At 38.8% G+C, this 72089-nt stretch overlaps 2 protein-coding genes across 4 annotated transcripts; both read right to left on the bottom strand.

The window, feature by feature from the left end:
* Positions 1–1648: 1648 nt before the first annotated feature.
* Positions 1649–33747, bottom strand: SCG5 (secretogranin V). Of its 2 annotated transcripts, none has more exons than XM_052782479.1 (6): positions 33601–33747; positions 32149–32381; positions 17138–17287; positions 14051–14163; positions 8479–8532; positions 1649–4727 (listed from the first exon to the last, which is right to left on the bottom strand). In XM_052782479.1, the coding sequence occupies exons 2-6, from the start codon at positions 32378–32380 to the stop codon at positions 4632–4634; spliced, it is 645 nt and encodes a 214-aa protein (XP_052638439.1). In that variant the 5' UTR covers position 32381; positions 33601–33747; the 3' UTR covers positions 1649–4631. The 2 variants fall into 2 exon arrangements, with proteins under 2 accessions (XP_052638439.1, XP_052638441.1); XM_052782481.1 differs by lacking the exon at positions 33601–33747 and adding an exon at positions 33001–33187.
* Positions 33748–35463: 1716 nt separating this feature from the next.
* Positions 35464–48752, bottom strand: ARHGAP11A (Rho GTPase activating protein 11A). Of its 2 annotated transcripts, XM_052782477.1 has the most exons (12): positions 48609–48752; positions 46006–46076; positions 45579–45675; positions 44790–45040; positions 44094–44254; positions 43832–43978; positions 42088–42162; positions 41269–41436; positions 39880–40015; positions 39482–39590; positions 38537–38684; positions 35464–38149 (listed from the first exon to the last, which is right to left on the bottom strand). In XM_052782477.1, the coding sequence occupies exons 1-12, from the start codon at positions 48735–48737 to the stop codon at positions 36570–36572; spliced, it is 3072 nt and encodes a 1023-aa protein (XP_052638437.1). In that variant the 5' UTR covers positions 48738–48752; the 3' UTR covers positions 35464–36569. The 2 variants fall into 2 exon arrangements, with proteins under 2 accessions (XP_052638437.1, XP_052638438.1); XM_052782478.1 differs by lacking the exon at positions 42088–42162.
* Positions 48753–72089: the final 23337 nt, after the last annotated feature.

The following is a 72089-nucleotide window of genomic DNA, read 5'->3' on the forward strand; positions in this document are numbered from 1 at the left end:
TCTATGGTTCTATGATTTCCTTTTAGTTTTTATTTAGTTTGCATCTAAGTAGGTCACTGTCAGTGGCTGAGCACTCTAAGGGAGCTTGTCATCTTCGCTCGTGGTTGGAATCTGCCTTTGGCTCTAGGCACCACAAACAGGTGTCCCTTAAGGACACAGTATTTCTGTATTTTAAAAGAAGACTTATTATTTGAGATAATTCCTGAACATGATACTTATTTAAGAGTATTGAAGGTAATTGCATGACTTCAAACAAAACTGAATTTTTAAGTGTACGCATATGTATACATGTGGCAATAGATTCGATATGTTCTGTTTGGTTTTTGTTGTTGTTGTCTTTTCTTTAAGACGTATCACATTGCCATCCTTTTTGTATCAAGCATGGTGGAAATATAATTCATTCTAATTGTCAACTCTGCTAGACTGAAACCTTGGATTCAGATGTCTCAAAATTGAGACATTGTCCTCCGATTCTCTGATAGCCTTAATAGCTTCTAACTTGGATGGAGAAGTACCTTAAATCTTACCTATAGCACACTTAGCTATTAAAACAGCGAACACACTCATCTCCCCTATGGGTCACGTGAAACTGTACTTTCCTTGTACATTTTAAAATTCTGTGTGGTCATGGTAGCATCTTCTGAACCTGTCTACCTTCCCCTTCTCCTTCCAGAAATCTGAGTCTGTGACTTTGACTAAAAAGTTATCTTTGAACTCCTTGTCTTAATGATCCAGACATTCCAGGCTTGCATGTAAAAAAGAAGTACTTGCATAAAAATTAATTGACAGGACAAGTGTTACAGCATTACGAATGAGGTAAGAGTTGGTTTAGTGAGCTTACCAGCAAAAAGGCCAGAAATTCCAAGTTTGTTTTGGGTTGGTGGTGTTGTGGGCTTTTTCCCAACAATTTTAAATGTTTCAAAAATTAGTTTTTGTACAGCATGAAAATGAAAACAAAGCCTTTTCAACACTTTCACACAGCTACTGGTTAGAGGCCTGATTTGAGGGCATGGACTCAAGTCTCCTCTTCAGCGTCAAAAAAATACTTTTCTTCATCCCCAACTCCTGACATTTGAAAACAAAGGGGCTTGAATTTTACTTTGTCTACAACGAAGCCAAAAACTTAATTGACTTGATAGTCATCTTTCTGCCTGTGTCCTTCCTCAGTTTAACAGATGAAGATACACTTCATCCTATTTTGATAAAATAAGTTTCAGATCAGCTTTACTTACAGTCCTGTAAGTGACTCTCGGGACTCTGACATCACATTCCCAGGAACTACTTCCAAATTTCTTTGGTTTGCTCATGACTTGCTGAATAGATTTGTGGCATGGTTTTGCTAGGCAAATGCAAATGTGCCAATAAAAAGAAGCATATCGCTATTTCCCCTCCTAAATAATTCACTAAGCATTTTTATATCACTTTCTTCTGTGGGTTGACATCTTTATATTCTTTACCACTGAGTTTATTATAAGACTATATTATCTTTTGAATAGTGTATGTTAGTAGATGTGTATTTGTGTATATATATACACACATATGCACTCCCAGAGTAAGTTTTGTGTCACAAATACTACAATCTACTCAGTTAGGCAGTGCTTTTTTTAAACTAGGGTCATAAATATTTCATTACCAGAAAAAAGCAAAGTTGCATGGCAATACACTTTATTTTGTATAGCTTCTTTCAAGAACATTGTATCTCAAATACATTAGAGGTCATTAACACACTTGCAGATTTTAAAATAATCTAAAAAGTTTTTAATTTAATGAAAATTCTGAACAGCAATAGCAATATACATGCTCCTTAATTCACGTGCATCATAAACGTAAAAGGATGATTTCACCTGTAAGAGCTGAGCAGCTGTTTACATTCTTGTAAACAGTGGTTTGATGGAGTAAGTTCTTGGTGAGAGGGATAGTTGGTATCTTTGTTCATTGATTCCGAAAGAAAGACCAGCACCGTGGTGATTCTTTATAAAAAACTACATATACATGTTTGGACTGTTGTTGGAGCAGTAGGAGGGACTTTTTTTGTGTTTTTTTGCCCCCCTTTTTTTTTTTTAATTAATATGGGACTACCAATCCCAGTACAGAAAAGCAGCTCTGCTATGAAACTGAAATTGGAGTAATTAATCTCATTATCATGGTGTAATAGCTATATTTTATTAAAATTTCACAATAGTGCTGTTGAGTCTTCCTGGTGAAACACTCAAGCTGCCTGATGGACTCAGCAGATGGCTGCTTACCACCACGTTTGATTTCTTCCAACAGACAGTTCCTGTAAGACGCATCATTGTATTGTGCAGTGTAAAGGGGTTTTATTGCTTGCATTTAAAGACAAAAACATCTCTAAATTGTGTAATTTTTCCTTCGCCTGCTCTGTGCAGATCTATCACAGACAGCAGGGCAGCTCCTTGGGCCCCACCTGGGCCGCAGGCAGCCACCGCGGATCCCTGTCCTGCTCGGTTTGCAGTGCCGGATTATCACATCCCCACGCAGCGGGTATAGTGAGCTGAAGCGCTTCAAGATTTCTGATACTATTAAGCAAACAATTCTTCTTTGCCCCTCCCTTTTTAAGCCCCCCATTTACTGTACACACCACCTTTTGTTACATGCTGGTCCTTACTAAGAGTTTAAAAATGAAATAAATTGCCTTCGTGGTTGCTTCATTTTTGTGATTAAAATGGGTCTTACTGGAGCTAATAGGGACAGAACATAGCTCAGACTACTTTAAAAGTATTGATAAGATAGTTGAGTACCTGAAGAAACACCAGTTTCTTAGGAACGGAAATCTAGCCTCTGACCAACTGGAAGCCTTACAGCAGCACCAGTGGCTGACTGTGGGATTAGGTGGGAGGAATGACCATTTCATGTACTGGGGGCCACTCGGCATCGGTGGGTTCTGATTCCAGATTCATGCCATGATACCTAGTTTTTTCTGTTTTGGAGACAACCTTTGCAACTCTCAGTACCTATGTGAAGACTAAGCAGGAGTGCAGGTAAAAAAAGTAAGCTTAAGAAGCAGAGAATACAATTTCTCTCATGTGAACAGCTGGATTACTCCCATTCCAGGCACTGGAAGTGGAAGGAGCTCTGCGACTCACACAAACTCCTCAATTTTGTGACACAGGTGAGTATAAACCCCACTGCACTAACTACTTAGTTTTCTATTCCAGTATTTTCTTAAAGGGGAAATATGATGAAAGACATGATAGCTCAGCCTAGAATGTTACGGAGTTTTGCAATCTACCCATAAATGACGTGAGAGGACTGACTCTCTGCATACATAATTTATTACAAAGTGCTGGGATAGAAAAAGCAAATGCCATACACAGTCATATTTGTGCCATCCTGTTAATCTTCTGTAGCTAGGACCTTTAGTTTCTGCTAGTTTCTTGCCTTTTTTTTCTAAGGGATCATCATTATTTTACTGCATCTTTCGGTAGGATGGGGAAGGAAACTACATTTTTTTTCCATAGATTTGAAGTTCAAAACTGTAAGCTAATGCTGTTTTCCATAATTCCAATGCCCCATGCACATGGCTTGAAATATTTCAGAAGCACCCTGAAAATAATAAAATTTTAGGTAATTTTATATTCTCATCTATCAGAAAGGGAGAGCTCAGTTTTCTGGAATATAAAGTTCTTCAATCTCCTAGGGGCAAAAAAGGCAATTTAAGCTTCCTGGAGCAACTTCAAGAGCAGCGATAGGTACCAGTGTTATTAGAGCATCATAGTTTTTCAGAAGATCATCAGCTGTAGTGGCCTTCATATCCTGGATTTAGATTCAGAGGATGCTGACACAACCTTATTAACACAGACAAATTGTCTCCCATCTTCACTTATAATATCCCAGGGACGCATAATTTAAGCACATTATAATGCACAAATGCTGCTGTTACCAAGACAAGGAACAGCAGGGGAGATGAATTTCCACACAACGGTACCATTGATAAGGAAGAAAGATGTGCAAGTGTTCAGGAAAGTTGTGGACATGGAATGACTAAAACCAACAGAAAAATATTCCAGTGGATAGAGTGAAAAAGCAGTTCTTTAATTTTTAAATTTGCACAGCAATAGCCGAGACAAATAAGCCTCTGAAATATTTTGGAAAATGTCACTTTGCAAACCTTGTAGATTGCTTAAATGTTTATTAAAATGGACCAAAAGCCAAAATTCTCTGGGTAAAATAAATACTTTGTCCTTGCTAAGTAACAATATTTGTGAACAAAACATAAAACTATAATTTTCATGTGTCAAACATAGTAACATTTAAGATTAAATATTGGAGTCAGACTGGGCATTTCTTTTTACATCTTCCTATTTACAAGCTGCTCATTAAGACCATTTACCTCGCATTAGCTATTAAAATGACTAACATTTTTAAAGTTTGCTCCATGACTAAAATAAAAACAACAGAAATGTCCTTTTACCATAACTTAACAAAAAGCAGAACCATATTTTTGTTATCTAGGAGAACATACTGTTATAAATACAGCTGTTTTTCATCTACAATTATATAAATAATAAACATGCTGCCATTCACAAGGATTTTAATAGATGATTATATATAAGCAATATTAAGATCTAGCAGAGGATGGCATGAGTTTTCATCATTCATTTTTATTGTACTTATTCAGGACCCTTGTCTTCATCTGAAAAATGTGGAACAGACTTCTTTGCTACAACATTATCCAGTCGCTGTCCTTGCAGATATGGGTTCACACTCTGAAAAAGTTTAAAATTATTTACACTTATTAGAAACAGGGAAACATATAAAAGGTAACTAGGATTAGCGGATATGCTTATGTATTTCTTATCTGTCAACTACTTGCAGACTGAAGAAAAAAAAGAAAGTGTTCCCAGGGAGTAAATCTAAAAGTTACTCAGTGTTTTGTTTTCTAATATTTTTTGTGTGCAAGAATTTAATCCAACCCACTAAAAAGAATACAAGTGAAAGTGGACTATCGAGAATATAGAACAATCTGAATTAAACACTCTCTTTTTGCTCCACTTCTCCTTTCCTCAGCTCAGCAGAGAAGCAGCAGCAGCAGATCTAACTCCCTAATTCTTGAGGCAGGACAGAACTTGTTAGAAAAGTACAGGTAAGCTTTAGCTTAAACCACAAGACTCTGATGGACCTTGTGTTGGGAGACAAGTTAGACACCACGATACCATTTTTGACCAAAGTCTCTTCTTCAGCCCATCTCCTCTCCAGGAAACCCGTCCTCGCTTCCTCTTTTGATGCTGAGATAAAAAACTGCTGGCACAGAAGCAGAGCCAAACAAGGTTTTGGCATAGCAAATGGCTCTCATACTACTGCCAGAACAAGGGAATACTGGAAAGATCATCCCTGGAGAGGGTTTAACTTCACTTTGCACCATGCAAGCAGCACAACGTTGAGACTGAAGATGAACAGATCTTGTCTCAAAACTGTTTGGAGATCACAGTAATGTAGAAAGCCTATGCTTGGATTTTATCTATGCCAATGGAATAAAATGTATTTACTGTGTTTGCAAGTATCAAGCAGTGCAGTAGAGCTTCAGAATTAACTTAAATGTTATTTACACCCACTTTCTGGCCTGTTACAGTGACAGTGTAAACATAATTCAAGTATATACTTTCTCCTTCACAGATCTAGGCAAAAATTCTAATGTGCTGGTTTTTTATACCCATAAAAATTGTTTGCCTAAGGACAAACTTTGGAGGAATGCAAATTTTCCAGCATCTCCTGATTCTTGTCAGGCTGGCTGTATCACAGAAATTACTTTTCTTTAGGTATTTCTGTGCTTCTTTCACCAAAACATAGGAATTCAAAGCTATGGGGGAAAAAAAAAGGTTTTAAAATAAGCACGAAATATTTATTTTCAAATATCCTGGGTATTTGTCAAATCTCTGGAAAATATTTGGGGTTTGTCTGTCTTTGAGTTTAAGCCCTTGGGTTTCTCCAGATTTGTAGACGCTATCATTAATACTGAAGCATAACACAGAGCAGCCCTTTTGCTTACTTCTATTGTTTTTTGAGTGCTTTGCCTGCTGCAAGTGAAAACAAAAATATTAAGAACCAGAAATGAATGTGGAAAAATCTTTGAAAATAGAGCTAACACTAATTTAATGCTTGAAATTGTTAAAAATAAGACACATGTAAATGATTTGTTTGTGTTTGTTTAAAGAAGTTCTGTTTAATGTTAATTTAGTGAAATTCGGCTGTTGCATAAACTTCTAGGAATTATTTGAAGATTCTTAGGAAGATTAATTGGTCTTTTTTTTGGAATGGTACTTGCTTGCTACTTTTTGAAATAAAGTAGAAGAGAATGAGAATACATAAAATTTGAATCCTTTTCAACCGACAAAAGAAAACACAAAATATAATGCAAAATTTTTGGCTGATTTGACTAAAAAATATTTAATCCTATACAGCTGTGCTGAATTCAAAGTAATGCTGTTCCCAAGTACCTTCGTGCACAGCTGCAAGCCCATGGCAATGTGACTCAGTGATTACAGAAGCAGTCCTGTCATGTTTGGGATATTAGATTCTGGACAGGACTATGCTCATGCATAGAAATTTTAAAAAGGGGAGAATTGCTAGTTAAATTAGGGGTCACTGTAGGCTTCCTTGTCTTGCACTTTAAATGCTGCAAAAAAATAACACGGCAGCAAATGGTAAATACATGCCTTTGCTACATATACTGATTATGTGTATGTATGTTTGTATGTGTGTTTATATACACACATATAAATACATGAATATACACACATACTTAGAATGTGCAGTTTTGTAGACTCCAGTAGTGCCTCTGTGACCGTTACGCTATAGCATCGTATGGACACAACACAGTTACTATGTACACAATTACACAGGACTCACTTTAAGCTAAAATCGGGACATTCTGACCCAAAAGACCAATCTGTTGCCAGAAGCTGTCCGCCCTAACCTCTCTGTCTGTGCAGAAGGGCATGGAGGAGTAGCAGGGACGGCAGAGGGCAGGAGGGGAATCCAGTGGGCTTTTTGGTTTCTGGAAAAATACACTCTGCTGCTGACAGCTCTAGGTTACCCTTCTGCTGACAAAGTGAAAATTCGGAATTGTTCATTAAAGCATTAGGAATCATTACAGTATTACTCTCAAAACAATAAAATCTTTTAAATGATAATGAATTTACCATTAAGTGACATGCCTGTGCTAAGAAAATAAATCTGCTGCAAAGCAAGAAACTGAAGCTTCACCTCCAAAATTCTGGGCTACCCTGGCCGTGCGGCTGTCATGTCTCTCCATTATTCCTTTTGTATCCGATTATGTCAGTCAGCACACAGACAGAAAATGTATTTAATTTTTTTCTTTTCTTCTCATGAATATATTGCACCAACCCTACTTTAACATGCTGTTCTAGCTATTAATAAATATTCCACATAACTATTTCCAGAGTAAATTCTACTTACTTTAGAGTCATGTGCCTACCCTTTTTCCTTTTCTGCTAACAAACTCAAAAGTCAAATGTAAGCAGGAGGCACATACTAAGCTCAAGATGATAGATCATTAACTTACGGTTGAACAGTGCTTATTACCAGTGGTGGGTGAATCAGTAAGAAATCAACTCATCCTCTCCCTTTCTAGCAAAAACTTTAGGTTTGAGAGTTAAATAAATAAATAAATAAACCCTCTTCACTTACGTTTCAGTTATTTTAAACCAAATTTACTTCATTTACAATATAAACTGTGCTGTCATATTTTGAAAAGCTACTTTCTGGCAGAGAGCTAGACCTTTTCTTCTTGTAAAAATAACTATACCAGCAGCAAAGCTAAAGACTGCGACTCTGCCTGAAAGTGATTTTTTGGTAAAAGAAAGGCTGACATTACCAAAAACAAGAGAGACGATAGATAGTGAAGTGGACTGTGCAGAGATTCTCTGTGATATGTGGATTGCCTTCCCTGTTTCAGGGGGCAGAAAGATGAGAACCCATTCATCTTTGTCTTTCAAGCAAGTGGGGCATGGAGATAGGAGTTTAATCTGAAGTAAATCTAAGTATGTAAGTGAATCAAATTACATCAGCTAAAGAACCAGTTCTACTGTCATTTACACCCAAAAACATATTCACGGGCATGGATAGTGGTAATTAATTTTAGCAATATTTTTAGTAGGAAACACTTAAATTCTGTTTTAAAGACAGTGAAATAATTTTAAATGGTTTTATGCAAATAGGATCAATTTAAAAACACAGATCATATAAAGTTTTTAAATTAATGCTCTGCACTGAAGTGCATCTTCTGACAGCAACAGGCGGTTTAGAGAAATACGTCTTGTACTTGGTGGACAGTCCTGAAGCCTGCTGTAGTAGTTAGTCACAGAGATTCCCTGACTTTACACATTATCTAAGGTATAATGCAGATGCATTAGACTAACTCTTCATTTCAACAGTATGATTTTAGTTCTGATTAGCTCTCTAGATGATACAGGGGCCATAAAGTATTCTGATAGTTACCCTCTTTCTTCTTTTTGGACCACCATTAATCTTCTCAAAGAGTAAATTCTTGCTCTGGAAGGGGAAAAAATGCAGCCATCAAATTCATTACACTCTTCTTTTAAAATACTACTTTTGCTGTTAAATATTAGCAAGTTTAGAGTGGTGTATAGTTTTACAGGAAAGATAAACCACAAATAAAGATTTTGATATTCCTGCTAACATTTTGCCTTTCTTCAGGAGCAGTCACAGTCTTATCAACAATTATAAAGCCAGTAATTTTCCCCTGTATTGCACTATATTATCATCTGTGTTCAGGCAATAAGTGCTTCAAGTACATGCTGGTATAATGATACAGACTGGATGTTCCCCATCATGTGATACATGGTAAAAATACATACATATTTAAAAAGAAAAAGGCAGAAGGAAAAAAAGAAAAATAAGAGTGGGAGGGAGAGAAAGCAGGAATCCTGCCTCTGTTACATCTTTCTATACATTTGAAGTGACACAAGAACAGGAGCAAAAATATTTGCTTTACAAGGGATTTTCTAATTCCTTTTGAAAACGGCAATCGGCGTCATTCCTACTGTTTTGTTGTCTTTGCTTATTCCCTTCCAGATATCAACACTTCCCAGTGCAAAGTTCTGCTGAAAGGAGTTCAGCGCCAACTCTTCCTTTGTTTAAGTAGTGCCCTCAATAAAGTTTCTAAAAACCATTTGGTCTATAACATTTTTAATGGCGAACCTTTTAAAAACTGCCAAAAACATCTTGGCAGAAGAGAAAGTTATGATGATGAGAAAAGAAAAAAAAAAAACCAACACAAAAAAACCCCTCTGACCATAGTTTACATAAGTGCATCCACATATTGTTGTATTTCATACAAGTAGTGAATTCTAATAAAGTCTGGAATAACACACACATGCTCAACACATTTTGTTTCAATTGTGTATTATGAAGGAAACCAAAACCAAACCCTAACCTGAAAATGGAAGGAGAGAAGAATTACATGTATAAAAGCAGAACACTGTATAAACAAGACCATTAATTCTGCTATAAACAACTGACCTAACATTGATTATATAAAGTGTAATTCTAGCGCGAGACAAATTCACCAAACACTTCTACCCTCTCTGCAGCCTTGATATGAGAAAAAACAAACACTTTCAAGTGTTACAATGAAATCTGCCAAAATTGTCTGTATTGTACTTCTCGTGTTCATTAAACCCCAAATTCACAAGGCCTATCTCTTGCCCAACCTCAGTTATTTTGTCTGAGCTGTGCCAAAAGGGAACAGAGATGAAGTTGGCCAAGGGAGACATTCTTGGCTAGTCATTTATGCAAACTCACTTCGGGAAAACTTAAATTTAACATTTTAAACCCACGGATATGTAAATTATTCTCTTTAGGAAACAGCACCGCCGAAGCCTCTCTTTGTAAACTATTTGACCTTATACTTTTCATGAGAGGAAAAATAGTGTTTCTGAAATAAAAAGACTTTCATGACTACTGGAGCTAACATTTCTGTCACTCAGGAAAATTCCTTACAATTGAACTGTTCCTGCTCAGGAAGATCGTATTTTGTTTAGTCTGTTTGGGAACATTTTAAGACCATAACTACTACTTAAGCATTATGTGGATGGCAAAGCAAATGAGGTTATGGAGCATGAGCTAAGAGTGTGCTTGTGTGGTAATAGCAATCCTGAAAATACGTTCCACTGCGTAAGGGCCTGAGCTCATCAGCCACCAAAATTTTCCCGTGAAGTGCTCACCATTCTCAAACCTCACCTAGGAGTTGTTAGGAATGAAGGCACGGAGGTTCTCCGGTTAAAGATAGACCTCATATGGAGACGTGCTACTCGTGAATTACTACTTTTTCCTCATTCCTGCAGCTTCCTTTGCACCCTCCCGGCTACTTGGATTAGGGTACTAGAGGTTGGGGTTTGGGTGGGAAAAACTCAGAAATTAAAATGCTTACAACCAACTAACTAATGCCAGAGAGATCTACCCTTAGATCTTTCAGACTTCACTGAAACTTCTTTAAGTCAGTAATAATCAGCAGCTCAGTAATCTGGACCTGCACAATTATTAAGCAAAGCTGAAAAGGAAAACTGCATTAGCAAGGTTGCACCCTTTCAGGCGGGCTTTTTTTTTCCCCAGTCAATTTACAGTCTTATCAGGAATATCAAGCATGACAATTTCGTATTACTCCATTTCTATTACACACTACTACACTGAATTAAACAACCTGTACTGTCGGAGATTGAAGATGGGGACCAGATCTACCATAACCCATCCTAATGATCACCATTGCCATCCAGATATTTAACAACATCAGTTGGTAAAGACACACTTAATGTTGCTCACTGTAACTGGAGTTGGAATAGAATAAAATCTGAGTGACTAGTTTCAGGTTTCTATTAAAATTAGGAAGCCAGAGATGGTAAGTTCTTTAACAAGGAGTTCAACTTTGACAAATATTTTTATCCCTGCTTCCCATTTGCCTTTCTTTGTACTGTCTTGGATCCCTCCACTGTAGCTGATAAGCAAAACTGACATTATTTCTACCTTCAGAGTGAAAGTTATCCATTGCTTCAGTAAAAAGAAGTGTTGCTGAAAAACATAGTTCCTTTTAATTTTCTACTTGTACTGATACTGGTGCCAGAAAACACAGCTGAACTTCCCTCCTCTTTTTAACCCCTACACATGGTAGTGGTTATTTATTGAAACCCAAAGTGTTAACAACTCACATATAAGTGGTTTTTAGACTTGTATTGTAAACTGTATATTGTAAACTATCTTTGTGCTAGTCTTTCTGGATGCCAACAACACTTCTTCAGACCATCTAAAGAGTTGAGTTGCAAGATGCGGAAAAGGCAGACTCAAATGGAAAGTACCTGTCTCCTGCAAGGAAAAGTCTGAACTGAGGGAAAAAAACCAACCTCAGAAATCTTAGAAACTATAGTTGCACACTAGGGTAGAAACCTCCAGAAGTCCCTCATCTTACTATTCCCACTGTCCCCTCTACGTTTTCCATGTATAAGGAGAAAAAAAAGAGTCTTCAGGGCTGGGGAGGAGAGGAGAGTATAAGCTGCGTATCTCGCCCTATAAACAGAGTCTGTTTCTGAGACTTCCCACAGGTCAGCATATTGATATATGGAGAGTTGTCCCAAAGACAGGAAAATTCTTCCTCTTTCTTCCCTCTCCTAAGCCAGTATACATTTATCACGATTTATGTATTTGTATCTTCATATGTATTAGCAGTATAATACTATATATACACACATATATATACACACACATAATATTTAGCATCTAGATGGAATCATACACTTTGCTGTATGAGACAGCTTCTAGACTTGTTTTACCCTTATAAAAAGTGCCTGCTATTCACAGGGTACTGCAGACGTTCCACAGTTTTGCAGGCATGAGAGCCTCTCACCAAAACACACCAACCAACCTGTTTCTTTCCCATTATTCATGAACAGGCAGGTCTTTTTTTTCTGACCTGCTAATGTAATTTGGGTTTTACTGTGGTTACGCTAAGGAATGCATGCTGGCTCCTTGCAAGGACAAGTCAGTGGGAACTGTAACACTGCCTCGACGGCTCTGTGGCAGGAAAAGGCAGGGGAGAAGCTCCCCGGAGAGCTGCGAGCACACGCCAGCTTGCGTGGGTCCAAGAGACACGCTGGCTCCAAGGGCTTCAGACGGTGGTGACAGCCCAGAGCCTTCACAGCACGCAGGAGTTCGTGGAAATGCAGTCTGTAAATACACAGCCATTACGGCCCCTGAGGCATTTGGTCCTAGGCTCTGCCACGGGAGAAGCTGCTGGCGGGCAGTGGGAGGATGAGGGCGCACACAGGTACCCGCCGGGCAGCCCGCAGTCGGGTGTGCCAGTCATTTGCGACCTAATCCAGATGACAGTAAGTGACCTAAAAGACCTGATCTACTTTATCTCTCCTTTATAAAGTCTCGAAGAGCTAATTTTTAGAGTGCTTTTCTGCTCTTATGTTTCCAGAGAGATAAAAATAACAAAACCAGCCATAAAACCAGATACCGTTGTATTTAGCTTTTTAATGTGTAGTAATATACAATGAGGAGGCAATCGGGGCAATTCTCCTGATCTCGGCAGAACATTTGCTCATGCACATTACCAGCTGTTTCATCTCTAATTAAAAAGATCTGGAGTTGGCTACACTGCAGCTAGATATGATTATTGTTTAGTACCTAACAGTCTGTTTTAATCCATGCATGAGCAGTTTTTTCCCTTGAATTAGTAGTGATGGATGGAGAAATGAAAAAATGCCAGTATTCACTAATGATTACCTACCATTTGTTAAGTATATATGTTGCTGGTGACAACACAGTATGTACGCTTGATTCTGAAATATTGCTATAGGCCAAAGATTTACAGAAGTGCTTTTATAGTCTTCAGAATGGTATTATGAAAGTAAATTACTTATGAATAATAAGAAAACTAACAGCATTATCTGGCATAAATAAGAAAGTTCACCATCTGGTGTTTTTAAAATGGAAACCTTTGATGGTAATTACTTAGAATGCAACAAGTTTCCAAAATTTGGATTTTTGGCAAGATTCTCCCTAGAAATTTAGCACTCACGTAAGTAATTAAGACTATAAATCTTAGACTGGTTTGATTATGAACGATGAATCATTGTCTTACAATTACAGCAGGAGAAGAGGCTGCCAAACATGTCCATTTATCGATATATGCTTACAGAGCACTGGTTTAGGGCAATCTTAAGTAAAGTGTTACAACAATGTAAAATGAGATTTCACGATTTGCTCTAGAAGCATAAATTATGATCATTGTTATTGTTTTCCTGGCGCCTGAAGATGGATTTGGGATTGGACATTTAACTGATGTAATCTAAGATTAAGCAGCAGAGCTCTCCTTTGGAGCCTCTAGCCTGCAGAAATAGTCTAGCTGGAGTTATTAAAGTCCTTGTACGCTCAGAGAAAGATTTTTGCCCTTAGTGTAGCTTGCTGTATTTATTATATGCAATGTGTAAAATAGGTTTTCAATATAATATAGCGCACAACCTGAATAGAGGAAGAAGCAGCAAGTCCTCCAAAATCCTTAAGCCAGACAGGATTCCTTAAAGCAAGTTGTCTGGACCTAGATTTTTTTAAGGTGTCTAGACAATGATGCACTCCATTTATTTTTTCTTTAGCATCTAAGTAGCTGAATAGTGAATACTCACCTAACTTGGGTAATCTTTCAAGTTAGTGCCCTGTGATATTTTGAAATCTTGTGCTACAATCTTTTGGTTACATGTTCACTGCAGTTTGAAATGTGGTTTGTTGCATTTATCAAGCACGTACATAGTTGTCATGCTTTGGGACAGGTAATAAGACAAGGATTTCTACTTTATATTTTTATGGGCTTTTCAACAGTCACAGGCATTATTTCTATATTTTTAAGGGCAAGTTCACCTTTTTGAGAAGTTTCCCTTAAGGTGATAATTTTTCCAGCAATAAGCACAATATTCTCCTTGTGGTTTCATAGTATCCCAGGCAGCAGACAATACCCAGTTTCACATGCAACAAAAATAAGCAAGAAGCGTGTACTCACCCACTTGCCCATGTTGGGATAGTCATGCTCTGGATCAAAAAGGTGTTGGTGCAGCTGGTATTCCCTGCTGAACTCTGCTGTGTCTGGGGTGTTTTCTAGACACCCATCATCAACTGCAAAAGTATGTTAGAAAGCACTGAGTGCTTGGTAGCTTTGAAACTCACAATACGTGCCACATTAATCAGCAAACTTCTTAAATGCAATTATGCAATTTAAAAAAAATCATTTAAAGAACTGGACGACTGGAAAATATCAGGTATTTTTTTCTTTTGAAAGGAGTTTGTCAGCATATATTTGAATAGTTTTTTTAAAAAAATGCAACTTAATGAAACTTCAAAACTAAACAAATCTATTTTCCAAGCTCTCCCCCTCCTTTTTGTGTTTCGTTTAAATTAGCAATTGAGCTTGATTTTACATAGAACTGCATGTTATTCTGATTCAGAAGGGATCCTCTTTTCATTTTTAAATGCCCACAGGAAGTTGTAGAAAGTGTTTAGGCAATACTTTTGAAGCTCATGGTAAAACAATGCTGTGAGCAAAGACAGAATTTCCTTCACCGAGTAGCTCTTCATGGAACTCCATTTCTGGTTTGCTACTTTGTTCAAAATGGCTGAAAATCATTTACACATCATAAGATCTCATAAAAATGCAATGTGGCAGAGGTTTTATGCTGAAGATGTTTCTGCAGATTGGTAACTAATCTGATGGGTCCGGAGACCTCCTTTAATCACAATGGATGGTTTTGCAGACAGTGTCACATTGAGGATAAAACCCTTTTAAAAATCGGTTTATGGACTACCAAAATAAGTCATCTTTAGATTAAATGAAGATTCAGCAACTTGAGGCCAGAGTAGCTCTTTGGATAGAGTCTGCTCCTGGAGCTCCCTCTACTTTGTCAGCATGGGGAGCTTGCAGTGCAAGTTCCTCTCAGACATACCCAAGGAGATCCTACCAGCCGGGGCATGACGCTGGGCATCCAGGCAGCTACATCTGCCAGAACACAGGCACTCCAGAGGACACACCTGGGGGCTTTCCCTTCCATCCTCATGGGATCATCATGTAAAAAGATTTGCAGATGAATTATCATTTTCCTTTAGATGTGGGGAACAGTAAAGACTTGACTTAAAAATGGGTTGATTCAATGACCTGAGGAGGTTATTCAAAGTCCAACAGATCCTGCTTTCTCTCTTTTCTCCTTAGAATGGGGAAAAAAATAAAGCCAATAGGAAACGGGGGAAAACTAACCATACTGGCTAAGTAACTCAGACACCATTAAAGCTAACTACAAGCACTCAAAAATTATTTCAGTCTCAGCAGGGACAGGGTCATCTCAAGAGAGAAGCAGGTGACAACAGAAATATGGTAGACCTTCTCAGAGCATCTGTGTCTTTTGGTAGAAAACACAAAGGGCAGCTGGACGTACATGTGCCCTCTGTGACTGCTAATCCAGAAGTCTTCAAGCTCAAGTGCTCCAGGCTTATGTATTCCCGCCGTGGAATGTGCACATGTAGACAGTGACTGGAAAAATTGTTTTCCATTAAGCAAATCCACAGACCTGATTGAGGAAGGCCTCTGGTAATTTGTATGCATAATACAGTCACCACTTGAATTTCCATTTAAGGCTCTGAAAAACATTTTACTCTAATCCTAGTAGATACTATCTTCACTCCCAGCGTACCTATTACAGAGCCATTTATCTGAGCGGGCAGCACTTCCCTAAGAATTCTCCTTGTGTTCAGATCTGACTGTATTAGCTTAGCTAACAACTTTTATTTCACCTAAGAAAGAAAAATGGAAGGGATTTTCAAAGGCATTTCTCTGGATGCTGGGCTTTTAATTTATCTATCTAATCACTAACTGAAGTCTAATGGGCAAGCACAGAAGATAGAAAGTCTGTGTGAGTGCTTGTGTGTGTGAGAAAACCTAAACCCATCATTTGAAACCTGTCAGACAACAGCTATATTGAACCAAATGTAAGATTAGGTATTATTTTAGAAGAGATGCAGGCATCATCACCAAATGGGCTGTAATAGAAAACAGTAAGGGAGGACTATTCGAAATTTTGTCCTATTTTTGAATGAAATGTAAAAACACTGTTTGCAAAACTTTTCATGACAAATATTTATTTTTTGATCAATTCTAAGCTAGTTAGAACATTTAATGAGAATACAGACAACTGTTTTGCATTATCCAAATAACATAAAAGAATACTAAACAGAAAAGATTTTGAAAGGATCTCAGCTCACAAATAAAAAATGGGAGAAAAATAGAGTGTTCATTCCCAGTTCCAGCTCCCAAGGCAGACAATGGGTGTTTTACTACTACTTGCAGTACTGGAAGTCATTCCTTGGCTCAAATAACAGGAAAAAGAACAATTCCATTAGGGTATGTCTATATCATGCACATGCAGTCTGCTTTAGAGATCCTTTAGCACTAGCCACCCACATGGCTTGGTATATGGGCAGCTGCAAGCTGAGGGACGTACCGGGCGTCTCGGGTACCGTACTGCTGCGGCACTCCGAGGCTGCACTGCTCCTCTGCCAGAGCAAGTCTGCGTGCAACACGCTGGGGTACGTCCATGTAGTTCTCCATTTCTTGGCACAGATGCACCCTCAGTGAGCTATAAAGCCACATGGATCGGAGCCAAGGTATCTTAAATATTGACTCATGGTCTGGGTTGGAGATCAGGGCAGACAGTTTCACTCCTCTTGGCACAATGAAAGTCTCTAAAATAAGGGTAAATCTCATCTGTACAGAATGATAACTTTTTTCAGGGGCCAGCCTAAAAATGAACTCCCTCAGGAGCAAGATACTATCATAAATCCCACTATCTTCTACTCTGAGGTCAAGATGAGTTCTTCCACCTGACCTTCTCTAGCAGGCATATAGCAATACAGAAGGTGCACATATTAAAAAAAAAAAAAAAAAGCTCATCTAAACCACCTGATTGCTCAACAGTTCTGCTCCTGGGGTAAAGAATGAAAGAAAACACCCATTGCTGATCAAGTGTCATACTGCCTAGTACAGCGCTGAAAGACTGGAAGATGTACAGTGAAGACAGAGGTGTGAAGTCTACAGCAGAATTACCTGTTTTTCCAATAGGGCAGGGATTTGGAGGGTCAGGATATCCTTGATCTTCACTGAAATCCTTTGGTACGTTGTCTCCTGTCAGCTCAGCCACAATGTTTGGGATATTACCATAAGGACCCAAGTGCTGGAGACCCTCATGTGCACCACCTAGCAAAGACAATTTACACACACTTTTTACAAGATTTAAACTGTAAGTGCTTTAGTTGCTTCAAGTAATCCAGACTTAGATTTAAAATATATATATATAAAATTGTTATAGAGATAGATCCAAGTTTAGATTTCAAATGTCTCTTTTAGAAACATAACCCTGTGATCTAAATCAGATAACTTAAATAATGAAAAATGAAACTAGGAAACAAAATCAGCCACTTCTTATTATTAATCTTAGGGTCGTTTTTTTCCTCAACTGTGTAAGTTATAGGTAAGAAAATGCAAAGAAAAAGAAACATAAGACAGTAACAGAACTTAAGACATTTACTACACAATCATCGTCAGTCACTGTTCATTGTAGCAACCAGTAATTGAAAAAGATATGGCAAGACAGCATCACAGCAAGAAGACAAAGTTAATGACACTGTAGAAAGAAACGGTACTATGTCCACAGCCTAGAAATATGTTAATAAATTAAGTCATGTGAGGGGACCCAAGATGATATAGCAAATTTGCTTGTATACAGCTAGGAAAAGTATTTTTAAATCAAACCATTTCTTAAATGCAAATTTGAGCTTCCTGCAGTAATGGTGAAAAGTGATTAAGAGTCCGTATTGTTGATGGGAATTCTTGTCCATGTACACCTACACAGTAGTCATTGCGGTATGAAACATCACATTCAGTGACTTCTACACCTTTAGTTAATAGATCAGTTCTAGATGCAGGCTTTTCTATTTGCCCTGCGGGACTCGGAGCACCATCACTGCAGGGCTACAACAGCAGTGTGCAGCAGGTTTTATAACTCAGTGCCAGAGGACACGATGATGGGCTTCCTGTTCTTGGGCAAATGCACGCAGAAGTGGTGTGCGACAGCCTTCTTACACGCATCTCAGATTGGGTGCCTTGCCTTTGACAAGCAGGGTCTTCCACTAAAGGTTTGGGAACCAAGCTCAGGTCATTCTCTCTGTATGTCTCTCTACAAATATTTATCTGCTCCAGATCTTTTCTGCACGCATTACTGGCCAAATGCATCTACTGGCTAATACCGGGCTGCTTGCGGAGTTTTCTAAATACTGTCATACAGTATTCTTTTGAATTTCAGACAAATAAAAATTTAGTTTCAAGCATGCTCTGTTTCCCTGCCATAAGACAGTCACCACACACACTGCAGCAACAGCTAATGTAGTTATTGAGTACTGAGATGGTTGTGTGACAGCAGAGCAACATTTTTTTAAAACCCTATATAATGAGGGATAACAACATACAGTCAACATATAAATTCCACTAACAATGAATGAGAGGAAAAGGAATTTGAATGATTGCAAAATGTGAGTTAAAGAGTGAACGCAGACACAAACTTTTTGGGTAAATAGCATGATCACCATATTATCACCAAATAGTCTTATTTTCAATTTGTATCATTTTCATAGATCCAAAAGATTGCAGTAAAGCTCCTGAAAATGAAAGCTGCTCCAGAAGAATCATTCGAGTACTCCTGTCCCGACTTACAAATAAATACTACCAGCCTAAATCTTCATTTATACAGCTAGGCATTGTAAGCTAACATAATCACTTTCAAAAATTGCTAACATAAGGCAGTCTTGACAAATTTTGTATTCGTTTCTACATTTAGAAGTGGTAGTTGAGTCAAATTGTCTGTATTTTGCAAATAATCAGTTGGAAACTGGCATTATAGTACCAGAAGCAAGTTAGTCTATAAGCATCTATATTTCGATTTTATTTGCACGATGGACTAAAATCTAATCAACATGCTAATTTTCCCCCTCAAGTACAAGTTTCTTATTCTGTAATGCAATATTGAAGGAAAGTTTTACAGATATGTAACAAACATAAACGTAGCCCTACAAAAAATTTGTATCTGTGTTATATGAGGTTTTCCCTTGTAGCTGACCATGAGACCTGGTACTAAAACCAGAACAGTGTTATACACACTATGAACTTTATTACACATTTACAGTCCATAGTCAACACAAAGATGATGCTTGTAAGAACTGTATAGATTCACAGTAACGCTATGGTGATGAGGTTAAAAAAAGTAGAGCATACATTTAATCTAATGTCATTTAATCTAATGTCTAATGTATAGCATAAAATATTTCCTTTGTACTGAGCCCCATCACATGAAGATTGATTGCATATATGTACTTAAAAGCATCAGGTTATGATTCAGCTGCAAACTACAGAACCACATAATCAATACGTGTTTGAACATCCTGTATACAATGTGGTTCATTATGGGACAATCCATCAGATAGAAGCATATCCACGCTTGTATGTGGTGCAGACCTCTTGGCACCAAAGCTCCATCCATAAAGAAAACAGAGGTACTTAGCAGGCTCCAGTGTGCTATATATACATGTAAGTTTAAACTGACTGCCAAGAATTCCCTTGACTGAGTACAAAACAGTCTTTTTATATTAATATAAAGGATTGTTTCCTTTAGGTATAAATGTCTAGGATCGTTTAAGGGTTTTTCCTTTCTTTCCAAAAGAGCTGGAGACAATAGCACCTGCTCTGTTGCCATAATTTAGCACACTTGAGTGATTTAATAGCATTAGCAAAGCTCATTTCTTAGAAACTCTGATAAATAGTGCACTCAATAAAGGCTGCAATATTAAAAATGAAATGCTATGAATATACCAAATAGGGGTATTATGTACAGTAATTCACAAGCTGCATTAGTTTTGGTATTGTAATGTTACCGATTTGAAGAAACATATTAAGATTAAATATACTGCAGCTACCAAGTCAAAATATTGTGATACAAACATATACAGTCAGCTACAAAAATAGTGCAAGATGGGTCTCTTGACCCTTGAGGCAGAGACTGAAACAAAAAGACAAGACTACTAAATATCGAGGAACTTTTTGTAATTTCCTATCCAAGGGAAACATGAGAAACAACATTGTTAAATTATTTGAAACGGGACTAGCAAAAATCCAGAAGAATAGTACAGAGAACACCCTTGTACTGAAAAAGGTGGGGGTAGATAAATCTGTGTTTTTCCCATCTCTCCTTACTTCTATGAACTGGCTTTTGCATGCCACGTGCTAGCGAAAAAACTGCTCCAAAATAATCAGCTCTTGTTCACGTGCAGGATTTCTGTGTGAGCATGTAGTTATTTTACATCCCTACAGGATAAACTGCAAGTTTAGATCTTTTGGACTGAGGTCAGTATTGTCATAAGCAAGCTTTGGATTTAATTTAAAATATATACATACATGTAACCATCTTCTGGCACTGGTCTTGAACTGTTGCAGGGTGGGAAACAAAAATGGAACAATGCCTCTCCCCTTTCCTATAATTCTGGAAAAGTCTTTCATCATCTCACCAACTGCTGGTATCATCTCAGTTAGAGATACTTGGAATGACTGAAAATTTGAAGTGCGCACATTTTAGCTCATTTCTTTGTAGGAGCAATACCATCTCTATGGGTGGGAGGACAACACAACCACTCCATTCTTGGAGAAAAGAAAAGAAAAAAAAGGAAAAGAAAACACAAAGAGCAACTAGTTTCCTGCCAGTATCAAATATTCCCCTGATCAAACAGATCCAATGGAAATGCTATTAGTCCACTGAAGTTCTAGCTGCTGCTACCCATCTATTGATAGCGTAAAGCACAACTGAAACAAATATGGTCTCAAAGGCAACCCTCCCCATCAAATACAAACAGGCAATGCTACCCCCCAGAAAAGTAATTTTAAGAAGGTCAGTGAGAATGGATTTTCAAAAGTGTAAAATGATTGCAGAACATTTAAAGACAAATAATGGGACAAATTTGCCTTTCAGTCTGATTGGAACAGTTTCCCATGCCATGGTGTAGATAGGGTTACCCCACTTCCAAATTCAAAAAAGAGGTGGTTTGGCCAGTCTTAGCAAGGAGATACAAAATAGAATGGATCATGAGTATCTGTTGTGGGTAGATAAATCCCAGATCCCAAACCGAAGCCCGTACTTAGAAAGTCATACTACATGCCCTAGTTTTCATTTTTTTTGCTCTTAAACATCATGAAACAGGTTCTTAAGGTGTCCAAGCCCTTCCCAGATGCACAGAGGAATACTCCCCTTGAGTAAGAACTGCACCTCTTATGATCTTGAGCTGTACAAACTCCAAGCAAATATAAGCTGCAAGGGAAGCCTGGTATACTTTACCCCATTTATGTAAGATACCTGAGGGAGTAAATAGATATTAATCAGAGATGCAATACCATCTTTGCTACTTTGCAAAATCTTTTGTTAATCTGGACTATTAGTTCTTATCACTGGGAAAAATCTTCAAAATTATTTCCAGTGTGTCCTCTCTCTGATACAGAGGGAGCTCTTTTTCCTTTTACTATGACAGCTTTATGTACTCTCCTGCACTCCCGACCCCAGTCATCTTGCTGTATCTACCTTTGCTGTGTCGTTGTCACATTTAAAAGTGATGTCTCATCCCTAATCAAAGGCAAATTTGGCGGAATGCTTTCTGGTGCTCTTGTATCGTAAAATGGGACACCATCCACTAACTTCCTTTTTCCTTTGCTTTATTATCTGCAAGACTCCCCGGCATGTAATCTGATTAATTGAAACTGTCAAAAAAAATCCTGAATGTAAAAAATGCATTTTCATTTGCCTTACGCTTTCTAACATCAGCAAAATCTTCACAGTCCCAATGCCATTTCCCCCATGCATCTTCAGCTAGCATCCTACAGAGTCCTACCCTGGTTGCTGAGATCAATTAAGATCGGGAAATGAGAGGCACTGAAAAAATTACAAATTATCACATTTTCTCTGTTCCACAGAAGCTGCTAATTAAGGGAATAGGGAAGGAGAAGGAGCATAGGAGAACCAAGAATGGAAAAATGCAAACCTAGCCAACTTCCTTAACCATTCAAGAGCATGCCTTGGGAAACCCAAGAAAACTGCAGCTATACATACTCAAGCATCCACATTCCAGAGTCAGCTTGTCTTCTACTTAATGACACAAAGTTTCTTAAAACTATGAAGATTAATTTTCTTTTTCTCTGCAGAGGGACAAATTCCTTTCAGTGTGTTTTCTAAAGCCTTAAGCACACACATCACACAATTACTGACCTTGCTTTCAGTGAATAATTCCATTTTATCCCATATTTTAATTACAAACAGTACAAATATTTAAGATATGAAATGCTTTTATTGTGAAATGGTTAGGACCAAAGTAACGCCCATGCCCCTCTCGCAAACAATTTATAACAGTAGCTTGTATGCCATTATTATTCATTATTCAAATTGCACACATGATAAAAAAAAATCCAGCAGCTCACTTGCTGACAGAGCGCAAAAGCAATCTCTTATGCCTCCCTTGGTTGAACAGTCCTCTAATGGACTACATTAAATTGCCCTTCAGTCTGAGCAAAAAGCTTTCGCGCTTCACCGTGTGGGTCAGCTTACCCTTTTTACACAGTGCAACCTGCAGTACACAGCAATAGGCCCCCTCTGCCACACTGACCTCCAGCTACCGTGCGTCAGCAGCGACAGGGGAAAGCATGTCCAGCAAGCACCGCACACCTGTAGCTGCCATAACGTTACCTTGCTGAAGGCCACGCGTGCAGCGCATGGCTCTAGGAAACAGGGCAACAAAAGGAAGCTGGTGACCTACTTTATCCCACGAGAGATGGGACGCTATTTCAATCCTATAAATGTAAATGTGCCAATGAAAGACTAGAACACTTCTGTCACTGGCATTGACGCCGGCTGCACGAGAAGCCCACGTGCTCCATCAATGTCAACCCGCTCGTAGAAAAATACTCCTTTTGCTCCTGTAATGTGAAGCATGGAGGCACCGGAATTGTCCAGCATGGGACCATGTTTTCTGTCTACCACTCCGCTGAACTTCACAAAGTTTTTCTGTTTATTTGCCCATTCGTATTCATTCAATGCCATTTTCCATGCAAACGGCTCGAAGTCCCAGCTGGTTCTCCAACAGAAGTGTTTAAAAGCTTTGCGCACCTGTCTGATGGCTGACATCAGGGCAGATTTTCTAACCCCCCCAAACGACCTCACCGCGAACAATACCAGAGTGAGGCTACAAGGCTCCCAAGTCTCTGCTTTGGTGAGCCGGTATAACCTCACAACTCCAAAAGCAGAGCCCTTCCTACGCAAAACTTCTGCCAACATGGCCCAAGTTAAGATGAGATTTCTTTTGCGCTTCAATAAAAGCATCGGCACACGATGAAGATGCAAGAGAGCGGTGAGGTGAAGAGCCCGGCCAGGTAAGACCAGGCCCAACGCTGCTCTTTGGCACTGCAAGAGGGACTCGGGCCAGCTGACCTGATCTACTAAAGCATCCCAAGGGGAGAAACCAGCTTCTTCCTCCCTGCTGTTCAGCAGCTGAGAACATTCCTCTTCTCATTCATCCCTGCAGCAGCTGTGAGGGCACTGCTGAAAGCATGCACGACGAGAAGCACAGAGAGAATAGCTCCAGAAACCTCTGGAGCATGCCAGAGATCCTATCTCCTGCACGTGACACCACAATCAAGAAAAGCAAGAATCTTTTCTTTGTCTAGACTTCTAAAATATCTTTTCATAGAACCACATAAATTAAAAAATCTTTTCTAACTGTAAGTTAATTTAAAATTCAGATGGGAGCCAGGGAAATGCGCATGATTTTGAGAACAATTACAAAAAAGTATAACTCCTAACTAATGTGCCCAAGGATTTATTTTATGCATGTGAAAGACAAGCAGGGACAAAAAGTCTTTGAAAACCAGAGCTCATCATAATTTGGCCAATCTTCACTGGCAGATTTTTAAATACTTATGGACCATGTTCCATTGCTAGATAGAATTTTACTGTTTCTTATTAAATTCCTATATACCATCTGCCAACACTAGAAAACAGAAATACTATAAAGCATCAGACAATACAGAAACTATCATATTCCGTCTCCTCCTCAGGTTTCTTACCTCTCTTATTGGATTATTTCCCTCTAGTGACATGTACAAAAAAATAACTGTGGCTACAAATCCCATTCTAATTGATTAATTACCTCTAGGTACGTGAGAATCTACTTAATTCTAAATCCTTACAGACCTACCACCTTTCTTCCCTGAAGGAGTCCTATCTCAGACTGCCTTCTCCTTTGGTGGCATCTTTTAAAGATGACTTGATGAATAGCAGTAGTCTATACCATGTAACAGTGGTTAGTGGGAGGTTTTAAGAGCTTGAGTCACTTTATCTTCGTGGTTCCTCAGAAGAGGGATGTGACACCTGCAGTCCCTCCTGCAGCCATGAGAAGAGGACCGTTATACACATGTTGTTTCAAGAAAAGGTTCAAAGCCTCAAATCTAAATAGGTCCCTTAGACCCACATGCAAGTAACAAAGATCTAGACAGAAACGGGGATTAATACACTTTTCTTCTTGCGTTCCCCACTGACTGACTTCTCTGATGAGCACACTAGTTCTGAGAACTTTCCCTGCCTCTCCCCAGACACACCAAGGAGACAAGAGCAGTGCCTGCTCAGCTCCTACAGCACGTGAGTGTTGAGGGAGGGCAGCTCCTGAAATTCAGTGAAGCGGCAGAGCCCACAGTGGTAACACCCACAGCCTTCGCTGGAGCCTGCCCTTGCTCCAGAGGGAAAGGTGTCAAACACATTGAGGTAACACAATACCACCTCCACACAGCAATACGAACACCAACTTTGCTTTCTTATTATTCAGTGTGTGTCATGGCTTATAAACTCATATGGAAGCAAGGGTGTGATAGGCCAAATTTTCAAACACTTGTCTTTAATAAAGAACAAATAAAATCATATGACCTCATTATTTTCCTGTTTGTGGAGTTACAGGTATAATCGTTTTACATGCCATTTCTTCACAGACCTGTGCCATATCACTTACTCAGATCAAGAAAATCCACTGTAAACCGCCGCTGTCATTTGGCAGTGTCATTTGGCACCGTCATTAGCTTTTAAATTCAGGAATTAACATTCTAAATCACCTCTCTCACGACATGCACCACTGCCTGATACTCAGAGTCTGGTTATGATTGACATTACAATTTGGGGAATAAAATACAAAGAAAATTGTATGCATTTTTAGTCAGATCTATACAAATCCAGATGTCTACCATATTAATGTATCAAAAAGTGTAGCTTTAGCATTTTCATTTTATGTTAGAAATTTGAGATATCCATATTAAATTTTGAAATCATATTTCCTGGGCTATTTCAGTAATTTGCAAAAAACACTGCTGAAAGCAGAGACTAGAAGAGTGATGTTGGGTTGTGATTTTGTTTGTTAAGTGTCAGGCCCATAACGCAGCATTTGATTAAAGTCATGTGTGCTTCAGCAAAAGCAGTCCCAATGTGAATGCAACTTTATGTCTCAACTGCAGCAGGACTTTCTCTATAGAACAGATACAATAATCCAAATCCCAAATGATTGTGTGGTCTCTTTGCACTAAATTGATGCTACAAAGCAGCTCTGAAGCAGCAGAATTCACTGCGGGAGGTCTGTCCCAGCCCAGTGACACCTACACTGCTACCCCTGCATGCTGGCACAGAGCAAAGGGGACGCAGCCATCACACTGCCATGTTTGCTGACCCCCAGATATCACTCCCATGTGTCAACGGTTCTTACTTCTAGTCACCCAAGGAAGTCCAAATATATTTGGGTATAAGCATAGTCCAAAAGCAAACGAGTACAAAGGTCGTTTATGCACTGGTTTCACTGAGTGCATTCATAAGCAAAAGTTTTGGCAATTTTCTAATACAAAGTTTTTACTGTCCTTGTAGGAAACTTGTCTTGGGGGTACATTACAGGCCAGAGAGCAAGGTAATCCAGCGTTATCTGTCTTAGTTTTCTTATTAGGAAAATGTAAACAAAATACATTATTAACATGCATGAGTTATCTGCATAATTTTATGGACAGTAGTTTTCATGCAAAGTGCTATTTGTACGGAGTCTGCTGACGAGTCATTAACTACCAGTTGTTAGTAGAAATATTAGCATAATGTTCCAGACTCTCTTGAGTTTTATCATCTCAATCAGGCAAACACTAACTAGCTTTTTCTAAAACAATAAACAGGCATTCATTTCCTTTCAAAATAATCAGATAAACCCCAGCTATAAGCAGTCTCTGCAGGAGTCAAAACGCTCCCAAAGAGGCATCATATTTTCTTATACCTACAAACAATCAGGGCTTAAGGGAAATAATTTAATGTTGTCACTGAGGTTGACAGCATTACGCCTCTTTTGCAGATTGCAAACTTCAGACTCTCTGGGCTCTCACGCCAGCACCTTTACCAACCATCATCTCCTTTGAAGTGTTTTTAAGAAATAAAACCAAAACAACCAAATCAAAGACAAACAAAAAAACCACCCAAGAAGCTTTCTGTTGTATTGAATTGTACAGGAGGCAATGAAAATGTAAGGAGATGATATTTGCAAAATGAAAATAGGACTTCGCATTTCCCATTATGCAGTTAAGTGCTATAAACTGCCCGAGCTGAGCTACTGGTGCCCCCGTGTGTTTAAGTGAGATTTTACTGTTCTCCTATGCATGATATAATAGTCCTGAAATTTGCATTATACACATATTCCTCCCCCCCGCCACCCAAACCCCTTAAATATTGGCACAAACTTATAAGCATGCAAGGAAAGAAAAAAACCACGTGGTCTCTTACTTCATAAACTCCCTGCCATGCAGAAAAAATAACTTGTATGTTTTTGAAATGTTGAAGGCATTTCTTTATTGTTTTGTCCTCTATTAACATAGATACAGCTCCCTTCTTGTCTATAGAAAACCTGAATACAGCCCAGTGGTGCTTGTAAAGTATTTTAGTGATAAACCTAAATAGTAACTACAGAAACACAGCTACTCATTAAAAATGCCTGTTTTGCTTTTCTATGTTTTTTCCCCTCTTTTTATAGATACTGCTAAGTGACTCCAATATAGCTTTCTGAAAAGACAAATTAACAAGGAGAGCAAATATTATTAGAGAAATTAAATTAATTAATATGGGTTTATTACATTTAGGAATCGGGGCGGGGGGGGCTGTGCAGAAAGAAAATCTATTAAGTTGTCAGCAAAACCCAGCTGCTCCAAAGATACCACTTCAGGTGTTAAAAACATCTTCGCTGGACACCCATCATGCAGGATCTGTTTGGCTTCTGCCGTGCTGACCCGCCACATCCCATCTGCCAGCTGTGGGACACAAGTACAGGGAACTGGCCACCAAATTCCCATTTTTGTGACATATTTATCCTGTGAACTGCTTCCACTCAGCTAAGAGAGCCCTAGCGAAGGAGGAGAGCTGACGCTGCCTCCGCACCTCCCTGCGGGCTCGGGGCGGAGAAGCCATCCTCCCCGAGCCGCCCAGAGAGAAAAGCCACCGCGCTCACAGCCCTCTGGACCCCCCAGATCTCCTTGGATCACACACAGCTTGAACTTCACAGTAATTTCTTGGTAGATTAAACTCTTTAGCAGGCATTTTCTAGGCTCTACTCCTATTTTAGCAGCTTGACCTGAGGTAACAGGTAAATTGACAAATGCAAAGGGAAGGAGAAGAAAAAAAACCCCAAAACCACCATGTATTTCTAGATTTCAACATAAGAAAAGGCAGTAACTTCTTTCAATTAACAAGCTGTACTTTTCTTTCTGTCCATCAGCAGGAAATCTATCTGGTCACTTAGGAAAGAGAACACAGGCTGCTAAACGTAGTTTCTGAAAAGTGCCCATCTTTTAGTTGTCCTTGGCACAGAGCAAGTACTTCACTTACTATAGCCAAGGCAACACACCCACCCTCTGTTTTTTAGCACTTTAAAGTCAAAACGTGATGATTAACACCGGAAAAAATGTAGATAGCTGAGATGGAAAATGGGCATAATTAGGAAATCTGCTTATGAACTAACAGCAATAGTATTTTTGTTACATATAAAATTATTGAGATCTTATTCAGCTGGAAAAGGTTATTATAATAATCACTCAAATTTGCAAACATTTCATTATAATCAGGCTGCTAGTATAAACTTGTCTATATTATGGCAGCGTAAATTTGTTTCCAAATTCCAAAGCCACAGAAATTAATTTTTCCTGACAGCACCTCATTTGCAAGTGTACACATATAACGGGTGAAATCTTGGCCTTTTGAAAATCAGTGGTACTTCTGAAATCCTGGCTTGGCTGAAACTGATGGCATCCACAGCTATCAACACTGGTGCAGGTCTACACTGCTGGGGCAAATTCTGACAAAAACATTTTGTTCAGTAAAACAATTTTCTGTAGGAACATACTAAATTTATTAAGCTCTGATTGATAAAGGTTTTTTTTATGCTGAGGTGCAATATCTGGTCAAAATGAGAAACAGATGCACTCCAGAACAGTCAGTGGGTTGATGATGAGGACACTGGCATGGGATGAAGCAGGTTGTAAACTGTCTACATTGGTCACTGCAACCTACAGTTTGAAAAATGGCTGGAAGTCAACACTCCTGGCAGCTCAGAATTTCTCATAAATAATAAGAGTTTCATACCCAATTCTACTCTCACTACTTTCCGGCAAAAATGCCCAATGAAGATAATGCCTCAGGAGCACAGTTAGTGAATTACCACTTTGCCATGATGGTATTTAGAATGAAAACCCTATTTTGCTGAGACATATTCCAATTATTGTTAAACCTCTTTCTTCCTTTCCCCCTTAGTTTTCCCTTCTATTATCTTGTAGATTTTTTTAAGCACTTGCACACAGAATTATTAGCCAGTGATAAAAGTGTAACTATGTTGTGGAAAGCCCGTAGGTGAATCCTTCAGAATCTGAAACCTTGTACTGATGTACTCTAAAAACACATGCAGTTATTTTTTCTATTGCTCAACCATAAATTACTTATTATTCATATGCATACCACTGGGAACATCAATCATAAGTCCTCTCTCAATCCTCCTCAATACTCCTGTCAGCTGACACCTGTGCTAGAGGCACAGGTTTTTTTGCTTAAACATTACAACCCATGACACTGTTTCTTGTGCTGCTTGGTTCACCTCCTCGCCCATTGGCCATGAAGTATCTGAGAGACAAGCAAGCTGTAAGAGCTCACCACCATCAGAAACATTCTTCCAGAAAGTCCTGCAAGTCTGTTTGGCAGAGCAGAGATTGGAGCTTCCTCCTCTGAGGAAATTCTGTTTCTACATCATGTGAAGGAATTTCACAAAATATGTGTGCAAGATCCAGCTCCCCCCCCAAAAAAATCAACCCCCCAAAAACTCAGTTCAGAAAGGTCACAATGTTTTTACTGTACTGAGCATTATGCTTCATCTGCCCGTAACAGGTCAATGCCTCATGGGAGTCCTCGTTCAAATGTCTCCTGTCCTCATTCCTCACCAGAGGACAAGGTCCGTGCTTGAATCCAGTTTCTATTCTGTTTTGTTCAGAAAACATTGGCTGACTGGAGCTGCTGGGAGGTCAGGAATGTCAGTCCCCTGGCAATAACCGAGTAGTGGGCAGACTGCAGGGAAAACGGTAAAAACTGCAGTTTTTCAGGCATGTACCATATGTGGAAGCATTATGTATGGGAATCTCTTACAGAACTAGACTGTTTGGAATAAATATCTTACCATGCCATTTTAGCAGTTCTGTTTCCAAAGCAGACACCTAATAGAAAGTCAAATGCATTGTGCAGGTTTTTCCCAAAATTATGCAAAAATAAATATTCAAAGAGGATGAAACAGAGCATTGTTAACTGATTAGTAATTGGTATATTCAATTCTGAAGTCTTTCACAATGTAATAGTTAAAATCACTGGTACAGAATGAAATGCAAGTTTTGTTGGATTAGCTATCCTGTAGTTCATGGTCTATATTTAAAGTCAAACTTATGGTGAAAATTTACTGAATTATATGTACTTTTAAAAAAGCAGTATGAGAAAATACTGTGTAGAATGACATAAGACCACGTTAATTTTGTAACTGGAACCAACACTTTCACAACACTTTTGTAAGTTGAAGTTTCTAATCAGATACTTTAAGAGATATCTATCTATAAATAGACACATATCACCACAAGAAACCAAAGAAACAGCAAGTGATTACTATCTGAAAAACTTACCGCAAAACACTCTATGAAAAGCAACGTTTGACATGAAGGTCTGATTTGCATGTCTATTTCTACACTGATTGACAGAGTTCACTTCACAAGGCTTTTTCGCTTTCGCAGAAATTTCTCAATAGGCTGTTAAATAACCATGGTAGACTTAAGAGAGTCATCCTCATCTGATCAGGAGGGGAATGTTAAATATGATAAAAAACCTGGATTTATCACCTTTCAGTTTTACTGTTACATAGACAGAAGGTATTTTTATTTGAAAAAAGGAAAAAAAAAAAGAAAAGAGAGGAGGGAAAAAAAAAAGTTTGTCCAGCCTGCTTTTTGTGGAAGACTGTATGGATGACTGGAAAACTAGTATTATTCAAGTCTCACAAGCACCAGAAGTGTTTCAATACTTAAGAGATTCTTAATCTGGTTTTGCTAACATTGTAATTAGAAGTAATGGCAAACAGCTGAGATTAAATATTTGTCGGAGATCCAGATTTGCTTATCTTTTCTAACTTTTTTTTTTTTTAAAAAGTCTGGGGAAAAGAGGGAGATGGAGAGTAAAATCACTCACTTCCACCAGTCTGTCCCAATTTCTCTACATACAAACACTCATAAAGGAGAAGGAAAGGGCACAGACCAAATTTTACTCCTTAAACCTAATCTATGTCATTTAAGTTTGCAGAAAAGCATATGCCCTTCAAATTTTCTTTAGAAAATTACATAAACTTAGGTCTGCAATTAGCCGGTAGAAACGCCAGTTCAGCTTTAATCCTCTCTTCAGCCTCCATTAAGACAATTGTATCTCTTTGGCTAGGACAGTCTGTAGATCCGAATGGGGACAAAATAAAGGGCACAGACTTATGAACTGGGAAGACTTGCTACACACTGTGTCAAATTGGTTTAATTCTGAGAGAAGGGTTGAGAGTTTCTGCTCTGTTTTGATGTTTGCACATAAACTATAATATTTGGAGTTGCATGCCTTCAACATTTTGCTGTAATCCCAAAATAAAAGCTAGTTTATTACAATTCAAATAGCAATACATTGCAACATTATCCTAATACCCTGACATTTGAGCCAGATATTTCAGATGGTTTGCATAGTTATAAAAGACTGATTCCAAGGCAAATTTACTCATGCAGAGTGAGACCAGAAGTACTGGCCAAAAAAATGAACCTGAGCCCAGAGCATTCATCACAGCAACACAGTGTTGAGGTGCTGCTTGTGGGCGCAGGGAGAGGAGCACCGGTGTCCTCTCCACCCCTGCAGCTGCAGCCTGCGCGCTCCGGCACGGATCCTGCCCCATGGAGGGCTGCACAGGGTTCTGCAGCACGTGGGAAGAACTCCCCGTATAAGGTTTCTCCCTTTAGCTCGCATGACGCTGCCAACATTTGATCTCTTCTGGTCTGCAAAGGCTTCTAAAATTCCATGAGGTTTGGGCTCTGTAGCTCACATTCGTTTCATGTGAAATATATATGTGATATATTTATACACACTATTGGGGAAGAAGTTAGTAAACTCATTGTTTTGAGATACTAGAGACCAGATGCTTCTAAGATGACATGACTCTACAAAGGCTGTACATTAAAAAATCCCACTACTTCTTCTGCCAAAATCGTTATATTAAGGAAGGTAAAAGAGGGATGACGATTTTAAAACAAAGATCAGGCAACAACATGGTGAAGAAGTCCATGATTTTAAGCTCAGGATACTCTACATCTATATGCAAACCAATAATTATTACCAAAGGATACTAATAAATTTGTCATAACTCAACGTAGAAATCAGCTACCTTCAATGCTCTGTGGACCAACCAGATTCATAGCCTGGTGCGCTGGATATTCTACCCGGGGTCTGGCAATGCCCAATTGCTCCATAACGCCATGGAGGAGCCTCTGAATGTCTGCTTCAGAAACCCTGTCAGGGGTCCTAGGGCTGTGGCTAAAAGCTGAAGCCAATCCAAATGCCAGCAGAAATACCACATTACAAAGCAAGGTAGTTGTCATTCTGGTAGCCACTTTCATCCTGTGAAAAAGAAAGGAATTTGATTATAAATGATAGTGGAAAAAAAGTCCAGTACGCATGCTGGAAATAACTTCTGATCTTACTGCTGCACATCACAGCTTCTAGGGGCAGCTGAAAATTCAGCCAGCTGAAAACTTGGGGGGGGGGGCAGGGGAGGGAATAGGGTGGATAGGTTCTTCTCTTCTAAAAAAAAATATTAGGTAGCAAACTGCAGAAATCAATTTTCTGATTTGCATTTGCCCACAACATTCATTAACAGTCACTGCAAACAAAATGGATCCACCGTTTCATTTAATGAGAATACGCCTATGTCCCGTCCCCCCCCCATGTTTATTATGCTATTTGATAAAGCTCTGGGCTAAAAGCAAAGGACTCTTCAGCCTGGAGCTGTGTTTTCCAAGCGCTGTTCTTGCATTGCCTGAAAAATGAATCACTAGAAACTGCTGAACAACCTGGATTATATTTTATTTGTACCTAAAGACAAGAGGCTTCCTATTTCCTATGCATCATCTTCCTCACCTGAAGCAAATAGGTTTCATTTGTTTCCTCGAGTCCTTTTCACTAAATGGCTGCACAGTGTAGTTTAATTAGGAAAAACAAACAAACAAGCACCACTTACTGTCCCCTTTGAGAGGCTGAATTTTAATCAGAACGCTTGTTTTTTAAAGCTCCTTTCCCCCGCACATCAGAGAATAATTAAAACGCATCACTTCCAATCCCTTGAATGAACAAAGCCCCCTCGAGTCCCCCTTGTCCTCCTTAAAACACACGCAGCTGCCCGATTTCTCCACGCCAGGCGTTCAAAGATGTTCCTCCGCTCCAACCGCCCCACGCAAGGCACCTGAAAACGTCTTTGAGGCAAAAATGGCTGAAAGAACCAATGCTGGAAATATTGCCCGCTACGGCGGTGCGCGGCTGCACCACCCCCCCCCCCGCTCCGCCAGCCTCTGCAGGAGAGAGCCGCACGCCAGGAGAGCCTCTTCTTTTCTATTTAGAGGGAAAAAAAGCCTGCTTTTTCCAAAATATTCCCCGTCAATACGCAGACGGGCAGGGCTGCCGCCCCGCCGCCTGCACCCCCCCGCACCTCTGTGCTGCGCCCGTGGAAAGCTGGACCGTAACACCCCCCCAACCCCACCTTCCCCCGGCACGCAGGGCAGCTCAGCAGCGGCACGGAGACCCCCGGGACGGCCGGGCCGGTCCCCGGGAGGGCCGCACTCACCTCCCGCTCCCGGCGCGGCTCTGCGGGTGCGGCGGCTCCGCGGCCGCGCATTCTCCGTGCGCAGCCGCGGCCCCTCGCCCCCCTTCTCCCCGCAGCCGGGCCCCGCCGGCTTCTCGGAGGTGCCTGCCGAGACCCTGTGCTTGCTGAGTGGATTTGGCCAATTCAGAAGATGACACAAAGCTTGGGGGGGGCCGAGGGGGGACGGTCAAGATCTCCCTTTTCAGCTAAACACAATAGTCTAAGAATAAAGTGAAGGTTGCTGATGGCTTAACAGTTACAGAAATAAATTATGCATTCCTAGGATTATGTCCGTCTTCCTGCTGCAACTTCTCTCCTCAGAATAATACGATGAACGGTTTACTTACGGAATGATAGTATTACCTAACTGCAGGTTTACAAGGTAACAACATGGCAACCGCCTCTAAGAGCTTGCAAGTAAAGGTCTCCCCCTCAAACAAATTTATGTACCTCATCCATAGCTGAGGTTAACAAAAAGACAACTATAAAAGGATCTTGCTAAATTAAGTCTATCATTTAATAGCACTTGGCAAAATGGTAATTTCTAAAGGCTGTTTTATGTAACTCGTCTTCACTGCTACTGACATGAACATGACGTTCCATTTTAGGATATCTACAGAAAAGCTCTGAAATTATACCCCATAAACCACAACAGATCCAGGAACTGCACTTTCAAATGTAGATTACTCTCTCTTTTTCGCTAGTCTAGTACATTATACATGTCTAACTTGCAGGATTGGGCATCTAGTGTTTCTAATCTTGCTCCAAAACATGATCAACTTTATGTAAACGGATGTGTACCTAGACTGTTCTGTAAAACCTCAAAAAACAGAGCCTAGAACTTTCTTTGACAATCCTTCCAGGTGTTTAAGGGTTTGTTTGTCAGGCCCCTACCAAAATCTCCCTGTCTGACATTTGTCTACTGCTTCAAGACTGCCTTGCATTGATGATCAAAAATAGTTTACTGCTCCATCCACGACACATTGTCAAAGCTACCTTAGCATTCAAAATATTTTGTACATATTAACAGGAAAAAAATCTCAAGTCTTGCTCTTTCAAACACAAATTGATGTGACTATTACAGAAGGAGTCAGATCTCATTTTCTTCCTCATGACATTGCTTGTATCTCCTTCTGTCCTATTTCCATCTCCTGCATCCTTGCATCAGCTACGACTGCTGGCAGTTCCTTTGCTGAACCTTATTTACCTCAGTGAAATTGTACAAAACAGGGTGCTCTCGTGCCTACATTCAGCCTACTGAGGGATCTGCCAGCACCAGCTAAAGGCAGAGGGTAGGAGCACATCGCCGAGAGTGGGGAGAAGCAGCTTCCTCTTTGGGTGGTGGTGACCCGTTAATGTTGGCTCCCTTATTTCATGAAACTGAAGCTTCCGCTACTTAACCACACCACCAAGCAATCCTGTTAAGATCCACTAACAGCTCTTTCCCTAGTGTTAGAGCTTAACAATAATGTAGCAACAGCATGAGGCAGCTCAGCTGGGCTGATGGGGGCAGGAGGTTTCCACCAGACCACTGAGCTGAACCAATTCAGCTAGTGAGTTGGTGGGTTGTGGGGAAGGAGGCAGGGAACAGAAAGCAAGCGGAACTATTCCTTTCATTAACATATCACTCAATAAGTTTAGAAGCCTACTCCCGCTAAATTACATTGCACCATGCCTTTTGCTAGTTGTGAGAATCACCAACATGTATCAAAGATGAACAAAAAGGAGAGCCAGAACAGAATCACTTCTGACATCAGTATTTTCAGACTTACTCATTTCTGATGTCCGCAGTCTGCATATGACAACATAATCTAAATTTCTAAGTCATTATAGAACAGGCTCAGAAAAGGGACAAAACCAATGGTTTTATTAAAACCAAAAGTATCCAGTGCTTTCAGCTCTTACATTTTGCCAATAAGCAATTCGCACATACAGAAAGCTAATGAACAGTTTTAAGTGTTTACTCTTAAATAATGCTACAACTGATGACAGACAAACAGTTTTGATTCCAAAAGATGTAAACATTTGCTTGTGCAAATCAACTTTTAACACACTATGGCTTCTTACATTCGTCTCTTGCAACATTATCAGCATCTAAAACCTGCTTCTGCACATGTAATTAACACTATTCTGTTGCCCTAAAAATAAGTTAAAACCCTCCTTTCATATTAAGATAAAACATTTTACTGCTCACAACTGAAAATACTTGGTACCTACTGCAGAAGACATTGCTGCATGAAGTTTTAAGACTTTTCACTTCTTGAATAAACTGCACATTTATTTTCTATGTGTTCTAATAATTCTCCAGTGTGTGTGTACACATGTCAAAATAGAATTAATTTACCTACTCAACAAGGAAAATATGCTCCAAATTTACTCCAACATAAATCAAAACCATTGTCTCAAAAGAAGTAGAGCTGGTGTAAAGGTCCAACTTAAATATCAAAGTAACACTACAACACACTTAAAACTAAGAAGTAAATAAATGTAACTACCAATACTCAGCATCAAGACATTTTCTTTCACATGTCTGTTAGTTTTGTTTAAAATGTCTGAGAATTGATTTTTTTCTTTAAAAAAAAAAAAACAAACCACCAACTTGGTACTTAGCCTAAATACTGCAAAAAATTGTTTTGGGAGATGCAGCATGCTTTTAGAAGCTGAGCTAATCAAATATGGGACCTAACACAAACGTTTGTAAAAACTGGTTATTTTTGTTTTAGAAGTCAAATTCACTTGGATGAACTGACTAGCATTTACAAGAGTTTCAGTAAATGAGGAAAACCTTGACATAAAACAAACTGTTATTTGTACAAGTCCATGACTCATACAGTTAAAAAAAATAAATCAAAACCCACAAATAATTAGAGCTAAAAAAATAATCATACAAATTTCAATTTTCCAAAGGTTAACCAGGTTACAATAAGCCCATTTAGCCATCATATTTGATCTTATAAGTCTACTGGTTTTGCAGTTGGTAGCAGTTTCACTTTAGATATTGGATTCTTTGGAGAGCCTCTATAACGAATTCTTTCTTTTCCTGGAGCACTTCTTGAGATTGTAGATTTTTCTGGGGCAGCACCCGGAATATTTATATTTGCATTAACTTTTAAACTGGATTTTACTGTTTCATGATTGGTTAGATCTTCTAGAACAGACTTTGATGGATGAACAGTTGCTTTCTGTTCATGGATTCCAGCAGTTCTGACAGAAACATCAGGCTTGTCTGATGGATTTAATGGCCTGCAACATGATTTAGATGTTAAGTCTAAGCGCTTATAAGATGCGGAAACTTGGTCGTATGTAATTTCACTTCTGAGTGGCAAAGCCACGGAATTCTTTGAGGGCTTTTCTGTGCAGGAGAATAGTGCAGAATCATAGCTGAAAGATTTAACAAGTGGTGAACCAACATCACTTGCTTTAAGCAGTTGAGAACTTACAGATCGTCTGTTAGCCTCCAATAAGGAATTCATTCTTCTTACAGACTGTCTAACAGGAGTACGTTGAAACTTAAGAGGTGGTTTAGTTTTGCTTGCAGAACTTGGATCATTTAATGAAAGCTTGTTAAACCACTGTATGTGGTCAGAAACCTTTCCATGGTCAGAAACAGTTGATGTTTTAGTTAAAGTTTTATCAAAATTTTCAGCTTGCAAGTATTGGTTGCCTACCTCATTTTGTGATTTAGGCAACTGCAAAGTAGGAAGCTGTCCTGCCACAGAAAGTTTAGCGGTATCTTCTTCCAAATTACAGCATTTTACCACACAGTTTTCAGCTGTTTGTGAGTGTGTTAATTCTATTTCCTCTTTTCTTCCGAAGGAATCTAATTTGTTTAAGTCATCTTTTGATGAACTGTTCTGAACTGTCAACTTGTCTTCCCTGGCTAGTACTTGAGGCACAGGAAGTTCTGTTACTTTTTTTATACCTGGTTTTGGGACATGAAGTTCAATCTCAATAGAAGTTTTGAAGTTTTTTTTCTCCAAAACTTTAATTTCATCTTTTTTTGATTGCTGTTTATCAATAGCATAAGATTGATTAACTTGGTGCAACAGCTCCCTGGATTTTGTATTTACTAGGTTTTCAGAAACTTCTTCAGCTAACAATTCTTTCTTTGGACTGAGCCCTGTGAGACACAGAGTTTCATTTAATGTTTCACCTGCTACATCTGAGAAAGGTAGTTTTGTATCACCTATCAAATTGTGAAGATTACTTCCAGATGCAGAGAAGGCTTGCTTAACTTTCAGTAATGTTTCTGCAGTTGAATTACTTTCCTCTTCACAAAGCAAAAGTTCTAAGCTGTTGTCTTGTTTGCTTACAGTTGTGGATTTGAATTCATCTGGAACAACTGGTGGCTTTCCAAATATCAAAGAAGAACCAATTCCCATTTCAGGGTGTCCCGGCAGAATTCCCTCATTCCTGCTGATCACCTGAGAATCTCTAACAGTAGGACTACTCCATGACATTTGGTGAACTACTTTATTGTGACATTTTGGAGTTAGCAAGTTTTCTTCTGACTTGCTCACATTCTTTGAACCTTAAAATAAATATCACAGTGTTTAAGAATAAAATCTTGCGATTTTAATGATCATTACAGGCAAAATTACTTCTAAAAAAGCCTAATTATCAAAGCAGCACTGAATTTAAAGATGACTCCATCAAATTTCAGAAATGTGAAAAAAGGTTGTAATATTAAGAACTGAAATCCTGTATCTCATCTTGTTTAACTAACAAAAGAGAGCTACTAAAATACGCTAGAGACACGGCCCTGTCCTAAACCAATTCTTTTTCCCCAGGAGCCGCTAACATTCAAGTAAGTAACTTTTGTCCTACTGGCTAGAAGCACTTTTAATCCAATTGCTTTTATATCTTTATGGATAAAGCAAAAGTTTTCCCCATACAATATATTCTGTTAGATACTTACCTTTCTTAGGGAATTTTTCATTGACACATGGGCTGAAGAATGCATCTTGTTTTGCACATTCAGTTCTGCTTTCCAAACCTTGCTGACTTGCAAGACGCCTTCCAATATTTTCAGATCTATTACCAACCGCACATCCTGATACAATATTCTTGAACAAACAAAAGGTGATAATTACTTTCATATAAACTTGTAATCCAGAAACTGATTTACAGAGGAACCTCCAGGAAAAGGCTATGCAAATCAGCCATGGCAGGCTTTTCTTGGCCATACTTCACCTTGCCTCGATTCTTTGTAGGTAGGGAACAACCCACCTGCAGTAAGGTAGGCTTAACCACACTCTGAACATAGTGATTCTGTGCATAGGCTCTGTAATATTCAGAAATTCAGGAACTGTGAGACCTGCTGATCATGAGTGTGGTGGGTTGATCCCAGCTGGCAGGTAAGCTCCCATCCACCTGCTTGGTCACTCCCCCCACTCCCCAGCAGGATGAGGGAGAGAATTGGAAAGGCAAAAGAGGAGGGGGCTGGGGAACAACAAAAAAACCCAAACCCACAGGTGATGCAAAAGCCATCACTCACAACAAGTAGACCAATGCCCAGCCAGCCCCTGAGTAGTGGCTACTTTGCAAAAACTCCCCCATCCCAGTTTTACTGGTGAGCATGACATTATATGGGATGGAATAGCTCCTTGGTCAATTCAGGTCAGCTGTCCCAGCTGTCCCCTCCCCCAGCCTCTTGTCCCACCCCAGCTGAACCCAGTACAAGCTGATCAGTTACTGCTATGAAAATAAACCTAGGGTTTCTTGTACTTGATAGCAGGTCCAGCCACACTGTGATCCCTCCATTACCAAATAAGTCCTTCCTGCTACTGAAAAGCAATGCCCAAAACTTAGGATTCATATTTGCAGAGTAACAAGAAGACTGGGTTATAAGCAGAATACTTACTATTTCTCTGTTGCTTTTCCCCAAACCAAACTTCAAGCGTAACGACCTACGAACCATTTCTTTTCGGCTAATCTTTGGTGAAAAACAACCTGTCTTTCCTGATTCAGCCCTGGGAGGACAGAGAGGAAGAAGTGACACAAAAAACTCTTTAGGAGGGCAATGAAAACATCCTGATGCTTATTTATGGTTATTTCCATTAGTTTTACTTCTTCTGTTGGCTCCATTTTGCCACATTGGAAGATCTGGTGATTTTAAGATTACTATAAAAATTTGGTATGTTTTGAACATCAAAAAAGGATGATTTTAAAGACAGACTGAGATTTTACACATCATTAGTCAAGGGGTCTAGACCTACCTTTCCCATTTATCTTTAGTTTCTGAGAGTTAAGGCGAATTACCTGTATAATTTTTTGCTTGCATGTCTTTTACTTCTTCTGTTCCCTGTACTAAACAGATGATTTTCACCACTGGCTGAAGGAGACAGCGAGGTTTGTGATGACTCAAGAGACACACAAGGGCTTGCGTCAAACTGAACTACAGGAACAAAATCATATTTTCATGATCTTAAAATAGCCACATTTTTTTCAGATAAAGATTTAACAGTTAATACAATAAAGAATAGGTTTTTAAACAGCACAGATTGATTTTGTGGAGTGCTGGCTTGAAATTACTTTGACTGCCACTTTTATTTAATATTAAATGAAGCTGTTGCTTGTAGCATCTATAGAAGCGGCTGGATTGCAATTAATTGCATGCTACTGATATCAATACCTCAATTAAGTTTCCACACTGCTATCATCACATCAGTTCCTCAAATTTAAGAGCTTAAGAAAAATTAGATTCAGTCTTAATATTATTTGCAGTATGCTTTTTTTTTTTTTTAAAACACACACCTAGCCAGATCAGGTAAAGCAACAATAAATGAAAGAGATGCTATTCTACTACTAAACTTTTTCATGAAACACATGCATTACTACTATCTTTAGAAAATGTCATTGCTTTTGTTTGCTTATCCATAGAAACAAGAATTTCATGGTGAGCATGAAATGATTTAATAAACAAAAGGAAGAAGTTTTATACCACTCAATTGAGGTAAAAAAAAAATTGATCTTCAGGGAAAACAAACATAGCCAATCTAGAAATTTGTTTTTACTCTAACTTCAGCTGGCAGCACATTAAGGAACCAAACAGAAATAAAATAGGATTTGCAGAAGAGCCTGACATTTGGAAGCACTCTAGTAGAATGAAGTGATATTAAAGCACTGTTAAACAAAAGTAAAACTTTTCCTGTAAAATTTTGAGATTATTTAGCATCTAGAGAAAACAAGAGGTGATTGGATTCAAGAAGGAACCTTTATAATAGCAACAATTACATTTCACATAGAGCTAAGACCAGCTATTTAAGTATTTAGGAGACAGAAGGCGGCTACAACTTTCAAAAGGTTGGAAGCATAGGCAGTCTTCATGGATTTGTGTGCTAAGACAGAAATGTGAGTATAACCTAGGTGATACAGAGGAACTGAAAAAGATAAAAGGGCATCAGGATTGCAGATCTGAGAGATTAATAAAACAGAAAACAAGAAACAGAATTTTGCTTTTGCTCAATCCATGTAACATGACAGTCACTGAAGAACATAGACTACTTGCTAAGACAGGAAAGTAGTGCAAGGAACACTGTTAAGTGAAGATTATCAATGACTGCCTGACAAGAACAGAAGTTTTTACATTTAAATTAAAAGCCACAAACAACCACTTCAAGCAGCAAGTTAAAAATAAAGGCACTGTACCTGATGCTGGTGTTGAGCTGCTGTTAAAAATGCTACTTGGTAACAACTCAAAAGCAAAACTATGCTTAAAAGATCGTCTCTTCTTGCTGGACAAGCCCTGAGAGCAATCAGTTGGAAGTTTACGCTTGGTACTTGGAGTAAGAACCACTGGAGTCACCACTGAAAGGACTGAAATTCAGAAAACCAAATTTGCAATAACAGCTTAAAAAGTTGAGTTTACTAAAATATAAACAGTTGTTTTGTTTTTTCTTAAACTCTGCAAGAAAGTTGTAAAAGCTTAGCCAAAGTGCATGCATTTTGAACAGGCAGGCAACACAATCAGTATAGCTCAGGGTTTGTTTTTTTTATTTTGTTTTTTTCACAAGTTAGAGTACCAGAAAGGAAAATCCAAACCCATACATTAATAAAATAATATAGGTATTAGGAGGGAAAAAAATAAAGTATAGTCATCTTCTGTAAGTTTAAGAGACAGAGTACGAGTGAGAGAATTTCAGTCCTGGCAAATTTATTCCCAAGATCAAACGCTGCACTACTGCACTGAAGCCTTAGCATGCATTAGATAAAAAGCACAAGTTCAGTTGTGTAATCCTAGAACCGCACAGCTGCTGCTGCAGTGATTGTAACTGCTCCAAGAACTACAGTAAATGCAGTATCCTCAATAAATATGTAGCTATATTCAAAGTTTTAAACAATTTAAATGTAATCACTTATCTTCAACTAAGTTCTAGTTCTTCAGTTAAAAAAATTTGTGGAATATAGTTGACAAATCCAGAATATACTGCGTGGGCTTTATTTAGTACAAATACACCAAATACCTACCGCTTCTGTCTTGTTGTGGTGTAGTGGAGGGTGTTCTGTTAGATTTAACTTTATTCAATGCTCCACTAACAATATCTGAAATGCAAGACACCAAATTTAAATAGGAAGTTTGTCTTGCTCTATTTTCGACTCAAGTTTTTTATTCTTTCAGAGCGAAATAAAGCAAATCAGTTTAAATGGTTGTTTTATGTAAAGAAAACTGTAGTCCAGATCTTCTCACCAACATAGTTTTTGTCGCATTCACAATAGCTGAAAAATTCTATTTTCCTTAAAAGAAAAAAAAAAAAAGATTCATGCACAGACAACAGAAGTTTCTTGTAGAAAATTCTACTGGTCATTATAAAATTATATGCCTTCTGATTTCTTGTAGGCAAATCTAGGTGTCGTCCATGAAGTCTCTCTCACAGAAAGTCTCACAGACTTTCTCACTTTACTGGACAGTCATCTTGAAGTTAAAAAGCAGTTAGAGCTTTGAAGTTAGGCTCCAAATAGAAGTATGAAATTTTGCTCTTGCAAAGAAATAATGTACAACCTTTCTGTGAACTATGTGGTTTTGGTTTGGGGTGTTGTTGTTTGGTTTTTTTAAAAAGGCAAAAATTAATCCCAGCAGAGTATATGCATGAACTTTAACTGTTTTCCTGCTTTTAAAAAGTGTAAAATGGAAGTATTTTTATTAAGTGCTATTGCTACCTACAGTTGTATTTCCATGCATTCATAGCAAAGCTTAGCGAACTACAAGCTTGCAGTACTTTTTATGGTGTGTGGTAGATATCAGGTAGTTTTTAAAGACTCAACTTTGAAAACAGATGAAGTGTAGTAATACTATGTTTTACTACATCTGGAGAAAGAGTAGAAGCTGCCTACCTCCAGAACCTTTTCCACAGCATTAACAAATTCTAACTGCTTCTCCTCAAAATTTTAATAGTCAAACATTTATAACTTTGCAGCCCCAGGATGATCTCCCTTCTTCAGAGTGGAAAAAGTATATTACACAAAAAAACCCCATGCCTTAGCTAAACATATACAATAATAAAGCCTTAATTTCAATTCCTGTCAGGTTTAATATTCCAGGTACATGAGCTAAATACTCATATTTTTATAGCAATACATACAAGATCAGTGTTACAGTGGATTTGAATCAAGTCAAGCATACATATTCCATAGTATTTCCTCAAAGAGAATGCAGAAGAACAGAGAATATACCATTTGATTGTCCATATTTGGCAAACCAAACTATTGAATAGCTGAACTGGAAAAAAACCCAAACCAGATCCATGATATCAGAGCACACAGTATCCCGTAATATCCAATTCAGAGTTACACTTCAAACCACACATACCATTTATATCCTTGCCTTCTCATGACCTGACTTAAAGTATGCAATATCTTTGAGTGACCAAGTATAATTTCAAAACTAGCAAAAAAAAAAATCTTTATCAGTGTTCTGCAACAGGATCTGAAGTTGACTCAACAAAAAGCTGGAACATTAATCTGGCTTCACAAATCCGAACACAAGCAAAATAGCTTCTTTGGTAGGCAACAGACACACTAGAACAAACTCAGAGTAAATATACAATAAAGTGATGCGATTACTGAAGTCTTACGTAGATTTCGCAAATCAAACCCAACAAATTTCACAGGCATCTATTCTGCTTGTGGAAGAAGCAAGTGCTTAGGATCAGCATACCTGAAGTCTCAAAATAATTCTATTTTAGTTGCCCAAACTTTCACACAACATACCTACCCCCAACACTTCGGTGCCTCCTCTTCTTACATTCACTGGGAGATTCATTTTCACTGTCTTCATGGCCCCACAGTGAGGGAGTAGATTGAAAGGCATCAACGCCTAACATTGCAGGAATCTTTTCCAAGATAAATTCTGGTACTTGTCCTGAATTAGTTGAGAAATATATATATATTTTTTAATGTTATTTAAATAAGTTGAAAAGAAAAGCTGTACACAAGTATGTGCAACAAGACATTTTGATAAACATTTATCATCTTACCGATTTCTGCTGCATGGTCAATAAGTGTTTGCACAACAGCGGCTTGCAAACGAATTTTTTTTTCTGTACTGGCTGACATCTTTTCATTTTCATTCGAGTGCAAGAGGTTAGGAGCAAAAATCACTGCCAGATTACTGCTATCCATTCTGTTTTCATTAGATCTTAACAAGAAAAGGTTTTATTACACAAATTATCAGGACATAAGCAGTGGAGAGAGAAAAGACCAAATAAGACAAATGCAGTTGGGGGGAAAAAAAAAAAAACAAACCAAAACCCACCAAAAATTGGAGTCATTCACTTGAGTGCTCACATGTTGAGATTAATGTGTAGACTTACGCACCCCAGGCTACGTAACAGCATGGCTATGTTATTGAAATCAAGAGGTTATAGACCCCTGACAGTTTTGGGGAATGCAAGGTATCAGATTATGTTAATTTTATCAATCACTCCTTTTACTTTCCAAAGAAGAATGAGGCATACAGCTATGAAAGAATGAAACAAAGTCAAGTCTCCAGCAAAATAAGGTTTCATAAAGAAAACACTTTGAATTTATGAAAGAAAAGACCATGACTGCATTCTAGTGAATGACTGCAGATAAAGTTTAAAGTCACAAACCACTCAGTTACAGCGGTTGCCTGAAAAGAGAAGTCATTAAAGGAATTGGGAGCTGTTTACAAGTACTCTCTTCACACTGACCTTAGGGACACAGTTCTCAGAAAGCTGAAGAAGTATCTCAAAGCTTCAATTGTTCTGTCTGCCATCAAACACGACAGCAACATGGTAGCAGTTTTCTTCTCATTTCCTAGCTGCTGAGCTTTGAAAAGGCCTTCCTGCAGGTGAGGTGGAAGGATGGGTTCTGGCAGCTCTCTAAAGAACTGTTTAAGAAGCCCTGCAACATCACATGGCAGTGCAGCTGAGAGGCAGTTTTCACCTTGATCCAATTTACTCTGAAATTGTTCAGAAGAAACATGATTTGAAGTCTTCAACATACCGTCAGATTTCTAAGTTTAGGCATTAATCCTCTAGCCTGTATCAGAAAAGACTGTCACATCTTCCCCATTTTTAGTTTCAACCTTGTAATGTTTTACTTAACTACAGTACCTACAAAGAGACACAAATGATGTTGTCAGACCACAAGTGTTAATATACGTTTCCTGTGTACGCATCCTTCTGGAAGAACATTGCTAAACAAATATCCTCACAGTATCCAGGGTGCATAACTGCTAACAAGTTTGTTCAGTCACAAGTGTATTCTCACCATCTGAAAAGCTGAAAATTTTCCCAAAAAGGGGTGGGGGGGGGAGTGAAGTATGCCAGTTTCTGGAGTAGATTGCCTCTCATTTCTAAAGCAGGTAATGTTACCAGTCTACTTCTAATATTAAAACTTAAACATTACTGAAAAAGTCCCAAAACTGAAACATGCAGATGATAAAGTGAAATGCAGCTTATTAAAAAAAAAAAAAAAAGAGAGGCTTTAGAGAATACCTTTAAAGCTTTTAAACGAACAAGAGATCCAGACTTTCTGAAGAGTCCCTCGGTATGAACATGTTCTGCCAGATATTCACAAGTATCAACAAGAAAGCTGAGGAAAGAACAGTAACATACTTCTGACACTCAGAATAAAGCTTGTTTTTTCCAGAAAAACTATTTCATGATAAATAGATAAAACTTAATATATAGGATAGTTTTCCCCAATGACAAGAAGTATAAAGAAATACAACTGAATGATAGCTGTGGTGCTGAATTCCCCATCTAACTTCTGCATCCCTCCTTCCCCAACTGAAGCTATTCTTGTATTGCCCATAATATTTATTCCAGGCCTGCTAAAACTTATGTTCCCTCTTCTGACAAGAGTTCAATACTATAAAGAGAGCAAAGTAAGCATAAATCTAAATATACAGTGTTAACTTACCTTGGAATATAACCGTATTCTGGCACAAGTGATTGCGGTAACGCGTGAAAAGGTATTCCAAAGATTTTACCCTAAAATACAAAATTCAGTTAGTGTTATTCAAAAGTTGATAGGATTACCAACAAAATATCACAGAAAAGCACATATTCCACAAAGTACAAACAGAAGGGTAGTTAAGACAAGTCTTTCAGACAAAAGAGATAAGAGGTATTGTCAGGAAAAGCACTATCATCTCTAGATATCTGAGCCTATGCTGATTCTAGTTTCAGGTAATACCGTAGATTACTGTGAAAGAATAGAGAGGTTTTCTGCAGTATGTTTTGCACTTTTTATTTTACAAGGAGTCAGTTTTCCTATAAGGTCCCCAAATCAGCAAGGATATTAAACAGACAGTTCTGGAATCTCACCTTACCTTTTCAAATTGACTAAATGCTATTTTTCTTAAAAATCAACACAACACATTTGAAATAACCTTTTTTTTTTTTTAAAGTAATTTTTTCTTCACCTGAGGCACACAAGATTGCTGTTTCAGGGAGGATTAAACTCAGCAGGACAGTCTAGAAAACTGTTCTGAACTCTCATATTTAGCATTTGTATTTAAAAACCTGTTATAACTCTATTGCCTTATAGTGAGAAATCAGAGTATCTGTTACATATTAGAAAACAAGCAATTTCTTCAGTCATTACTACTGATGCTTACCCACAGCATTTTTTTAAAATCTGATGTTACTGCACAGTTGTTTCAGTTATAAAAGCCCACATTGCAATGTAACAACTTGTACTTTTATCTCTTCGCCTCACCTCTCTTCTATTGATATTTACAGAACATTCAAGCCAGCCCCTCCCCAACCAGAAGAGCATTGGGATCATGCCCAACTTATCAGAGATGAATGCAAACTCTTGGTCACGTATACCTGAAATTCAAAGTGCTGAGCACGTTGGGAAAATAGTTAATCAATAACTAACCCATTAGGCCACCTTGGGCCTATCTGTCCTACAGAAAACAAACATAACATGCTAAGGAAAGAGAAGCAACACATTTGTCATTGTATTCCAGGTTGCTACTAAAAGCACAAAAAAAAAGTTAACTCCAAGATACAATGTTTTCTGTATTTACAAGATTATGTAATAGAGAATTCCAGTGGCTTGTAATTCAACATTTAAAATTCATAACTGATATCCTCACTTTAATGGGTTTTGTTTGAAATATCAGAAGTTGTAGCTTAAGTTCTCAAAATAAAGTTATGTTTGTTGCCTTACAATAGAAATAGAATCCCCACAGCAAAACAAATGTTATTCTATACTTTTTCCTACCTTGCTCAGTTGTTATTTGTTTTCTTCCTTGTATAAAATTTAAGCACTACAGACAGCTATATAGGGATCTTTTATTATGACATACATATATTATTCACAGTTCTTATTACCCTCCCTTCAAATGGGGGAAAAAAAGTCTAGAACCATATGCTTGATATTGGCAAGGGAGAAGAAACGAATTCTAACTTTACTTTTGCTCTCTCCCCCTCCAAACAACCCAACTCAAGCATGTGTTTTTGCAACTTCTTTGGCTTATATTGACCAAAGGTTACTGCAGCATTTTGCAATACCTTCTCAGCCTTAGAGAAAGCTCATTCTGAGAGTGCTCAGTTCTGTGCCATATCAGTTGCAGAGGGATCTTGTTTAGGACTTGATAGTGGCCCATGCTTTATAAATTAGAGTCTACTAGAAGATCAGTGTTCTGAAGTGGACTTCAATGCTGTATAAACTGGCATTCATTAGGATACTTTAGTTTTAAAGAAGAGTCATGAGACAGAAAACACACTTTTTTCCTTCAACAAATACAAAGTAGGTATTTAAGGTAACAGGACAGATTTCATTCCTCAGAGCACAGGCAAATCAAGACCAGATCTGTCTGTACCAAAACACCCATCGCCACGTCTTGTACTAAGAAACCACACAAATAGAGCCCTTCAAACCAAAAATCCAAGGAATCAAGTAAAATAAGACACAATGCCTTTAGAAACTACACGGTAGCTACGTATTCCAAGAAATAATACAATGACTAAGATTTAAATTCCGTAGTGAGTGACATTAAGCAGAGTAAAGCGTAAAAAGCTCTTGCATAGTCCAGCGGCACGCATGCGCGTCAGAGGGAGTACCAACCGCATTAACAAAAAGAGGAACACATCTCATTCACCATCTGGGCTGCCTTGCAACACTCGGGTCCTAAACGGGCGGGAGGCGGGGGGAATTCAGCGTCGCTAAACAGTTACCGCACGAAATCACACTACGGCTGTCCTGACGACCGTCTGGAGCCCTTCCTCGCTGAGGAAAGTGGGGGGGGGGGACGACTTCCCCCACTGCAGGGATCACGACGCTTCCCCACGAGGGGAGGTGATGCCCTGCCAGGGGCTGGCAGCAGCAACAACGGCGCTACGGCCACGTCAGCGATGCCAGACTGGGTGGCCACCCGGCCTCGCCGGGGACAGAGGACCGGCTCCCGCAGCGGCGGCGGCCGCCGCGCTCCCCCGCCCGCCGCGGCGGAGCCCGGCCCGGCGAGGGGGTGCCCTCCCTGAGGGCCGCAGTGTTACCATCCTCCCCCTTACCTCTGCGGCCGCCGCTCCCGGCTGCTTGGCCGCCGCCAGGCAGCCCCCGCTCTTCACTTTAATCCCGTAAGAGGCCCGGAGCTCCTCCAGCACCGCCAGCCGCACCAGCCGCCGCCTCTGCTCCGCCATCCCAGCGCCCGCCGCCTCCCCGACCCCCGCAGCCACCTCTCAGACCCCGCTCAGCGCCATCGCGACCGCCCGGCCCCACTCCGCGCCCGCGCCGCCGGTTACCGCCTGGCTCAAACCCAGCGCCCTACCCCGCCCGCGCCTCTGATTGGGCCGCTTAGCCGTTCGAAATCAGGGCCCAGCCGCCCAACGGCCCGCCGGGGCTGCCCTGCCCGCGCCTGCTTCCCGCGCCGCCTCTCGGCCTGCCTCAGCTGCCACAGCCCCGCCCGCCGCCTTCAGGCGATCGCCCTGGCTACCTAAAGGCCTTCCGCCGGGCCGCCAGTCTGGGGTGCTATGGCGACCGCGGGAGGGCGGGAGCGGGGGGGACAGCGTCTGCGGGGAGCTCCTGGGGCCGGTTGGCGTCGGCGAGAGGCCGAGCGCTTCGGGGGGCTGCCCGATCTCGGGGCAGTGGGAGACGGGGTGAGCCAGCAGCCGGGGTAAAACAACAGGCGCAGCAAGCGGGAGTGTTCTCAAACACAAAACGCAGCACCATTCCCTTCCCCTCACCGCCCCCCCTCCCCAGCAAGCTTCAGGCCAATGTTAGCAAGTTTGGGGTTGGTTCGGTTGGTTACTTGAAAATAAATGTTTGTTGGTTTCTTTGAAAATAAATTTCAATTTGAAATAGTAAACCACCGCGGTTTTGTGAATAAACTGAATTTTTCAAGGAGGAATGAATATGCAATGTCAGCCTTACTTGATAGTGACAGTGGTATATGTTGGGATAGAAGAAAGATTAAGGATCTTTGCATCTACTTCAGTCAGTGATGTTACTTTCTCCAGCGTTAGCTTTGGTCTGTGCAGATCCATTTAAGATGATTCGTCATTTTCTGTGGACAAAACCACAATTCACAATTTAAGTGGCAGTTAAACCATTAGCACCAGGTTTGTTTGTACTTTCTCAATTTGGGTTTGCTCACCTATTCCATGCTATGTTCTCATACACCTTTTCCAGGAGGGTCATTTGGGGGTTTGCACTATGTTGTTATAGGAAGAACTGCTTTTTTTTTTTTTTTAGTTTCTACTCCAAAGGTAACTCTTCCAGTGTTAATAACAGTCAAATTAATGAAATGCAGTCTTAAATAAGCTTCCCAGCTTTTCCTTTATACATATCCTGGTACTAGTTCTAAAGTGAGTCTTACTTCACCGAGAGAAAGAGAATACCACAAAGCTTAGACACAGAATGATAATAACCACGTCATGGTGCTCTGAACACCTATGGACACAAAAACTAGAGAATAAAACAAAATAAAAATAGCTACAGTTTTTCCAAAAGTCATCAAAATATAAACAGAAAAAAAATCCTAGAAAGTTATGTGAAAGAAAGACCTAGCAGCAATAATAAATAGCAGATTAGACATGAATTTTCTTAAGTAGAAGCCCAGGATTTTGATTATGGACATCAAAATCATGTCATTGAGCAAAAGTAATATTCCTCTAAATGTAGTTTTAGTGCAGCCTTACTGTAAGTATTATTATCTGTCCTGGCACTGAAATTACATGAAAATACAAAATTCCAAAATGTAAAATATCACTGATGAGAAAAGTAAAAGTAAATAAAATAAATAGGTATCATAGAATTTCGTTTAAGCAATCTCTATCCGACTTAGTTTTCTGTAGTAATGGTGAATTACACAAGAGGGAGCTATGATCTGATAAATACATCAAAACTTTTCATGTCAGATATTTTCCATTCAGCGTTCACATAAGAAAAAAACACATGATGGTAGCATGTGCTGTATTTTTTTCCCCAAAAAGCGATGGAGGTAATCTATTTACATTTTGCAGAAGATATTTAAAGCCACAGTGTTATCTAGTAATTTTGTCAAAAATATTTGTTAAATATTTTAATATCCTTTGGGTGACTATTTTAACATATTTCTGCTTTATTTACAGGTAGAGACTGGAGCAGAAAAATCACTTTGCAAATAAGAACTAGGCATCTAATTTTGGAACCAGTTGTAGCATCCCAACTCAAATCTATTACACTCTTTCAAAATCGAATTAGAAAAAATAAACAGCTATTTGGCTACTTTTCCCCCCCACAGAATTGTCTAAGAATTGACATGCCAAGCTTCTGGCATTTTAAATAATTCTAATTTTGAGAGGCTATGGGTGAAATCCTGTCCTGAATAAAGTAAATGGCATAACTGTCTTTTATCATCAGGAGGGCCAAGCTTACACTCCTTTTTGCATCCAGCATGTAATACACAAGTGTATTTGTACACACACACACAGAGACACTCTTGCACTATCCATATATATGTATATGTTCACATTTTGGGAGAAAAAAAAGCCACATGAGCACCTACATTTAGCGTGGCATTCTGTGAATTTTGGAAGCTACTCCAGAAATAAGACCTTTAAAAAAGAAGTCAAATGTTTACTAATTGTCTCATTTCAGCAACCACTCACAACACTCAGTGGTCAAACCAACCAGAAACTCAGCCAGAGGAAGCAGAAACAAGCTACTTCAACAAGCAGAGTAACATCATGAGGAGTACGGAAAACAGACCTTACTCTGAAGTACCCCTCCCCGAACAAACCCAGAATTTGGTGGGAAAGAGTGTAAGTATCCCACATTCTGGCAATACAAGGGCTGGTTTTGCCTTACTTCTTCAACCAAACAAGCTGAGAGCACAAAGATCATAAGGGCAGATCATGAAAAAGAAAGATCACGAGGGCAGAGCGCCAGACCATACCATCCAGGAGAAACTGTGAAAAGTAGCTGCACAAGGGACGTTTATGCATTGATGTCCTCAGAGTCTGAGTGACTACTAGTACAGTTTATTCTGAACATCCTTACTCATTCTTGTCTCTTCCTGGCTTTCTCTCTTAATGAGGAATTATTTACTCCAGTTCCCAGTTGTCATCTCTCTGTGCTGTTTAGCCTGCATTTACATTAGTTATGTCCCTTTTCCATCTCCCACTCCCTCTGCTGCTTTGTCTTGTCTTCAGTAAACAATTTTGCCCAGGACTGAAAGTGTTGTGGGGGATCAGTCTCATGCAGTGGTGTTCTTACTTGCAACCATTCAGAATTATGTCAGAAGCAAAACAACCTGGATACTCTGAATACCTTCGACATTTAAGGGTAACTATATCCCCTACCTCTTGGACTAGCTTGATGAAAACCAATTGCAGATCAAAACCAATTGCAGATCAAGAAAGTAGTAAAGAAGAGGATTTAAAGTGTATTTGAAGTAAGAAAATATGGTTAGAAAGAGTGTCTTCCAAACTGACATGCAACATGAATTTCCTCTGAACCATGGTTTGAGGATAGAATAATTCCATTTAACCCATGTTTCATTTGGGTTACAAATTTGGTCTCAACTTACCACCTTGTCACTTCAGGTTTTTGAAGGGCTATTGCAGAAAATTAGATATGACAATCTTAAAACCTTAATATCAATTGTATAAATTGTTAACTCTATATCTGAGCTCGCTCCGTATACAGATTTCGTGGGGACAGATTATCAAAGCTAACTCATACAAGTTTGAATATTCCACACTAAGAATCATCAGTATTTTGTCAGAAATATTCTAAAACTTGATTTTGTGAAAAATAGTAATTGAATTTGTTTTCTACATTCACTAGTGCTGTAGTCAAATAAGTTTTTCTAATGAAATTTTGGGACAGCTCTTGGAGAACAGCAGTATACAGCATACCTTTCCTCCATTTACTCTGCAAGACCACATGTTTGAAGGAACGGAGGAGTCACCATGTGAGGGAAAAGATACCTGCATCTCTAATTTACGTAGGTGAAACTTTGGAAAAGCCTGAAGATTTCATAGGCAGATTCTAGCATATATAATGCTAGTATCTTGAGTCAGTGACTAAACTTCCATGCTTATTGCACTGAGGAAACATTTTACCTATTTTCCTTTGGGGCTGGAGAAAGTACTTCTGATACCTTCAGATGCTAATTACAATAAATCAATCAACTGTGAGCAGGTTTCAAGTTCACCACATCATCTGAAACTCTGCTAGAAAATAAAGAATCAGAAAGTGACTGAAAGTAACAACAAGATTTGTTGTTTGATTCTGTCTGGGAAACCAGCATGTGAAATTTAAAGAGTGCTTCTGATTCAAAGCAGCTTAGCTACTGATGATACCACACTGGTCAACTCAACTCAGTGTAGACACTTTCTAAGTGCTTGATGTTTTCAAGCATGGCTGAAGCTAAGAGTTTATACTTGACACTGTGCATGACATTTTGCACTTATAATACATTTCATTTTATTTTAAACAACACTAGTAGGAAGACTGTTCTCTCCTTGCTGGTTTTCTCTCACTTCCAGTTCTTGTGCTTGAGTGGTTGAAAGGTCTGAAACCAGCAATTTACCTGGGATAGAATGATTTAATAACTAGATGTGCAATCTTCACCTGTGGTTTTCAACCCTAAAGCACAGAATTTAAAATAAAAGGTGTTAAGATACCTCTAACAAGGACAACGTTTTAAGCTGTTACTCAGTGCAGAATATTCTCCGGTAAAGCCAAAACATTGATCTGTACATCAAGCTGCAAGATGTGCCTTTAAAATAAAAGCAGAGTTGAACAAGTGTCGTGGTTTAACCCCAGCCAGCAACTAAACACCACGCAGCCGCTCACTCACTCCCCCCCACCCAGTGGGATGGGGGAGAAAATTGGGAAAAGAAGCAAAACCCGTGGGTTGAGATAAGAACGGTTTAATAGAACAGAAAAAGAAGAAACTAATAATGATAATGATAACACTAATAAAATGACAACAGCAATAATGAAAGGATTGGAATGTACAAATGATGCGCAGTGCAATTGCTCACCACCTGCTGACTGACACCCCGCCAGTCCCAGAGCGGCGAATCCCTGCCCCCACTTCCCTGTTCCTATACTGGATGGGACGTCACATGGTATGGAATACACCGTTGGCCAGTTTGGGTCAGGTGCCCTGGTTGTGTCCTGTGCCAACTTCTTGTGCCCCTCCAGCTTTCTCACTGGCTGGGCATGAGAAGCTGAAAAATCCTTGACATTAGTCTAAACACGACTGAGCAACAACTGAAAACATCAGTGTTATCAACATTCTTCACATACTGAACTCAAAACACAGCACTGTACCAGCTACTAGGAAGACAGTTAACTCTATCCCAGCTGAAACCAGGACAACAAGCCATCTAACAGACACAGACTTTCACATCTGCTGCTTAAACCACAGCTGACTTCATGAGTTACAATATAGATTGATACAGCCATAACACACTTAGAATAGGGATAAGATTTATATTTTATTGACAACATAGACAGTGGGACAGCTTAAGCAACATGTAAGCAAGGCAGAGCAACTGATGGTCTGCTCAAGATGGAAATAATAAATGCAGACTAGTAACATTCACCTCAGTAGCTTGCAAATACTGCATTAGAAGTTAAAAGATACAATAAGCAACTGGTTTGCTTCCTACCTTAGTAGTAACATTAAAAAAACCAGAGGTACCCGGAAAGAAAAGAGTCAAAATGGAAAGGCAGAAGCTGCATTCTCCAGTTTAAGTAAGGTTTATTTAACAGAAATCTGAAAGGTAAAAGGAGGCTAAAGCTAACACAGAAGTTGATGATGCATATTTCCACCTTAATATATGTGTATGATAACTGGGAATCCAGGGGAGGACCCAAGTATCTAAATACATCCAAAAGCCCAGGAAAGATTTCCCAGAATTCAAGCCACTGTCCTGGAAAGCATGCTTTTGTTTAACAATAGTAGAAAAAAAACTTAGTAGTTTCAGTAGTTCTATGAATAGTAGCCTATAGTAGATAGAAAAAACAGTCAGTGCTTTGTTGACGTCCTAGGCAATATTAATAGTTCAGGATAAGTAGTCACAGGGTGGATAATCTTTTACCCCCATTCAGTTTTCCTAGAGTGCTCCATTTCTCAGCAAAGATACACATAGCAGTCTTTTGTTTCTGTTCAGAACAGCAATTCTATGTTTAGGTTTTTACGTTCAAGATATACAAAGCAAAAACAGTTTGAAATCCTGGCATGACAGATTTATTTAATAACAATTTAAAATAGATTCTAACATTTGTCTTGGATGGTTTTTTGTTTGTTTGTTTGGGGGTTTGTTTGTTTGGGTTGTTGGGGTTTTTTTGCAGGGGGAGGGCTGGGTGGGGTGCGGGAAGTGGGGTAGCTTTTATACCCAGTATTTTTATTTTAGACTTGAAAAAGAGCCGAAGTGCTTCAAGGCTTATCTGTTTTTTTCCCACCTATACCAGTTGCTCTTACAAGAGCTATTATCTACAAACCTGGTCTAGGGATATAAGTAGCATAATGACAGTTACCTTGCCACTGATGTATAGAAATGTGTTTGTTTGTTTATATCTTGCAGAGATACAAATTTATTTGGAAATCTGGGTCTTAGCTGCTGCTGCACCTCTTCCCACATCAGCAAAGATTGCAGACTTCCTCAGCAAGTTCTCAAGGCATCTATTGCAAGTCTGCTTGTTCTCTAAATGCAGGGACAACAACAGCTTATTCAGTCTCAAGCAAGGTCTTAAGGGCAGAGCAAAATGGTAATCACTTCCCTTTCAAAGGGAAAAAAAAAAAAGGCAAAAAGGGAAGAAGGATGCAGTACCATAGATTTAATGCTGCTATCAGACAAAAAAACCCCAAACCATAATAGTTTCCTCTAACCAAGTCTGAATCAAGGGTCTACAGTGGCACTCAGAAGAAAAAACATCTCTTCCTCTCACTTCTCACCCTCCATTTTCTTTTTAAATTCTACTTAATATGAGCTCTTTTTTTCAGCACATCCCTTTCATAAACTTCCTGGTAGGTAAAGGAGAAATTTATTTTTTTCATCAGCTGGGTCCCCCTAATATCTTGTGAATCCTAGAACTTAGGGGTAATACTCAGGTAATAGGAATTTTAATTTCCTTTTCTCAACTCTAGGTAAGTAGAGATTGCATTTAGAGGATTATGGAATGTTTCTGGTAGGATATTTTAATTTTGAAATAATAAATAGTTAATTCATTGAAGGGTCAGGAATTTTATATCCAAGGCAAAATCTGGGTTTTTAAAAACTCTCTGTGTCAAGAATTCAGTTTATTTGGGTAAACACTATTGCATGACACTGACTTGAGCTGTAAGGGAAGCAGATGCTAGGCTCTATGAAGTTATTAATGGAGTTGAGTCATTGAATAATTTTGTCAGTATTTGCTATGTGGAGAAATGATTTCCCATCCGCTCTCAGCAAAGAGTGATGGGTTGTGTGGTTTTCTGCTTTTGCATAAGACTTTCAAGTGTCCTATGTCCGTTATATGTGCACCATAGATCAAGAGATGTCTCTTCCCAGTTCCCACTTCAGTTAGAAAGGTACAGATGCATCGCCTAGTTAGCTTGAAAAATGAAGCAAAGGCAGTATGGTTTTGTGGTGGATTGACCCTGGCTGGATGCCAGGTGCCCACCAAAGCCACTCTATCACTCCCCGCCGTAGCTGGACAGGGGAGAGAAAATATAACAAAAAGCTTGTGGGTCGAGATAAGGACAGGGAGAGATCACTCAGCAATTACCGTCACGGGCAAAACAGACTCGACCTGGGGAAATTAGTTTAATTTAGTTCCAATCAAATCAGAGTAGGGTAATGAGAAATAAAACAAAATTTTAAAACACATTCCCCCCACCCCTCCCTTCTTCCCGGGCTTAACTTGACTCCCGATTTTCTCTACCTCCTCCCCCCCAGCAGCACATGGGGATGGGGAATGGGGGTTGCGGTCAGTTCATCACACGTTGTCTCTGCTGCTCCTTCCTCCTCAGGGGGAGGACTCCTCACTCTTCCCCTGCTCCAGCATGGGTCCCTTCCACAGGGTGCACTCTTCAGGCACAGACTGCTCCAGCGTGGGTCCCCCATGGGGCCACAAGTCCTGCCGGCAAACCTGCTCCTGCTCCTGCTCCAGCGTGGGCTCCTCTCTCCATGGGGCCACAGGTCCTGCCAGGAGCCTGCTCCAGAGCGGGCTTCCAACAGGGTCACAGCCTCCTTCAGCTGCATCCACCTGCTCTGGTGTGGGGTCCTCCCCGGCCTGCAGGTGGATATCTGCTCCACCGTGGACCTCCATGGGCTGCAGGGGGACAGCCTGCCTCACCATGGTCTTCCCCATGGGCTGCAGGGGAATCTCTGCTCTGGTGCCTGGAGCATCTCCTCCCCCTCCTTCTTCACTGACCTGGGTGTCTGCAGGGTTGTTTCTCTCACATATTCTCAATCCTCTCTCTGGCTGCCGTTTCTGTGCCCCAGCAACTTTTTTTCCCTTCTTAAATATGTTATCACAGAGGCGCTACCACCGTCACTGATGGGCTCAGCCTTGGCCAGCAGCGGGTCCTTCTTGGAGCTGACTGGCATTGACTCTGTCGGCCATAGGAGAAGGTTCTAGCAGGTTCTCACAGAAGCCAACCCTGTAACCCCCCAGCTACCAAAACCTTGCCATGCAAACCCAATACCGTTTTTTTCTCTGAAGAGATATGCTTTTGAGCCACTGAAGTAATCATGCTGAGAATGCATGACTGAGACAATGCATTCATCTGAAGTCCTATGTTTCTAGAGTTTAAGGGTTAATAAAACTTCCTGGGGAGGAAATAAAAGCTTCAGAGTGGTATAATTCTGGACATGGAAAGGAAATTAAGATTCCTCTTATATTACTCCACATCTATAGAATACTTGAGATTAGAAGTGCTTCAGAAACTATATATAGGACTCAGCTCACCTTCTGAAATCCTCAGTCGAAAGTACAAAGGCATTGACTTGGGGAGACCCCAAGGCAAAAGTTAGATGGGACACTAAGCATCATGTCTTATGCCACAGAACTTGTCACAAATATTCCAGAAGGACAAGATTTTAGTTTTTCATTGTTGCCTTAGCAAACTGTTATCATGTTGTGAAAGTAGTGACTCAAAGGTAAAATGCCTTATTTATTTATGGCCACACATCAGTTTTCATAGATTATCATAGAGTTTAAAGCCAGAAATGACTCTTAGATTGTCTGGTCTGACCTCTTGTATATCACAATCCAGTCGTTTATGTACTAAGGGTAACAACTGATAGTTAGACAGTTTTCTAATGGGAGAATGATGTGTGTTTGACTCTCTTGGGCACAAAAAAGTGAAAATTGCATTCCTTGGCAAATGCTGTACCTGTTATGAAATTGTATAAAAGATGGGTATAAACCTCTCCTCCAGCTACACTGATAATAAAGCAAGAATCTGAAACTCCATTTTATAGTCTACCCAGTCCTATAGGCCTATTTTGAAGAAGCCTGCCAGATCATTACTGGAGGAAGGCTTAGACTAAACAACTAATTTTTAGATTTCAGACAACCTTTGATAGGAGGTAAAGTAGAAGGGAAAAAAAATGCCCCTTCTTCTGGTGCATCTTCTGGGCAGGTTCATATTCTAGATGCCTTGAGAATATGAAAATCAAAGAGCAGGAAGTTTAGATACTTCTAGTCCTGGGTGGAAGCTGAGTGGGGGTTTTAAAGTTGCTATTTTGGACTTGTGCCTGCAGTGGGATCTCAGGTGGAATGCAGCTGCCCAAGTCTTATATGAGGCACCCAAGGCTTTAGTCAGATTTGCCATAGCATGTCTGAATTAAAAGCTGTTCTGAAATCTTTAGAAGTTTAACTCCAGACCTAAATCTTGATGTTTTCTCTCCTGACTTTTGATCTCTCCCTTTCAATCAGTGTGGGAAGGAGAGACGGTAAAGCAAGCTGTGTATGGGAAATTAAACTGAGAACAAAAGCCTGTCCAAATTATGCAACAACGATCATTATGCTATAAAATTGCTCTTCACATGTGGCTGTCATTGAAAGATATTAAGATTTCAAGAGTTATTTTCTTGATGAAGACTTAATTTCTTGCATAAAAAGGTTTTTAATCTTAAAGAGATGCCCACACAATTAGCGTCCTTTGGTTTTTGGAATGTTTGAAGGGTGTTAAAGGATTTAAATGTTATAGAAGTATTTTTTTGTCACTACAGATCAGTTGTCTCAAACTACTTTCACAATAGCTTTATAATTTAAACAATTTACAAATGTAATGTGTCACTAGATACAATGATCACTAGATCATTTTGCAATGGAATGTATGTAGTTTTAGGAACTCAGTGCAGGCTTTGAAGGCTGTGGTGCTGTATCTAGGGCTAGAGTTGGGGCTGGACAAAACAAGCAATAACTGAATTTCATCTGCCAATTCAAAGGATAACTTCACCAGAATACAGCAGAGAACAGAATCCACAGATTCCCTCTTTTACCCCATTCTCTGTTTCTCTTACGGAATGGGGTTTTCCTGTGTGCAGTGAGGCAGAAGTAAGGTGTTTTAACATACCAACAGTGAGAGTGTTCAAAGAAATAAAATCTGTAGATAATATTCATGATGGCGTTGTTGTTTAGTTTCACAGACTGCATAGTGATGTACATGTCACTGGAGGGCTCTGCTGTGCATATCTGTAATCAAAGTGCACTCTGTGGCCTAGGAACAACAACCTGATGTGTGGTTTTAAGCAAAGTTATTTTGAAGAGCACGCACAGGCTTTCCTTCCTCAGTTTTCCCCCTAGTCATCCTATACGCATCAGTTACATAGTGGGTTGTGGGGTTGTTATGATACCCCAGTGCTTGGGATGGGAAATCTGGCCCCTGTTTCTAACTCTGTCTTTCTCCTGCTGTGTGGTCCAGGGCTCCTCTAAAACCTTCATCTGTAAAAGGCTCTCTGTCTACTGAATGTTTAAAGGACAGTAGATAATGATTTTGTGGGTTTATTTATTTAATATATTCCCCCAATTCATTTTTCCATTCTTTCCATCTTTGGAGTTGCTTTAATCTATTTTCTTTACACAAATTATTTTTTTTTCGTCCAGTAGGAAAGATAATTGTATACGAACAAGAATATTCGCTGTTATTTTTGTTACTTCTTTTTTTCCCTTTCCTTTTCTTTTTACACATTTATATTACAGATGTGCCTGCTGGACTTAGCTAGCATTTTAGCCTCCCTATGCTAGATACTATGTAAATCCAGTAAGAGACAGGACCTATTAGGAAAAGCTTGGACTCCAAATAAACAAGGCAGCATGTATTATTAGGTAGAATAGGCACAGATCAGTGATACAGCTTGTCTAGGAAGGTCAATGGCTAAGCTAAATATAGAATCTAGATCTCTTGAAATGCAGTCCCACTAACCACCCACTGACTTACGCAACCTCTTTTTTCATAAAGCATCAGTAATTCTAACTGGGTAGAAACAGTGGCACTGTGTGACTTAGACATGCATTTCTCCTATACGGCCCGATCCTGTTACCTTTGTAATAAATACAAAGACTTCTAATGGCTATTGAGTCCAGCTCATATTGAAGAGCAAATTGGTAAAGGGAGCATACCATCAAATAGGCTTATGCAAGCAGTTCAACCAACGCACCAAGTACATTTTCACAAGTTGGGACTGGTTAGTAATATGACGGAGAAAAAAACCAAACAGAGCTTGATTTAGACAACTTCTTTATCACCCATTTTCGGATCTGAATAGTCTACTGACAAACTTTTAGAGAAAACCAGACACAAACATGCAGCATTATTATAGGTGGCAGTAGTAAGGTCACATTTATTACTCCTATTTTCATTACAGTTACTTTTACAAATAGCACTGACATCTCACTGTCAAAAGGTTTACATGTGAATGTAGTTAGAAACAGTCTTATTATCTACAAAGCCACAATCCTGAAACCTCTTACACATATAGATACCTTTCTATTATTTGTGGGTGGATCTTAATCCATTTCACAGACTCGGCACGTTGCGAGTGCAGAGAAGCTCAGTTCAGGTTTCCGTGTGTGACTACGGGAACTGGATCTCTGCAGTGTAGGTATGTCTGGTGCGGTCATATGTGACCCAGCCTCGGGGGACGGGGTTTGTCGCTTGGGAGCGGCACCACATGACCGTGGCGGTTCTGCAGCTTCCCTTGCTGATAAAAATGTGTGTGGCATGCCTCATTGCGTGAGCTAGCAGGCTTTTGAAATTGTCTGCACTTCACAGCTAAGCATTGTTCAATGGTTAATCTTTTCTTTATTACATCTCATCGTATATTCTTCTAGCTTTATTACCTAAGTATTGTCTTATGTATGTTTTAACTGTGTTATCTCATTCCTCATCACATTAGATAAATGAAAACTGACCATATTTAGTGTCAATGTAGTCAGGATTCCTATTAAAATAAACTTGAAGTTTCATGTAGTAAACCTGTTTATTTTACAGGATTAGAATTAAGTGTCTGCTCATCTATTATTTTCAATTATTTTAGAAGAAAACATAAAAGATGACTGAAAGAGACTAAATACATGGAGAATGATGACTTAAGAGAAGGCAGCAACTCAGAAGACAAAAGAACAGAAAAGTTGCTTGAGACAGTTAACGAAAGAGGCAAATAAGGACCTACTGCTGTATACTTAAATTTCCTCTGTTCTTTGTGATCTCTGGAGTTTTGCACTGTTTTTAGCATGATTTTCCAGCTTGCCATATTGGACTCTTTCCACAACTTTACTCTACTAGGCAAACTAGTTCTAACTATGTATATATAGCTATTTTTTACATATATGTTATTTATATGTTATTTTAAAATTTATTTTATTTTTAGCTAGTTATTTTTGCTCCTAAAAAACCACATAAGATCAGCACTCATCTAGGAAATGCAGAAGTTCTTCTGGGTTTTTTTTTGTCTCATGACTACCGATAAGTTTAGATACTGCACCTGAAAAAAATTACCTGCCTTTCACTTGAAGGCATTCACACTGGTGTCAAGATATGTCAAGATCTTTTGCTGTGCCACCTCCAGTGAAAGGCTGTCAAGGTGAAAATGCTACATGTCATCCTAGCTTCCCACGCTACATCCAATTTTAATTTCCTCTTAAATTGCCACAATATCTTGTGAGTACTGTATTCTATCATTATAATCCATGTTTCCTTCAAAAATAAAAAAATAAAGGAATACAGCAAAATAAAGAAATACTGCACTTTTCAGATTGTGGTATTTGTAGCTGTTTTTGGCAGAAAGGAAAAGTGAAAATGAGACATTTCCAACAGAAACAGACTATGAATTGCAGACGCTTTTGGAGGAAATTTTGCCAGGAATGGAAGACTGGCATCCACCAGTTCCAGTGTCACAACTGTAGGACTGCTCTTCCCCTTTTCAAATTAGATAGTTTTCCCCTTACCAGTCAGGTACTTCTTTAAATAACCTACATCCTGTAATCCTCAAACAAGCAAAACTTCCCGTGTTCATGTTTTAGAGGAAACAAAGTTATTAGCATATTATTGCATAAGCATATAATTTCTTCCATTTGGTTTAATCTTTCATAAATATACAAGCTCTCAAGACAGCTAAATGTAGAATAAAAAAGAATTATTGGAATGTGAAGAAATGCTAATTTCAGTAATTTCTACATCCATTTATTTATAGCTTTATGAGACATTATCAGGTAGCTACAGAGATACTTAACTCTCTCCATTGACTCTGCACAAAACCATCCGTTTAAAAACCTGCAAAGATCAAACAATTCCTACATTGGTTATGTTAGCTGCAGAAAAACCACCACCCCTGAAGCTGATTTCCTGCTTGAGAAACCATAAGCTAATTGCAGAATAAAAGGTATGTTTTGAGAGGTCCTTGCTTTCAGCAGTTAGTGCGTTAAAGCATATCTGATGCAGAGCAGCTTGTAAATGTTTTGCATGTTCTGTGAAGAAGATATTCTGCTTGATGCATGCTGTTAATACTGCTGGATGTGATGATATAGCATGAAGAAAAGCAAGCTGCATCCTTTAGTGTCAAAATCTTCAGTTTCAACTGCTCCAAAGAGCATGTATTTGGGTAAAGAGTAGGCGCTGCTTTTTTTTCAGTCAACTGTCATCTTTACCAAGTCACTTTCCACCTGCTGCTTTTTTGAAAAATTACAATCCTTCCCACTCTCTTCAAGTCAGTTACCAAGATTGAAACCCATGGTGCCAAGATAATGTCTGTTACATGACTGACAACAAAAAGAACAACGTGAAGAGAGCAACAGGTAACTTGTGGTACTCGGCAGATTGTTCTTGTGTTTTTGTAAAAAATTATACTCGTTGATACTTATTACTGATTTATTGTCTGGTGATGATGACTCCTAGTTTTCTACTCATTTTTCAAAGCCAAATGTTCACTGTATTTAATGTCCAATTTAAACTCAAGTTTTTCCATAAGTAAAATTATTACGATTAATTAATGAAAATAGCTTAGACTTTAACACCTTAAAAAATACATTTTCAGAAAACAGCTTCATTATCTTAGGTAATCAGCTTCTAAAAGTATTTAGGCAATGCTGTGGTTGGTACTGCTAGGCCTGTGTGATGCTGATGAGAGTTTCATTTCTGAAATACGATAGGATGCCCTTAACCCCAGACCTTCTAACCATCTACATTAAAGGTCTCTTCATCTAATCCCCAGGAAGTTTGCTTCGTGCCAGGGCCTGCAGTCAGTCGCGTGCCTCTGCCAAGCTGCCCCTGTCTCCTCCCCGCTGTGTGTTTGAAACCTGTCTGTGTGTGAAGGGCTCGAGCATAGGAAGCCACGTAGAAGTAACTCCACAGCTTGCAGGCCCTGGCTTCCCATCCATCGGCACTTCACTTGCTGCACCTACGAAATACAGTCCCGCGATGGAGGGACGTGACTGCTTCATGGGGCAGGGGTGGCATTATCAGCGTTACGTGACCAGCCAAGGGAGAGGGTACAAAGACAAGGTGCGCACAGGAGAGAAGAAAAGGGGTTACAGGGCTTCAGGTGCTGAAAATGGTCTCACCGATCGTTAGCACAGTGTTACGGTTTAGCTTCTACCACTAAGACCTGGGGCCCTAAGTTAAACGGATTTCATAAAGTTGGCTGGAATAGTACTTAATAATTAAAAGAAGGGCTGTAGGGATTTAGGAGCTGTTTGAATTTAAATGCCATTTTGACTGATTATCTCAAAATATCTAGGACCTGATGCACAGCAATAGTCAGCACTAAGAATAGCTGGTGTAGTCACCAGTGGGCACCCCCAGAGACCTGGATTCGCCAATCAAGTGCAGAGAAAACTGAAATATCCAGAGTGACTGGCACTTTTGAAAACAAAGTCCAGATGTAGATTTAAGGTTTTAAATGCTCTGATTTCATCCATTAAAAGACTTTCAAAACTTGTGGGTGTGGATATGAAAACGCTTCTCATACATTATTATCACCACTCACTCATTTTTCCTGGTTCTTATTGATTATGAGCCTAATTAACTTGTAAATCAACAGCAACTCCATTAAAATCCTTCTGGCTTTGTAATGTTCTAAGTGGTCTAAGACAAAATAAAATACTGTCTAAATGTCTAAATTTATATAAATATATATTTTATATATAATATAAGCATTTCAATATAAGCATTTCATATAATAAGCATTTCAATTTAAGCTAAACAGAACTCATAAAATCTTGATGAAATACCTGTAGACTTCAATATTGTACAACCATGATTTTATAGAAGTTATAACACAACTTTTGATACCTATGTAACTTTTGCTATAGAACTAATACGGTTGTTCACATGCACCAACATTGGACACTTGCTATCAGAAAAGTCAAGTAAGTTGGTTTATATTAACCAGGTAGGAGCAGAACTTCAGTATAGTGCTTATTGGCCTAGAAAAATATAACTCTTAGATGAAGTTCTCTGTCAAGTGGTGTAAAATCTGTACATTGTACAGAGGTAAATTAGGATCTTCATTCAGTGCTGTTGCAAATGTTTTCTCATCATGGAGGTTACACTATAACAAGTAAATTCCTTATACACTTTTTGTATAGCAGCTTTCCTTCTAAAAGCTCAAAATATCACACAAATTACATGTGCCACTCTTGTGAAAATCCATCCTTCTACAAAACTAAGGGTTAGCAGCAAGATTCGTGTAAATACTTTGTTGGGTTTTTTTTAGACAGATTATAAAAAAGCCTGGCTTCCCTTCGTATCCTTTGAATTTTGCTACCATTGGCAATTATTTATACTTGCCTAGCATAATGAAAGGAATAAAGCACATGTATGGCAAGGGGACACTAAAAGAATTGGCTTTTGTGGAAAAAAAGAACAAATCCAATTGTCTAGAAAGGCATTGGAGAAACCCTTCAGAGAGAAAGTAAGATATTATTTAGATTAAGGCTAATGATAGTCAAGACACAAGTAGATATATGTAGTATGAAGACATTTAGATTGTAAATTAGAAGAAAATTTCCAATCATCAGGAAACTAAGGTTCCAAAATAGCCTTACAATAGGAGTAATGGGGTAAATAAGCTCACTGGCTTTAGGATGGCACCTTATTACTTTACAAAAGAGATTTCATGGTTGCCTGTAAAAGGGAACTAGACTGAGTGACTCAAGAAGTCATTTCTAATCCTATGTTTCCAAATTCCACTTCTTTGTTTGGGTGGGGGTGGGGCAGAGAAGGGTTTATGTAGGAAAGTGAATCATTAATGTCATGTCAGATTTTAAAAGGAGAAATAAGGTAGTGTGTTTATATTCTCAGCCATCTAAACATAAATATGGAGGAGAGCAGTAAGAGAATGTGCAAGACTAGGTTCAATTGCAAATAAATACAGTAGAGTAAAAATGACGCAGTGGCTTTTATTATTTCATGCCTGTGAAGTACATACCTATACTTTATTGGTCTTGTAGAAAGAAATTTTAATAGTACTGTCCAATTTATATGCAGGTACATTAAGTTTCTATACAGGTGAGCAGGCTTCCAAAATTATATGTGTTAATGGGGAAAGATGGGAATCTTCTGTAAGGCAATTCAGACCACCTAAATGGGGCAGCAATTTGACTTCTGACACAGATGGTCTGAATAGCCCCATAGAAATGCTTTCCTTCTGTCATTGACTGTAGAGCGCTAATTTAGTCTTCCAAGTTGGGGGCCTAAAATTGTGAACGGAAATAATTCTTCTTCATTTTCCTAAATAAAATCTGTATAGACATGAGTAAGGAAAGACCCTGCCCTGAGGATCTTATGATGAGAAGGCAGAGCATTTCAAACATTTTGCTACTTTATAGGAAGCTAGCCATTTCCAGTACGGCTCCAATTACTCTTTATCAAATCAATTAAACCTGTACAATATTATAATAAACAATATATTTTTGTGCAAGTATCTTTGTATCAATATCATTACCTGTGTACTTGTGATGGAGTGAAGGTGTAGTTTTATTTATTTTTGAGGTAGAGATGTAGCTTTATGTACTCTTACAATTAACAATTTTGTATGTAGTCACATAATGCAAATAAAGCAACTAATGCATGTTACTGTTACAGGACCAGTTTATTAGTTTTCTTTCCTCCTTCTTTAATTAAAAAAGATTTTTAAGCCCCATTTCCTAATAAATAGCATCCTATTAAAAACAGCTTGCAATTTAAATAGCTGCTTGTCTTTATTTTTAGCTAACTACCACTGAAAGAGTAAGATGAAAAAGGTTTTCTTTGTTTTGCTATGTATTACTTGCTGAAAAATCAGATATATCAAGTGCTATCAGATATACTTTAGTCAAGTACCAGTTTTCTTGTACTTTATACAACAGAGGAGAAACAAACATTAAAATTACATGAGGTAAAACAACAGAGATAGCAGTAAAAGACAGGTAAGTCATCTAATTTTATTTCTAATTTGTTTTTCAAATTATCTAGATACTAACTCAACTGATTTCGTTAAATATAGGCAACTGTTTATGCTGAACTTGCTTATATGCCTCTTCAGTAGCATTTCATGCCAAAGTTTACTTGGCAGATACTATAAAATAACAAGTAACTGAAAGGAAAACAAATTTCACTCATTATCAGGAATGTCATTCACATCTGTGTCTAGCTGTGTTGTCTGACACATGGGTGTTGTGTCTCTGCACAGAAATTTATTTTTCTTCTTCTTTCTTATTCCCTAATGGGAAACGAGCCCCTAGGTCCAGAGCTCAGGAGGGAATGGAATTTCCACCCTGTAGCATTTCTCTGAAACTACTCTTGGGTTGTGAATCTCTCCTTCTCTGCTTGTAATGGAATCCCACACACAGCCAGTCTATACTAATGATTTTAGTTGCCTCCAGCACCACTTATGACTAAGTGCAAAACCCTCTCTTCTACCTCACTACCCCCCCACCCTGCTGAACCACAATTCTAACAAGATAACCAAGCCTTTTTCTTCTAAGGACTTCTTCACAGTGGAGCTAACTATACACAATGACACGAACATTTCCTTTGAGAGTTAGCAATAAAGACACCATGGCCATCTGTGTGTTCAGGAACTAAAACTGCTGCACAAGTATGTGTATCTAAGTTAGCTGTGAGTTCCTCCCAGTATTTTTACAATCTGAGGGCTGGAAGGGCAGAAGATGATAAACTTTTAAAAATCTGTATACACATTCTATTACTTTATAATGTTACATATTGCACAATGCCACCCACTGTTGTCAGAGTATGACAGTCTACTGTAAGAAATGTGTTCATTTCAGGTCACATCTGAGAAATTTACAGTACTAGAGTTCTTGTTCTGCAAACTGTTAACCAAGAAAGCTTACCTGTTTTTTTAGTTAAAAGTTAATCATTCTGTGTCAACACAGTGCAACCCCAGTTCTAGGCAAGGGATCATTCTGCTGTGGGTGTGTCACTCCTCACATGCAAGAGCTTGGGAAGTTTTTAAGCATTTCTTCACACCTCATGCATTGCACCAAGGATAAAGGGTGGGTTGCTTCTATAGAACTTCAGTTTTGGCATTATTGTGCTTTCCTAACTCGTGTAACTATACTTGGACTTTTTAGTTAGCTACGCTACTAAAGATATCTTTTCCTGATTTTTTCCCAAGTGATCTTCCTTGTAATTTCCCAAAAAGTATCCCTTAGATGTTTAGGATGTCTGGTTTCATCTATTACTTTGTGTGTGAGAGAACCATGCAGTGAATGATGGGCATTCTGATTGCCTTGACTATCTGACAGACTCCTACATCATTGGAAATGCTCTACAAATCCTTTACTTGGCATGTTCTTAAGGGATGCAAAGCTGCACATACACTTCCTGAGAAATCCATAGGACTGGTCTTGGATGTAGCAGCACGTTATTTTTCTGGATATTTCAGCAGGGAACCTAAGAATGTAAGTGCAGGTTTCCTGCACAAATCTTCACTTTCAGAACTGGAGTTAAAAAGGGAAGATAACCTCAACACATTCTCCCCATTTCTCTTCAGTAATGTCTCATAAAATGGGCACCAGAATCACCCTGTTGACACCACATTATTGTGTGACCAAGCATGCACGGATATGCTGCAGAACAAGCTCTCGGTAAAGAAGCATATACATATATTAGATCCTAGGGTGACTAGCAAGGTCTTCATACTATTTTATGTAACACACATTGAGATAGTTAATACAGGCTATGACAACAAACACTGTAGCTGGTTTTGTTTTAAACAAAAAGGCTAAAGCAAATTATTTCACATATCATGAATCAGCCAAGTTCTGAAAACATACATTGGTGTAAGATATATTGCTCCTGGGAGATGTACCATAAACTTAGCATAAGGCAATATAAACAGAAATTTCTCTTGAAATATAAATGAAAAACTGTCATGATTCACAGGTGGTTTCCCAGAAAAACCTGTTTTCAGAGAAAAAAAACCCCACAAAACAACAAAAAGCACCAAGTCTCTCTGGCTCTTGCATGGTGTTGAACTCATTCCTAACTGATAACCTTTTGATCTTGTGGACACTGGTATTGATACACCTTTCTCTCTGATTTCTAGCCTTTTCTTCCAAGTCAAACAGGATTTTGCTAGTTTTGCTCAAAGTAGCATGGCCAATGCGGTTGTGGCTTCTGGTTCCCATATTGCTTGTCAGAACTTGTTCCTTACTTTTTTATCAAGGTGAAGATGAGATGAAGACATGATCTTCCAAAAGGACATGATATTCACTCTATCCAATGACTTGGATGAGTCTTGTGAAGAACAAAGCAGTCTTGCACTTCAACAGTCACATGTCGCCTGGACCAAAACCATGAAAATTTTGAAAAAAAGAATGAGATTAATTTCTTTGTGCAGGCCAGGTACTGTGCAAAATGTCAATTCTAATCCATCCAATGAGGTGCATATGCTTTCCAGTATAATATGCATTCAAGTTACCATTGTAAATAACTTGTGTCTTTCAGTAAAATATGAGTTATTGGTCCCCTGGCAAATAGACTGAACAGCCTTAAAACAGCAATTCAAAACAAAAATCAGAACTGAGAAAAATAAATGAGGAACTTCTTTGTGTTTGTATTTCTACACTCTTTGACATTGTGTATTGATTTTCATCTACAGACTCAATTACTCTGAAATAGTGATAATAAAAAAAAGATACAAAATTAAAATGTGGCAATATCTAGGAATAACTTCAAAAACCAGCCTCAATTTTAAAAACATTTTTTTCCTAGCAGTTAATTGATAATGTGTCTACTAACATTTGAGCTATTAATGTCCTGATTTACAACCAGACTTACTCTGGATTACACACTTCCGGAGTGCAGTATTTGAATTTATTCCTCAATTACTAATGCAATCAATTGTAGCTATACATTAGCCTATTTTTAACACACCAAGCTTATAGTATAGGAGATTAAGAACTAGATCAAAACCCAACAAACTATGGTATGCTATATATAAAACATCATATGCCTGATTAGATATTCTTTGTAACTGAATTTTCTAAAGAGCCTATAGGAATGAAGAGCCTAATGGGCCCTTTACTTCCTTTTGAAATATGCCTTGCTATTTACCCTTTGCATCATGCTAAGATTATTTCAGTTAAGAGGAACTGGCATGCCAAATTTTCTCTTACTATATTGCAATACTGGATGACTGGATAAAGTTGTGCTCTTGCTTGCTTACTAGAGAAAGCATTTCTAAAATGAAATATAGTCAGTCAGTTCCATTTAATAGCTGAATATTATTCTTCTCTATATAGCAGTGCTTGATCATTTTGCCATATGCTACTGTCTCCTTTTCAAAAGCTTTCTCTAATGGTCTTTGATGTTTCCTTACAGAACTTTTTGTTCTTTTCCTTTCCTTCCATTTTAGTTCCAACACATACTCAGGCTGTAAAGGGAGCATCTATTTAAGATATCTTCAGAGCCTAAGGATATGGATTCTTCTTTAATCAACAGTTACAAAGCTCAGAAACACTGCTGATAACATCTTAAACTTTATGTACTTATCTATAGTAATCTCTGAAAACTGCTTCTTCTAAATCATGACTCCTTTGCACTGCTGCTAAAAGGTATATAGTGGAGATTGTCTCTTGAATATGTAATTAAATATTGAATGCAAGGCAAATTAGGCTCTCACTAAAAGGGCTTTTTTCTGTGACAAATATATACATTACATTTTTCTTGTGAGGGTGAAAGTAGATCAAAATAGGAGGATGTATCATCTAGTATGTTCTTGTCTTAGTTTTTGACACCCTGCAGGAAAGCAATATTCAGGCTTGTGCATTATCTCATGCACTCAGCATGAGATGTACCTAATTGGTTATGGTGGCCACCAAAGAGCAAGACAGAGGTCCACATCCCTGGTCTTTCATCTGAATGCTTGTGTATATATTGTTGTGGAAATCAGAATACAGATGATTACTCTAGACAGTAGGCTAGAGTTTAAGGCTGATTTTTTAATTGGAATTTTAAATTATAAGTGTAACTTATATGCTTCGGTGGCTAAGTTTAAAGTAATCAGTGAATCATGCAGATTACAAGATACAGAATTGTTTAGGCATAGACTTAGGGTAGGAAGGCTGTAGTTTCCCATTAAGCACACATGGCATACCACCTCAGCAGAAAGGCCATGTAGTTCCTTCCTCCTCCTCTACTGTGATGTTGTTTCCATCTGTTCTTTAAAGAGTATATAATTTATTTGTTTATGTAACAAGGGACACATTTGTGACTTCTTAAAAGACAGCAAATAAATTACTACTCTGAGAGGAGAGAGAGCATGGAAGAGAAAGAAAAGAAGTGAAACCAAAGCAATATTTCTAATAGGATAAATTTTGCATTAGGTGAACCAATGCCTGGGAACTTCAATGAGAACTGTGGTTTTGTCTTCTCTACTCACTGATGCATGCAGCACTGAACTTTAGTCCCTTCTCTCCCTCAACTAATCTGTTCAATGAGTTAAATAGAATTCTCAATTGTAGAATTTCTTTAAAAAATGTCTAGTCTTATTTGTCAGGTGTTACATGCCATACAAACAGGAAGGTAGAATCTATCTGTTAAAGAAATGAAATTTTCTATAACACTTTTCTTACTGGATAAGGGTTTACTTCACAGGGAGCCTTGTCTGCACTTTCAGATAGAATGAGAGGAAAAGAAGTTAAGTTTTCATCCCATGGATTTACTGTTTGAAATATAGATGGTGTTCCTTTACACAAAAGCTTGGATTGAGAAAGGGACTTTGGCTGTTACTCATTTAGAATTCATGTTTCAGTATCTATTTGCTTTTATTTATTTATAAGTTTTCCTCATTTTCAAACCAGAAACAAGTGCTTTCTAAAGCACAAACCTAGGCTATAAATGAGCGAAAGACTTCTAGATATCACAATGTTGTAGCATATAGCATTTACATTCAAGTTAGGTTAGTTTAGTTAACTAACTCGTTTGAAATCTGTCTGTCACATGTGCCTTTTTTAGACTCAATATAAGACCACAATTGAGTTAGCAAGAAAGTTGGTGAGCAAAATTTGAATAGACAAAATACAAAAAGATTGCAGCATGGATTAATCTTTAAGCAGTCATTCCCAGTTTCTACAATTAAAGTAACTTGAAGGGCTATCCTTCAACTTACCACTCACTGCTCAATACTAGGTAGAACGAAAACATGGGCACTTGCCTTATGTGATCCCTATGAGAAGCATATGCAAAAAGGAAGATAATTGTTTTACTATAATTAACTCATCTGCTAAAATTTCCAGCTTTTACCTTCTCTTTGAAAGGAATGGTATCAAAAGCAGAATGATGGCAGGTGAGCTTGGCAGAATAACATGAAGTCCATGAACATACAAATTCTGGCTTAAATTCAAGTCTTCAATAAACATCTGAGAGAAAACACTTCTCCAACGCACCTGTGCAATCTGCAGTACCTTATAGTGTGAGAAAACTTCAGGTCTGACTGTTCAGGAATTCTGACTAAATAGAAACTACTTGCACAACTGAGAAAGAAAGTTAAAGAAGAAACTGGTATCTGGTGATGAGATTAACGCTCTCTTTTTTTGTCAGATTTTACAAAATC

Source organism: Harpia harpyja, chromosome 3 (genome assembly GCF_026419915.1).
Source record: "Harpia harpyja isolate bHarHar1 chromosome 3, bHarHar1 primary haplotype, whole genome shotgun sequence".
NCBI classification, from domain to species: Eukaryota; Metazoa; Chordata; class Aves; order Accipitriformes; family Accipitridae; genus Harpia; species Harpia harpyja.

Coding starts and splice junctions, on each gene's coding strand:
- SCG5 (XM_052782479.1), bottom strand. CDS start 32,380: ATGAAAGTGGCTACCAGAATGACAACTACCTTGCTTTGTAATGTGGTA. Junction 17,288..32,148: donor TGGTCCACAGAGCATTGAAG/GTAGCTGATTTC, acceptor TGTCTTTGCTAG/GTGGTGCACATGAGGGTCTC. Junction 4,728..8,478: donor GTCCAAAAAGAAGAAAGAGG/GTAACTATCAGA, acceptor AAACTTTTTCAG/AGTGTGAACCCATATCTGCA.
- ARHGAP11A (XM_052782477.1), bottom strand. CDS start 48,737: ATGGCGGAGCAGAGGCGGCGGCTGGTGCGGCTGGCGGTGCTGGAGGAG. Junction 46,077..48,608: donor CGGGAGCGGCGGCCGCAGAG/GTAAGGGGGAGG, acceptor TTTGTATTTTAG/GGTAAAATCTTTGGAATACC. Junction 40,016..41,268: donor CAGCTCAACACCAGCATCAG/GTACAGTGCCTT, acceptor TTGTTCCTGTAG/TTCAGTTTGACGCAAGCCCT.